This window comes from Megalops cyprinoides, chromosome 14 (assembly GCF_013368585.1).
Source record: "Megalops cyprinoides isolate fMegCyp1 chromosome 14, fMegCyp1.pri, whole genome shotgun sequence".
Taxonomy (NCBI): domain Eukaryota; kingdom Metazoa; phylum Chordata; class Actinopteri; order Elopiformes; family Megalopidae; genus Megalops; species Megalops cyprinoides.
In genome coordinates, this window is record NC_050596.1 from 32,619,150 (window position 1) to 32,690,811 (window position 71,662).

Consider the following 71,662-nt stretch of genomic DNA (forward strand, 5'->3'; position numbering starts at 1 on the left):
AAATGGAAATATACTAGATGGCAAGACAGAAAAACAACCAACCCACATAACTGTCATCGCTGCGTAATGTCTGTATGCATAACTTGCTGTTGCGAAACGTAAGAACTGCTGTCATTCAAGCTGGTACCCAGCCTGTTGTATTCTGGCCGCAGCGCATACGTCCATCTCGATGCATGGATGTCAATATCGACCTTGCCGCCATCCTTGGTTTACAGAATACGAGTCGCAATCGAATGGCAGTCTAGGTGAAATGCTGTGTGCCTGCGCTCATGTAATCTGCTTTTAGAAAAAAATCACTCGAGAAATTTGATGCACCCACTTCGACGTCCCCGTCTGCAGCTGCTGTCGACAGTTTGGGGGATCACGCGGACTCCCCTTCTTGACTGTTCCAGAAGAGGCGTGAAACCCTCGGAGGAGCTGGCGTCATTCCTACCCAGTGATGAATAACCGGAAGCGCTGATCGGTGTGTTACAAGGCGAGACTGGCAGCAAATGAATAGTTCTCTGCGGTGATTGTTATTTTATCCTACCTGGGAAATACTCAACCGAGAAGGAAAAAGTTGCTTTTGCTTGCTATTAAAAGGTATTGACATCGTCCGCAGCAGAATCACGGGATCTACTGTGTGTTATTAGGTCCCCTACCTGTCGTGGATTATCATGGTGAGTACGGAGAAGAGATGACTTGGTTAGGAACGCCTTGAGGTGATGAAAAAGGGATACTGTCGCGGAAATTTTCTCACTTATTAGTACTAACACCATTATTGGTAAGACAGGAATATTGTTTAAAAATATCTGTGAAAACACCCAGAGGGATTTACATTTTTTTCTTTTTTTCACACGGTCGAAAATACGTGACCATACCCCAAAGCCAAAAAGAAAAAAAAACATGGGCCTTGGCAGTACTGATCATATATACGCACCGATTATCTAATACCTATAGACTATGTCTGATTAAATTATTTTTTTGCACAAAGCTCTTTAGTATTATTCGTGTAATGGCCATATAGGCTGTACCACTGTATAGCAGTGTCATTTTGACGAGAATCGCCAGATTAGACGGATTTCACTTTAAATCACATGTTAAATGAGCAAATGTAGGCTTTAATTCGATGATAGCCATTTATTGAGGGATAGCTGTATTCCTGGTCATGTATGCTAAGCTTCTTAGAATGTAATTATGTGGCCTCGCCACCGAATCCCGGTTTTAATCGACAGACATTGAAAAAAGGCGTCAACTGCCGTCATCAACGCTGAACTGCCGTCTGTAGAGCACACTGCCATTTGGCATGTCCATTTCCAAAAACGAAACGCACCTTTATCCGCCCTTGCTTAGACATTGGAAATAAATGGCCTGTTTTACATCAAATGAACTGGTATCATGCTTACTGTCATTGTACATTTCATGTCGCCGGTCTGTACTGTGCAAAGATTGAGCATGTTAATGCCCGAAAGGCTAAGCTGGTAATGTTGTTGGGATCAGCTGGTGTTCCTGGGCGCCGTGCATGTTTCTCGCTTGCATTTAAAGCCATTTTGTACTCTATTTGCATTTCATATTTAAATAGTGCAGGCGTACTGATCTTTACATCGCAGATATCGTAATGGAACTGTGGCTGGAAACAACCACCACAATATTGAAACGATACCATGTTATGATATATGTAAAACCGCGTCTCACCTCGCTATAAATTATTACTTAGGATGAAAAAAATAGTCTCGTCTTATTTGTTGCTTTTGTTGTGTTAGATAAAATCTGTTTACTGTCAAACACAAAGCCATTTTCCCAAAACCAAAACCGTTTATTTTTGCAATGCAGCTGAAATGATCAAAGGCTCAAAACGAATGAACTACCTGCATTATGTCCCATTATGAAAACAAACCCGGACCGAAAGGGTGCCTCCTGAGAGTGCTTGACCACAACTGCCCATCGCTTCAACTTTTGCTTAACGACAGCTGTTGTGAAATGGGCCCCCTTATAAAAAGCCAACGCCAGTTCACACTAACTGTGTTCATGTGAATAGGACAAAAACCGAATAACAAGGGGTAGGCCATAGCTGTCATGACAGTCTGAATAAATATTTATGGTATGCCATCAATCTGTGTGGCGCCTCTCGCTCGGAGATTCGGACAGGGGTCATTACAGGAGCGACCATAAGAAAACATGGAAAACCTGCCAGTTGGCCAAGTCGCCTGACCTGTCGACCAGTTTGTTAAAGGGTTTTTTTTTTTTACTACAGCCTTTGACGAGTCCACTGAATGTTTACACGAAATTCATTTAAAAACCGTTATGGGAACTGTGAGTCGAATATTGGTCGAATAAAACTTACCAGGGCTATAAAACAGTTACCAAAACACCCATACATATCATCACGGTTGCTTCTTGATAGGGTGGGTGGGGACTTCAAATCAAACTACCGCTGACACGCGAAAAAGCAGATCTCTTTTCTACCAAATGTCCGAAACTGTTCGGTCTTAACGTTTTCTCGAAAGAAGAATGACGTAAAGAGCCGCTTTGAGCGTTATTTTGTAGTGTGAATGGGCAGGGCGGCTTTGGTGGCTGTTTATTTTCGCAGACTCTCGTAGGGCAGGGCGGAGATGTTGCAGTCGCCAGGCGTTCGAGCCTTCTCTATGGAAATAAACGACGCCTCCAACATGGCGACAGCTGCGGCTCCTTCTTCCCGTTTAAAATCTACGACGGACAAGGTACCGTAACAGATTTCACCTGCTTCGGTGGGAAGTCATTTTATAAGATTTCAGTTAAGTTGCAGTGTTCGTTCCGAACGGTCTCGCGTTGCCTTTTTGTTCGTTTTTAAGCGCACAAAATTAGGTGTTTCTCGTACCTTTGTTCAAGATGCGCATATAAAATGTAATGAAGCACAGATTAAGACATTTGTTTCAATGATCGATTTATGTGAGGGGACATGCGTCCGACCATCCAGTGCATTTATATGACTATTTTGCTCATACGCAAAAGTCACGACACAGATGTGTATGCTCACCGTATAAGATAACTGTTTGAGGGAGTGTATTATTTCAGTGAGAATGAAATCTGCAAAAATTATTTACGTGACTGCATCTGCGTTTGCTTCGTTAAAGGAACAAGTTTGACCCTTACAACGAGTTGCTACGTCAACCTCTGTTTTCTGTTGATAGCTCGTTATGACTGTAATGAAGAGAAATATTATCAGACAGGTGGTGATTGCGTATTGTAAGAACCCGATGACTCCCCAGTAATGTGATATCGTAGTGCTTTTTAAACAAATTTGCACGTTGACTTTGTGTGTCTGAGGTTTATGTTACGATAATCTCATTGCACATTTGCTTCTGCATGACCAACCCCAACAATACCATGATAACCAGAAGTAGAGAGAATGCATAATTTGTTGGGAACTGGAGCAGATTCTAACAGGTTTGTGATACCGACCCCCCAGGCTAGGTAAATTCGAATCGTTTACGGTATTTTAGACCCCAGTGCGGCAGTTACCCTTGACCTTTTGATTTTCTCAGCCCTGCTAGGGTATTTCGTGATTTAATGGGAAACGCATAGGCCGAATTTCCGTTCAGACAACTGCCAGACATGCAAAGATGATGTGGAAATTTCTAGTGTGTCAAGCACGAGCTCGAAGACAGCGATGTCACTTGACTTTTCAACATTCCCAGACGGAATCCTTGTTGCATGGAAACGTGAGAACAACCGCTTAATCATACGAAAAGAGCCGATTGCACAGGAACGTGTCTTAATGTTTCACTCTCTTAAATTGCAGGGCATCATTTTACTAATTGATATGTTTTTAACAGCGAACGTAAACCTTCTGACCCTTTCATCGTTTTTACAGCGGCAGACACGCGCTTTGCTGCGTGGTAATCATTGTAATATTGAGTTCCAAAGATTGACGTTTGGACTGTGACGTAGAACAGCAGTGATCAAATCAGGAGGAGACCTTCGGTAATTTAGAGACAGGCAGGCGAGCTGTCAGTGCCCGTTTCATTCATACTCGATTTTTGGGACCGGCTTATATATTTAGCATTGTATGACCAATACGCATCTCCTCTGGGCAAAAACCCGATGTGTGCGTTGAGATATTCCAGATGCTGAACGGAAAGAAAACGTATCTGGAGACAACACCCACATCCTTCAAGGAGTTAATCTTTCAGAACCCTGGACAGCACCACGCGCCTACGCCTGCAGACGCGTTTAGAGCCTACGAAGCGCACACAAAAACAACCCCTGTCTCTGTTGCCGATCATATGAGAGAATATTTATAGAAAATATTTACTAATGTTGCGTTGCATGCAAATGGACGCGTTTGAAAAGGCCCTATCTTGTCGTATGTTTCTCTTGTAACCATGGTATTGTGATACACTCCTGTAAGCGTTGATCTTTTATTTGCATTTAATATTCGTTATAAACATCTCTTGATATTTCATTCTTAACAGCTGGATATATTAGTATGAACATAATAATGATATTTAGGGTGAAATAAGTGAAGTGATTTCAAAAGAAGGTGATTTTATGTAAACATGAAATTCACCCTATTTATTAAGATTATTGCATTCCTACAGACATATTTCAAAAGGGAGATGTCTTTGTTGTAGTTTTTTATTCATGATACTTACCCGAAAGCACAAACTTAGCGGGCGTGCTTTACACCACCTGAAAGTATAGAGTGGTCAAACAGCATGGCCGGTCCTGGGGTGAGTGATGAATTGGGCACAGTATCCTCACTGCTGTGTTCTTAAATGCCCCAGAACTGCCGGGCTATATTGCCAATACCGGAGCATGGCTTTTAGCATAAAGGTGGGGAGAATGACATGGGCCGTGAGCTCTCTGGTGAGTCTGGAGAGGTCGTCTTTCCCTGGGAATAGGCTGTGCTTGTGTGCTGCTCTGTCTCACAGGCCCTCTCAGGTGAATCAGAAGAGCGTTGGGTTGGTGTGGCTTGTAATTGCCAGGTGGCGTCTTTGACATGCTGTCAACAAAACCACATACATATTTATCTACAAAGTCCAGAGGGAAAATGTAAGTGGATGTACGTGGCTGGATATCAGGATTGTGGGGATCGTCCTCTGGCTACTCAGACTCGTTAATATTTTATCAGCTGTAAATGACAAGTGATGTATGGAGTAGTATGAGCAGTGATATTTTTACGGGCTGGTCTGGAATTTCTTTCTGACTTTGTTTCCACAGGGTTCGTTTTCAGAGGCACAGTTTTGGGGAAGCTTGGTGTTTTGGACATTTCTGCTGAGGGTTTTGTGGTACTAGAAATTCCCGAATGACGACCTGGCTGTATATGTTGTAGAGTTACAGTGTTGAGTGATTTCTGTAGTGTCGTGTAGCATGATGCAGATTTATTGTCTGGGAGTGTCTCTGTTGTTACTGGTGCCTCGTACCTGGTGCGTGTTGGGTGGAAACTCCCCCAGAGAGGTGATTGTTGGTTTAGGGTTCGAGGGTAAGATAATAAGGGCTGATGCAATGGTGCACCTGTTTTTTGGGATGGGCTTGTTTTTGCCTCAGATCTCTGGAGGAAACGGAGCAGATCTTTGGGACCAGTTTCGGGGGGAACAGAGAGTGCTCTGAAGCAGCCTAGGGATTTCCAAGTCAAACATCGCCCCACCCACTAAAGCAAATCGCTCACCGGTACCAAACAGCAGGTGAGGACAGGGTGCATAGCTTTTCAAAAGGGAAGTGCACTCAAACATTGGACTGTTCCTTCAAAGAATCAATCAATCAATTAATCAAAATGTATTAGTCATAGTGCATTTGTACAAAGGCATTATTACAAAGCATGAAAAAGAGCACACTTTTCAGCAGAGAATAGGTGAAAAATACAAAACGCAGGCTGACTGGGGCTGAGTAGCAGAATTACCAGCCATTATGGCCTGGTGCTGTCAGTAGTCGCCATTTAAAAAGATAAGCGATTAATTATTAAATACAGAAAGGTGGTGCGTTTTCCAGCAGAAGCTTTTGGGCCGTGCACATGGTGATGGGCGTTTTTGGTGACTAATACACTGCGCAGACAGGCTAGCTGAGCACTCAGCCTCCGGGAGGGAGAACACAGACTCTCTGTATCCTGCCCGCGGGCTGTTTATTTTGGTCCGCGTGTGACCGGTGGAGCCGTCACGCGCCGAGCCGCTCGCCCGTCCTAATGACTGCGGAGTCTTCCGGAAATCAAAGACGGGGGGTCACGCTCTGCTGGGAAGGGCTCTGCTCACCCAGGGGGAGATCTGAGTCCGGGGATGCAGTTACAGGCCGAGGGCTGACCCCCCCTTTTAGCTCACCCCCAGATTTGGAGAATTCGCTCTTTCTCCTGAAGGTTCCCCTTCACCGCAGTGGCCGTCAGTTTGTTTGACGAGGTGTGTGCTTTCCGGCGCTTCTCACCTGTGCTCGGGTGTTTTGTGAGAGGATACGCTGTCCGGGGGGTTGCCGGTGCATAGGCTATACCTATTACACACATACACTGGCGAACACGTCATCCGTCTCCGACAGCTCCCATACTCATGCTTATTTTGTGCCATGTTCCTACACCATGATCCACAATTTCAAACAACAACTTGCAGAGCTAATTATTTTAATGCTTTCTCATTTGTTCACAAGAATATCCTATTATGTCATATTTGGTATGTGATGAGACAGGGATAACCGGGCTTAAATAATATGGGCTATATGATATGGGCTACGCATTCAGTATCATGTATTTTATCTTTCCTATCTGATCTGTGCACATTAGGCAATGTTACCAACAATAGGATGTTTAATTTAAATGGAAAAGTGCATGAAGACCTTTAGGTCCATGTGATGTGTCTGATTTCAAAGTAAACAGTTCATTTCTTTCCATTGTTGCCAAGAGAACTGAATGATTGTGCCAGTGTTTTTGTCTTCCAGCTGGACTGTGACCCTATGCTCTCGTAGAAGCTTTCTAAAATAAATGGAAGGCAGTAAAAGTTATAGTAATGGAGGGGCCTCCGCCTTGGGGCTTAGAGAAAGGTTGGTACCAGGGCTACAGCATGACTCCACCCTGGCACTTCATTGAATGCATTCTGAGTTGGGGGTTACGTCCAAATTTCATCGGAGCCAATAATAAGCTTTCCAAAAGCTTAGCGACCTTTTCTTTTTTCTCATCCATACAACATCTCATACATCTTCATGTTGGAATGCACTGCACTGATTTATTGATTTAAAATACCAAATATGTATTTATTTAAAACAAAAAAAGACTAAAACACGCGTGCCATGACTTCCATCTTTTTTTCTCGGTTTATGAAAAAGGAAACCGATTTCACCCTGACCATCCGGACTGACTGTCCCACCCCCACCCCCTTTGTGGCCTGCCTTAGAAGCTGAAACAACGGCGTCCAGTCTCGAGTTAAATCGATGCTCTCAATTTCTGCATTGTTTCAAACTCAAGAGCGTGGAGATGATGCTCAAAACAAAAAAATGTCAGAACTAAGTGAGAGTACATGAAACAACATGGCATAAACCATTAAAAAAAAAAAACCTAAAAAAAAGAACTAAAGCAGAAGAGTGTCTTTATGCGCTTGTTTTTGGAGAGATTTCATTCTGGATAATCCGTCCCATTATTCAGAATAGAAGGGCCCTGCTTCTCCATGTGTCACCGTTTCCTCCATGGCGGCTGCTTCCTGTGCATGAGTGAGAATGAGGCGGCGCTCTCACAGTGCATGCAGAAAGCCCTGTCAGACGGGCCCAACGCGCCCTGCATGCCACTCTGGACATGAATGGGTTCTCAAGGTGAAAGGGAGTCCTGTCGGGCTCCTGACCTTTGTGCACAAAAAGTCGAATGTTTAACAACTGTGCAACTGCTGGAGTTACGTAAATGTGAGGCCTCTGCTTAATATAAAGGCAATGCAGTTTGTCCTTAATGTCTTAAGCAAATTTAAGTAAGACTCGTGTGTGTTTGTGCAATGTCATTTATTTATTTGTTCATTTTGCTGAAAGCAGCAGTCTTCAAAAAGTAATGTTTCTTAGGACCACGAAAAAAAAAAAATCTTTCATGATTTGTGAAATAATTGACTCAAAGGACAGAGAGCATTGAATTTACATTGAAGAGAGACCTGTGTGTCTTTTGGGGAGATTTCAAGCACAGATTAGCCTGTTTGCTCTGCTCTGGTTTCAGGTGATGTTTTACCCAGGAAAAATGATGGTGTAGTAGAAACTGCTGCAAAAACAATGAGACAGATATCAGAAAACATGAATATATGGGGTGCAAACCGTTTCACAGAGGGAAACAAAAATTCATTGCCTCCTTACACACAAAGCTAATGGTTGCTCCGCACCTGCTCACTTAAGAGTTCTCTGTTTAACCCAGAGTTGGCTATTGTGGGTGCACTCTGGCATACGGAGGGTTAAAAGTGGCTCTGTGACTCCTCCCATGTACTGCATGTGCTGGGAAGAGGCCACAGGAGCAGCAGTGGAGTCACAGAGACCTCAGTGACACACATTCTCTGATATAATCTAAAGGGAAGGGTGGGATGGAGGCGCAAAGAAAGAAATGGATGAGGCAATGAAGCCAGCGAGCGTGGATCGCTGTTCTCTGGCATGCCGGTGTCAGTGAGATAAACTCACAATGTGAATAACTGACAGTAAAATCGCAGGTCCCCACACGCGACTGCGAGCTCACTTTACCTGCTACAGCTTTTTTTTTTAAAGATAATGTTACTACTGCCCTCAGTTCAACAAACAATAGCTACAGATGCATGCAGGTGCAGGAATGGATGGGGAGTCTGGGCAATGAATACAGTGGCAGTACTGTCATCTATGACATCATGTTCTGAGGCAGGGAAACGTGTCTGTCCTGATTTCTGCTCTCGTAAGAGGGAACAGAGTCACCCTGCACCTTTGCGCTGGTGGTGCTGCCGGACCGTTGGCGTTGAGATGAAGCTGAGCTCTCCCGTTTGATCTTTCGGAGGCAGGGACTCGTTTCCCCCCGCGCTCTGTGATTCCCGCTCTCTGCGGCCGTCACAGTGTCCTCACGCATCAGATCAGTGGCTCCCTCGCCTGTCTGGAAAATAAGCGGTATTCGCGGCCCGATCTCCACTCCTGACTCTGAGGCGTTCAGAGCCCAGCGCTCTGCGAGTTCACGGCAGGCGAGGCCGGCCGGCCGCGGCCAATGGGAACGAGAGCGAGGAGACGCAGGGTTAACCCATCACTGACCCCAGATCAGCCCGGATGGCTCTCTTCCCCGTCCAGAGGAGCAGCGCAGCTCCATCCACTTACTTCACTGGGCTATGTGATGTGCATTAAAGTGCCTGCCAGGTTCCGTCCGCCTCATTACACCCTGGCATCTCCGCTCAGCTAGTTATGTGTGTGGCCTGCTGTCTCGGGCATCTCTGCCCCTGTACGCTGATCTCATTCTCCCGCAACAGTGATGTCATCTCATAGTAGATCCCTAATTTGGAGAATGGGCACATGGCCCTGTGCGTTTGTCTCAAGGGGGAGATTTTTTTTTTTTTACTCAAATGAGCATGTTCTCTAAAGTCAACTTAGGCAGTACAACAACAGCATAAAAACACAGGGAGAGCAATTTCGTTGGACAAATCAAGCATTAGTAATCAGCCATGCAAAAGCCAGTGGCTTGGGCAGAGCTTGGTGCATCCAACTAAACTCTCCCTGGAGTTTTTTTTTTTTGTTTCCAGATAGCAACTGGCTTTCATTGTAATACGCAACTACACATGCATGCATGCAAATCGATAACTGGACACTGCCTCACTCGAGGAAAGCCGAGATGCGCTGAGATTGGTCTAAAGGTTCCCTCAGGGGTGGGGAACCAGAGTTCCCGCTGGGCGACAGGGTCTTCTGGCTTTTTTCAGCACAAGATTTTAATCATTAATTGCGGAGACGGTCACAACGCCTGCTCTGCCAGGTGTAAATGGCAGTTACCAATCCAAGCAGCTGCCAGGAAAACAGTCAGGGCCACTTTCCATCCAATTAGCAATTGCAAAAAACATGAAGATCCTGTGACCCTCCAGGAATTTGTCTTCCCCACCTCTGGCTAAATCGCTTTTTAAAAAACCAGGGGATGTACTATGATGCGGAAATGTGAAGAGATCCAAGTTGCTTTGGGAGGTATTATTGACCAGAGGGAAATCAAATAGACGTATGGAACCGTTTGCATTGCAGATTTCTCAGGGCAGCACACAGTGGATGATAGTGGTGGAGAAGACATTTTACATGCTACTCATTTTACTACATGTTAGCCCACATCTTCAGGGAGGAGCTCATTAGTGGTCCTAAGATCTGCAGTACTTAATAGATCCTTCTAGTGTCCTTCCGCTGGCATTTGGTGTGATGTAAAACGTGAGTATAGCAGGCAAATTAGCTTGTGCAGTTTTCCCTGTTTTTTGCAATGTGGAAGACGGCTTGCGTTGCAGCGTGTTTCAGCGGGGTCTCTAAAGATTCCTTTCAGGGGCACCGACTGCATGCTGGGTCTCTGCTGTAGGTTTTTACCCAGAGTCGTGTTAATCATGTGGTTTCTGAAATAATTTCAGAGGAGTTGCTGTGTTGCTAAGGTGGGTTGCTAACCGACGCCCTCTCTCCCCTCTTGTTGCCGTAGCCCTTTCTCACGCAGGAGGCTAACGGTACATTCTGAAGGTGCAGGATGAAAAGATGGCGCAGCTTCTTGTACCGCCGGGACCAGACAGCTTCCGCCCGTTTTGTCGCGAGTCTCTCCTCGCCATCGAGAAGCGGATCGCCGAGGAGAACGCCAAGAGGCCCAAGGGCGAGAGGCGGAGCGATGAGGACGACGAAAATGGCCCCAAGCCCAACAGCGACCTGGAGGCGGGGAAGTCGTTGCCGTTTATTTACGGGGACATACCCAAAGGCATGGTGTCCACACCCCTGGAGGACCTGGACCCTTATTACAGCAATCAGAAAGTGAGTCCTGGAGGCGGGCTTCGGACACACTCAGGCCAGGAGCCACATCTGGTTGGATGTGACGGGTTCGACCCAGGGTGTTTCCTATTGGCTGATGGTGCTGTCTCTCATTAAGTGATTATTGATGCAGTATGGTGGCATAGTACAAGAATGCTTAGGGGGAGGTGTGTTGGGTTGGGTTGTTTGTGTTTTTGCTGGTTTAAGTATATATTTAGAAAGGGCTAGATGAATCTGACAGTTATTTTTTCTTTAAATCTGTTCATTCAAATTTGGAGAGTAAAGGCAGGAGCAGAATATTTAGTTTTTGAGCCCAGGTTTGGATGACAGAAACCATTTTGCTTTCTGTTCTTGGAGACGTGTCACAGGCTGACAACACTTGAGGTCTTCCCTGACAGACACATTAGTTTTTATTCCTCTCCCTGTGCAGTGGTGACAGGGTCTTTATCACGCAACAGGAAATGTGCGGGTTGCCTGGCCTTTGTTTATTGTGTGGGGGGAATCCTCCCCCATTGGCTGGCCGTGAGGATTTCCTGGGCACAGTGACGGATGTGCTCGCTGTTTGACTCTGCACTCAGTGTTTGCCCGTTTCCACGCAGGCGCTGAAGCGTGCTGTCACCTTCCGTCAGAAATCGCTTTATCTCAGGTGACAGGAAGGCGAGTTCACCAGGTGCCGATGTCGTCGTCACGGGAAACGCGCATTGGCGGTGCTTACTGGCACGCCATCGTGCTGCAGCAGCATGGCTCTGACGGAGCGCATTGTGATGTCACTGCCAGACATGTTCTAGCATTCCGGAAACCCTCTGCTGCAGCACGGGCTAGAGTTCTGTCGGCTGTAGTCATGTCCGGTCTGTTGTGTTCAGCCCTTGATAACCAAAATGCATGCAGGGCCTTTATGATAAGGATTTCGTAGTGGTTGCCGGGGTGTGTAGTCAGACTTGAGACTGCACTTAAGGGCTGGACCACCCCCTTGGGGAGACAGGTTGTGTGCATAAAAATTGCAACACAAGAAACTCTCTTTGTGGTTAGCGCAATTTTGGAAAGAACAATCTGTCTGCCTCTTCAGGTGCGGAGATGCTCTGCAGACGGCGTCTGGCAGTGTAGGTGACTGTTATGTAAATGTGATGTCATGATAAAAATCCCTCTCCCTGTTCTGTCTCTGTCTTTTAGACCTTTATAGTATTGAACAGAGGGAAGGCAATCTTCCGCTTTAACGCCACTCCTGCCTTGTACATCTTAAGTCCCTTCAACCCTCTTAGGAGAATATCAATTAAAATTTTGGTACATTCATATCCTTTTTCTATGTTTGAAACAATGAAAAACTATTTGTGAGGAGAGTGTTGGTCTGGGCACAATAAGCTACATCAGCCTTATACCCTTATGAACATAATTACTTGTAGCAAAACCTCCAGAACCAAAGAATTCTGCCGGAGTTTGGCAGCCTTTTGTCTCTTATTTGTCTGTACATCACAGACTAAAAAACTCTGATTGCAGCTACGGGCAAACCTCTGGTAAATCTCTGGCGAATAAGCTATTTTTCAGTCTCCATGGGTTTTCTGGTGGTGGAAAGCCCTTGGTACTATTAGACAAATGCCTGCCACAAATTATACAGTAGCCAAACCTTTTTAACCCCTCATAGAACATTAGTATACAACCTAACAAATAAATATTTTAAATTTTAGTGCTGTAGTACTGGCCGGTAGCTGTATTACTATTTGCCAGTAGGGGCATGCTGGTGAACATTTCCATTCATATTTCATGTGTAAATGTTCTCAGAGAAGCAGTTCCATTTCAGAGAAGTTCTCAATAAAATCTGTTTGTAATTTTTGGATGTAACTAATATAATTCATTCATTCGTGCAACCCTTGCCACCTAGCTCAACTACCTGTATGATATAGGCACTCATTTTACCTCGCTTCCACTGTCAGCTGTTCTGTCACCCATCCAATAGGGAACAGGCTCCCCTCTGAACGAAAATTTTACCAAAACAGTTAGCCAGATGCCCTCATTTGCTGTGTTTGTTTTGCTGTGAGGAATATTTTGAATCTTGATTTCCTTGACGATTCTTTCCACATTGTTCAGCATGTTAATCATGTGCACTATCTTGACCAACTGTGCGTTTATGACCTTGAGTAACACCCCGGACTGGGCCAAGAATGTAGAGTAAGTCATCTTCTTCATTGCTAAAACCATATGCATGCTTTAATACACTTCTGATTATACTGTAAAACTGGAATGGTAGAGGGATAAACAATCTAGTTTAAAACCTAAAGATTATACAGTGTTAGCGGTGAAGCTATTTGTGTAATAAATACATTTCCCCTTTTTCGAACAGGTACACATTCACTGGAATTTACACTTTTGAATCTCTTATAAAAATTCTTGCAAGGGGATTCTGTGTAGGGAAGTTTACCTTCCTGAGAGACCCCTGGAACTGGCTGGATTTCAGTGTCATTGTCATGGCGTAAGTATTGCAGTTTATTCAACAGCTTTTGGCCTTTTCTGCTAAGATCGAGAACACTATCAATGCTAATAATAATTACACTAATATGAAAGCTATTTTACCACAACAGCCACTCCTGCTACTGCCACATCTGTTACTAATTGTTAAAATGAAACTATATTGGAATATATTGATGAATTCTTAAGGCATAAATGATAATAAGTAATAGTTTTTTTGGAGCCTGATGATATGTTTGAAATGAATCTGAAGTGTGGTTATGTTTGGTGCTTTATGGAGTTTCCATGGAAGATTTTAAGTCTGCAGCACTATGCACATGCACAATGGCTGCTTGGAACACCTAATAACCTGTGACTATTATATTTTGGGTACAGGGTTCATTTTCAATATGTATACATTAGTTTTTCCAGAATACTCAATTGGTAAATTAAAAATTAAGTGTTCAAGCTCCTATTATGTGCATATTTTAAAAGATAGCTGTAAACTATTTTTTTTTCCAGAGAACCACCCAAGGTTAATTTTTTTTGACAGATTGCAGTGATGGCGGAACATGAGAGAATTCATATTAATTTATGATATATAATTACAAATCTACTGTGATTATATAGATTTCTCCTTTGGTGCTTCTTTAGCAGGTTACCTGTTCGTGTTAGAGTGTGTAAGAACATGCAGTAGACCTTCAGATCTGTGGAATAAGCTCTTAAACACACAGATCTGTGTCAACACCTTTGGATGTGTTGGTCAAAGCTTAACTTTGGCCAGTGGTTTTCAAATGTTGAATCATGTTATTAAACATGACACTGGCGTGTCCTGTGTCACAGCACACACACCTGTGTAAGCGTCCATGTTTAAACCAGACGATGAAGTCCTAGCCGTATGTGTGTGTGTCTCCCAAATACACAGCCCTGTGGTAACTGTGAATTTAATCCTGCAGGTATGTAACAGAGTTTGTAAACCTAGGCAATGTTTCAGCTCTGCGCACCTTCAGGGTGCTGAGAGCTTTGAAAACTATTTCAGTGATACCAGGTAAGGAGTGCTTGCTGTGAAGTGTCAGCTAGCCCCCTTGTGTGACGTTTCCTCCGACTGCTCTTTGGTGTCCTGTCATGGCCATGTGTGTGACCTCCCCTATTACAGATATGTGACAGAGTTTGTGGACCTGGGCAATGTCTCAGCACTAAGAACGTTCAGGGTTCTCCGAGCCTTGAAAACTATATCTGTCATCCCAGGTGAGAGCCAGGTTGAAGGTCGAAGGCCAAAAGCTGATAGTCACTCCATCTGAGTTTAAGGGTCACGTCACCTTATACTTTTTCTTTAGGCCTGATCGTTTTGCCTCTCATACTGCAAAAAAACAGCCAGTAAAAGCAGGAATCTGAAGCCGCTCCACTTAGATGGAGAGGATTCCTTGCTTTTAGACGTGGTTTTTTATTTTATTTTATTTTTTTATTTTTAAATTTTTTTATTTTTTACTTTTTTGGTTTTCTTTAGAACAGCTTTGGGATCTGAAACGATTTGTTTTGCATGAGACATTGCAGAATCCAGCCCATGTGGTTGCATTTGTGGTGGTGGTCTGGTTTTCCTTGGCTTTCTTTGCGGAGTTGGTGTGCTTGTTCTCGTTCCCCCCCCCCCAACCCCCACCCCGGCCTGGGGTCTGTCTTCATTAAACGGCCTCGGTCTAATGAAGACAGACTGCAGTGTTTGTCCTGTGGGGGGGGTATCACCGCAGCTCCCCGCGTCCTGATACCCCCCCACAGGCACTGCATGTCTTCATTTTACAAAAACAAACAAACAAAAGAAAAAAAAAGATCTTTTCTGCTCCAAGCATTAATGTGGGTTTATAACACATGGTATTATGGTCTAGATTTCACTGAAGTGCACTGCAGAAGAGTCTTTCTGACTGAGAGATCTGTCACTAGCTCAGTCTGTTCAAACACACTGCAATTACTACTGTGATTGTAAGGCAGTGCGATACACTGCACGTCTGACTGACTTATTTGAAGAGTCCATTCTCATTTAGTTAACTGCATGCAAGCTGGGTGAATATTACAGAGCCCGTTTTGGAAACAGTGCATATTTTGAGTTGCTCTGGACCTCATATAGGTGTGTTATAAACAATGGGCATCTGTTTGGAGTTCACATCAGAAAAGATTACCCGCTTGTTGTGGCTCATGTATTAATTGTGGAAAAGAAAAGAACATGATTCATATCCAATTCATCCCCTTGATCCAATAAGACGAGGCCGTCCTGTCGGAAGGCCTCTTCATTCACAATTAAATGAGCACAGGCTTTTTTGAAATTGCTTTGACTGCGTTTCTTTTGAGCACATGATTCGAGCCCATTGGCTTCCAGTTAACCTCAGCAGACATTTTCCATGTCATTTCGACATTTCTCAGGAACATTTACTTATCTTTCTCAGTCTTCCATACAACACGAGAGTCTTCCTGAAGTGACTCCAGGATTCCTGTGTCTCTTACAGGCCTCAAGACCATTGTAGGAGCCCTGATCCAGTCAGTGAAGAAGCTGTCGGATGTCATGATCCTCACAGTCTTTTGTCTAAGTGTCTTCGCACTCATAGGGCTGCAACTTTTTATGGGTAATTTAAGACAAAAGTGTATAAAAATGCCCCTCCCCAATATGACCCTGGACCACGGGATGGGAGACTGGAACAGCACGGGGGATTTCAACGGCACAGACTTCAACGCCACGAAGCCATTCAACTGGACAGACTACATCAACGACGAGAGTAAGTGCCAGCTTTGCCTCAGTCGCTCGGAGGTTAACGAGGGCCACGTTAGTCGCCCCGGAGACCGTGAGTCACGCCTCTCCTCACCGTGAAAGGAACGTGAAATGACACGGATGGCCGAGAGGGGTGCGGGAGAGGGGCCCGGGCGAAAAGCAGCGAGCCCGGCGCATAATTGCGGCCAGGCCCATCTGTGTGTGATACAAGTGGCTCGTTTAGCGGGAGAAAGGACGCTGAGTCACTGCCCCAGCGGGGCGAGCTGGACGTGGACGCAAATGACGCACGGGCACCAGGCGGGCCTTGGGCGAGAGAGGCGGAGTCACCGATTACAGTGAGGGGACGCGGGACACAGAGGGGATTGGCCGTCTGCGAGAGACAGAGAGGATTAGTCACCCTTTCCAATGGGGGAAACTCGAAGGGACTCGTCATTCCTAGAGAAGCAGGGAAAGGCCTAGTCACCCTTTTGAATGGGGATAACTGTCGCAGGGAGCCTGTGGGTATTTTGACAGTAAGGAACCAAGCCCGGTCAACCATCTGACTGGGGCGAAGCTATCATAGAGACACTATGGGTTTTTAAAGAGGGACTGAGTGGCCTAGACACCTTTTCTGCTGGGGGGAAACTGGATCCAGAGAGATCAAGGGTTTTCTGTGAGAGAGGGTGGCCTTGTCCTTCTTTTGGAACTGATATATTTTTTGTTTATTTGTATTATATCTGTTGTGATATATAAAATGATGTGTGTAATGTTAGCGTGGTATTGATCTGTGTCCCCCTCATGTACACTGTGAGTGAATCTGAGCAGAGCAGGCTTTCTCAGTGATATGTCTCCCCTTGTTAATGTGATACCTGTTTGACTCTGTGCCTGGCTTTTCTTTTCTCGCCCTTATAGGTAACTATTATTTCTTACCAAATCGGAGAGATGCGTTGCTGTGTGGAAATGGAAGTGACGCTGGGTAAGTCTGAAAGAACTTTCTTTGCATCTAAGAGTCTCTCAATTTAAGGTTTTTTCCTTTAAAGGTTCATGAGTTATGTGAGGGTCGTGAGATGTAGACGATTGAACTACTACTTTTAATTGTTCTTTAAAAAAAAGTGTCTTTTTTGATAATGTATAACAGTCATGTTAATGAGTACTGTACAATAACAAAATACTTTATTTTTTATTTCAATGTTAGCATTGCAGAGTGGACAACAACATTGATATTTATGAGCGAGTTGGTGTGGACAGGGGCGTTCTGTCTGAGTTCTGAGCAGAATGTGTTTTTGGGAGCTGTGCACACATATACTGCATGGTGACTGAGAATTTGGTTTGGGTTTTGACTGGAAACTGGTATTATGTGAAAGAATTTGTCTTGGGGTGAGGGAAAATTCAGTCAAAACCCTGCCAAGACTGCAGTTTTGTGAGGGAGTGTGTGTGAGTGGAAGTATCTTAGGGTGAGAGAGAATACAGTCTGAACCCTGCCGAGTCTGCAGTCTTGTGAGTGAGTGAGTGAATGTGTGTTAATGGATGTTTCTCAGCCAGAGGCTAGTTGTGTGAAGGAGCCCTTGTGTCTGGGTGTGTCGTAGGCAGTGCCCGGAGGGATTCTCCTGTATCAAAGCAGGCCGTAACCCGGACTACGGATACACCAGCTTCGATACCTTCAGCTGGGCTTTCCTGTCTCTCTTCAGGCTGATGACTCAGGACTACTGGGAGAACCTCTACCAACAGGTGTGTGTCTATCTTTATCTTTAGATTAATATTACTATATATTGCCTTCATTTTAGACATATACCACATATATATGCGGTATACAGTATGCACAGTGCTGATATAAGAGAAAAAATATGTATTATGTGTTGCAATTTTTACCTTCTTTAACGATTTAAAGAATGTTGTGGTTTAATTTTATAGCATTGCCATATTGCTTTGTAGCATATGTGACATTTATTGCTATGAAATCATATTGTTCCTAAATAATTCAGTCCACGGCAGAATCTGGGGTATGAATGCATGCAGGGCAGTGTGTGAGAGGACATGCTCTGCTGGGTGTGCTGTTTTAGCAAAGATATTTTATTTTGTTCCAGATAAATGACTGTGAGAGGGATGGGTATCTGTGACTCGTGTGTATTTGAAAGGTCAAAGCCATAAACATGGAGGTTTCAACAGGGAAGTCATCAGTCAAATGACTTTTCAACTTTCTCTCCAGTTTGAAATACAAAGCGATTGTATTAGCGGCAGTTTCTCATATCGCGCAGGGCTGGATGCATTCCCATTGTAGCAGTTCTTATCTCCCCGGAAGATTGTGCACCAGCTGTTCAAATAAACTGCTATTGGCAGACAGGTGGTTTTTTCCCTGTATGACAGCAGCTCATTTTGCCTGAATGACAACGGCTTTACACGAGTTTGTGTAAATAAAGACCATTTGAATAAACTATAGAGCAGGTGGATTATTTTCTCATGAGCAGAGATGATAGTGACAATATCAAACAGGCCCTGAAGCCATTCCAGTTCAGGTTTGAAACTGGTTTCACTGGATCAAGTGAATGGTGCATTATATAGATGCAGGGCAATTTCTGCTTTACTTTCCTATTGAAGTTCACCAAGGGCAGCTCTCTGAAAAATCCCTCCTAGTTAATTTCACTGATAATTGAAGGTATGCCCCACTGGAAACTGGAATAATAAAGAATCATTAGGAAAGTCGTCAAAAAATGTATTTATTTGGGAGAGTGCTTTACGTAGTACTATTTCCAGTGAGAATGCATGAATAAAAACACAGAAAAATAATTCCCCGTCCCCTGTAAAAGGCATCTGAGATGAACTCCTGTGAGAATGTGAGGATTGATATGTCACACGTATGTGAGTCATCATGAGTCATGAGATGACAGCCAGTCCTCCGCTGAGTGGTGAGGTTAGATGTAGGAACTGTGCATATTCTGTGAGTGGATGCTCCGGAGAAGGTGACAGAGCTGAGGCGAAACAAGTACACAGTGAATCAAACACCCTTCCAAGGCAGTTCCAAGGCTGTGTCCAATCAAACACTTTCCCTGGGTTAAATTTTCTCTGAAAAAAATCATCCTAGATGTCTTTTTATCAGGTCTTAAATAAATAAATGCTAATATCTGTAAATTAAATGAGAACGTTATTATCTGTAATGTCTTATATAGAGGCAAATGTGGTGATGTGCCTCTTGAAGGTTGAATAAATATATCACTGCATGTTGCCAGTTACTGTCCAACAGTGAACAGCTCATAACGGTGGTGTCTGCTTTCCCACAATGCTGTGCTGCACGGTGACCTTGCTGAACCGCCTTTCAGACCCTGAGGGCTGCTGGAAAACCCTACATGGTCTTCTTTGTGCTGGTGATCTTCCTGGGGTCCTTCTACCTGGTCAACCTGATCCTGGCTGTGGTGGCCATGGCGTACGACGAGCAGAACCAGGCCACCATGGAGGAGGCACAGCAGAAGGAGCAGGAGTTTCAGGCCATGCTGGAGCAGCTGAAGAGACAGCAGGAGGAGGCGCAGGTAACGTGCCACTCACCTGCAGCCACACCCTGCCCCCCCCCCCCCCCCCAAATCCCCCGACCCCCACCAGAGCATGCTCTCTCAGCACAGGTAACTTGGTTACCCACGGCTGCCTCATACTGGCCCCAAAAGTCTTCTGAGTAATTAGGACCTGAGTGAGAACAAAGACTCAGAAACATGTGGTCGGGCGTGGCCACCCCTCCCCCCACCCGACACCACTGGGATGAGCCTGTAACCTCCTGGCACCTGTCTGCAGGTTTACCTCTGAGGATGGGGTGGTGTTCTTCGCAAATACAAAATGGTTTTTGAACGTGTCCTGTTTTTCAGGAGAGATCAGAAAATGATCAGGATACCGTGGTAGCTGCCATGGAAATGCTTCCCTTTTTGTTTTTTATCACTGTTGTGTGTGAAATAGGGGAGTTGTACTATATTCAGTCACATCAGACAATTGCAGTATTGTATACAGATTTGACAGGTCCATTGAATTACCTGACATCATTCATTCATTACCTGACATTGACATCATGTTTCCTCTGATCTGTATTAAATGGTGATTTTTCACTGGTTTTAGCTGTGAGGAAATGGATGAGTGATGAGCAAGCTAAAATGACTCTGAAGGCTGGTAAGCACTCCAGTGCGAGTGAACATGAGGCAGTGATCCAGCGATGATGGCGGTGGGCCTGGCGTGAGACAGCAGTATATCACAGCATTGACGTAAGGGCTCTTTTAACTGTCAGATAACTCGCGGTGCTGATCCACATACACTGCTGCCCTTTGCTTCACTGGGTTTTTAAAGGCCAGTGTTAAAACTGGCTGTGAGAAGTGAAAACCGTTAAAAAAAAAAACATCAGCGTCATCTGGATGTTCTGGCCTGACTGTGTGGGGTAGGGTAGGGGGGGGGCCACATCTGACAAAAAAAACAGTTGCTCATCCACATAGGCTGCATGGCTTGTCCTCACACCCAGCACCTCCCCACCCCCACCCCTCAAGATTTTTCTCTCGCGTTGAAAAGCCCGACTGTGGGCACGCACTGCCGAGCTGTGCCCGGGAGGTTCTCCGGGCCCGGCGTTGCCATGACGACCATGTCTGTGCGTGTGGATTGGCTGGCAGGCGGCAGCGGCGGCGGCGGCGGCGGAGAGCGGGGAGTACAGCGGCAGAGGGGGCCTGACGGAGACCTCCTCCGAGGGGTCCAAGCTCAGCTCCAAGAGCGCCAAGGAGCGGCGAAACCGGCGCAAGAAGAGGCGGCAGAGGGAGGAGGAGGAGAAGGGCGACAACAGGAAGTTCCACAAGTCCGAGTCCGAGGACAGCATCAAGAGGACCAGCTTCCGCTTCTCCATCGACGGCAACAGGCTGTCCTACGAGAAGAGATACTCGTCCCCGCACCAGGTGAGAGCTCTGCCCCCCAGCAGGCTGTGACCGGGATGTTAACATGAACAAACCAATAGGGATATTAAAGTATAACAGGGCCCCTTTTGCTCCCTTATGAAAGGCATCACTTTCAGGTACCCTCTTCTTCCTAAGTCATTGAATACACTGGAGTTTTAATCTTCTGTCTTGGAGTTTTCTTTCTTTGTCACGTTTCATAACTTGAAGATGCCACAGTGTTATGAGCGTACCATATTCTCATACTGAGAGCGTACTGGAACGACTGTGTGGAACCTTGAATGAATTTAGAATCATTTATTATCATACTCTCTGCTGTAAAGTGATTTCCTGTGACGTTAACTTCTCAGATCTCTGGGGAAGAGGAGCCTTCTGAGCTGTCCTTGACTCATAGTGCTCCGGCACTCATTTAAACAGGACTTCTCCGTACTTGAATCAGTGCCAAATTCTGCTAATCCTTTCTGCTTTCAAAATAGTGTAATACATAAATTCAAAAATTCGGCTCAAAATCATACTGGCAGATAGGCTGAATCTTCTATGAATTGAAATGAAGCAGATATATGAGCTAACAGAAATATATATAATAACGGGGCAGCAGTATAGCACAGTGGTAAGGAGCAGAGCTTTTAACTGAAAGGTTGCTGGCTCAATTCCCCACTGGGGAACTGCTGCTGTACCCTAGGGCGACGTACTTAACCTACAGATGCCAGCTTTATAAATGGATGAAATTGCAACTTGTGTAAGTTGCTCTGGATAAGAGCATCTGCTAAATGACAATAATGTAATGTAATGTCTACCCCTCTTCATTACTGTCTTAATTGGCCTACATGTATGTTATGTAGTTCTCTGCCTGTAGGCTAGAGTGCATCTAGCCTTGTGCTTTAGATGCTCTGCAGGCTCCCGCTTTGCTGAAGCTGGGGACAAACCTGCTTTGAGAGAACCCCAGTCACCCAATACCCGAATTCAGTATGAGATATTTCCACTGTGTGTTGAGCTCTGGAGAAAGAGGCCCTGTGGGCGGACCCTGGCAGGGACTGTAGGGGGCAGAGCCTGAGGGGTGTGTCTTTCTCCTGGAGAGAGGCCCTGTGGGCAGAGCCTGAGGGGACCACTGGAGCTGAGGGGGTGGAGCCTAATGGGGTGGGGCCTGAGGGGGTGGAGCCTGAGAGGTGTTTGTTTCTCCGCAGTCTCTCCTCAGCGTCCGTGGATCCCTGTTCTCCCCGCGGCGGAACAGCCGCGCCAGCATCTTCAGCTTCCGCGGCCGGGCGAGGGACGTGGGCTCGGAGAACGACTTCGCCGACGACGAGCACAGCACCTTCGAGGACACGGACAGCCGGCGCGGCTCGCTCTTCGTGCCCCGGCGGTCGGAGCGGCGCCACAGCAACGTCAGCCAGAACAGCATGTCGTCCCACGTGCTGCTGCCCGCCAACGGCAAGATGCACTGCGCCGTCGACTGCAACGGCGTGGTGTCGCTGGTGGGCGGAGCCTCCGTGCCCACCTCGCCCGCCGGACTCCTTCTGCCCGAGGTGACAGTAGATAAGCCCACTACCGATGACAACGTAAGGAAAGCCTAGTGTAGCGCCCCCTGGCGCCGCGCTGACTCTGTCCCCCTCCGTGCCTGTGGTGCCGCTGTGCGCTTTCTGTGTGCTTCTGTCCCTGGTCTCTCGCTGCGGCTGCAGGGGTCTGCCGCCCCCCCCCCCCCGCCCGCCTCTCTCAAACACGTCGCTGAGCTGAGGAAGCACGTCCTCCTCTGAGGTCATGTCCCGGGTCATCCCATGCCAAGCCCGCTGGTGTCTTACACCACCCAGTTTTGGGATTTGCCAGAAACATTTCCCCGGGGGTACTCCTAGGAAATGGTAGTCTTTTCTTTATGGGGGAAGTATGATATACAGGACAAAGGCCTCTTGATGTAATATCTTGTGTTTGAGGGACTCCTGTAATGGGTGGCAGAATAAAACAAAACAATATAATGTCAGATCTTACAGAAGTAAGAACTACTATTTTTTGTTGTTACAAGAATAACAACAAAAAATAACAATGATAAAACATAGTCAACAAATTGAGGTTTTCCAATTCCAAAACAAAAATGGCTTGCATAGGTGTCATTTACGCTGGGGACACTGGGGACATGTCCCCACCACTTTTTTTCGTGGCCCATTTCATCCCCACCACTTTAAAAAGGTGTGAACACATCTAACCCGTCGTTGTCCCCAGCACTTTTCAAAACAAACTGACGCCCATGACACCTTGTATCTAAAAATGTAATGAGGGGCTATTTTTATTATTAATTTATCATTTAACAACATTTCTTAGAAATCCATTTTTGAGCTGTGATGTAGCAACAGTCAGCTGAAAGTGAGAAGATGCCCTTTTGTGGTTCAGTTTGTGGCTTTATAAATCGTAGGTTCAAGGTCCCCTTTATGTGTTGGAACTTCCTTTGATTTATAATGAGGAAGACCTCCCACAAAACTGTCAAGAGCCCATAATGTGAGCGGTCACTAGAGGAGGGCTGAGTGATGGATCTAAGTTCCTCTTTTGTCATCATTCTTGACTCTCTGGGGATGTGGCTGCTTGAACGTAGCTACAGTGATTACACTGGATACCAATCTTATGCCAAACATTTTGGCACAATGCCAGACCCTGGCCTTTTTCAGGCAAGATAAATCTGAGAGACAGGAAACAAAACTGGAACACTTGGCATAGGATGACCCAAGAAGAGGCTACCAATATCCACAGTGCATTTCGGTGTGTAATGGCTTTCCTGTGCGTTGACTTAGTCATTGGTTCTGCACTGAATTTCTGACGTTCTAATTGTGTTATATTTATAACAGCAGCAATCTCTGTGATGGCAGCCGTCTCGTGTGTGTTTGAAATATCGGGATGGCTCTTGACGTCTTTCTGTAGAGTTTAATGTCATTTTTTGGTGCTGTAATGGACCGTTCCTTTCTCAATATGTTACCGGAAAATTAACGATATTATACGTGGCAGTGTGGAATTGGGTAGGTGACTTTCCCAACCTTTTTGTCCTCCAGGGCACAACCACCGAAACAGAGTTTAAGAAGAAGAGGTCTGGATCCCAGCAGCCATCCATGGACTTTTTAGAAGATCCTGTCGCTCGGCAAAGAGCGCTGAGTGTTGCGAGTATTTTAACAAACACCATGGAGGGTAAGGGTTTCCTGTGGCATGAAAACATAAAGAATGTCCCCTGGTTGATATGTAGGGGGCTGTGTGTACAGCACCATGAATATTATTGGATATAATTGCGTTTTAAACTGTGTTGTTTTTCAGCATTGCTATATCAACCTCTTATCCATAAAACTGAAAAATGTTCTTCGTATTTCTTCAGCTGCTTATTTTCCTAACCATTGTTCTTTTTTTAAAAAACGTCCCAGAACTTGAAGAATCGCGGCAGAAGTGTCCGCCCTGCTGGTATAAGTTTGCCAACACCTTCCTCATCTGGGACTGTTGCCCTATGTGGCTGAGGATCAAAGAGATCGTGAACATGATTGTCATGGACCCGTTTGTGGACCTGGCCATCACCATCTGCATTGTCCTGAACACCCTGTTCATGGCGATGGAGCACTACCCCATGACGAAGGAGTTCAACGACGTGCTGTCCGTGGGGAACCTGGTACGCTCTTCCTGCCTCGAGGTTTTGGTTTGTGTTGCACGGTGTACATCTCTGCTGCATTTTTACTGAACAGATCCTCCTTGGTGAAGTGTTCCTCTTGCGTGTCCTGTTTTTGGTGTGTAGGTGTTCACGGGTATCTTCACAGCGGAGATGTGTTTCAAGATCATCGCTCTGGATCCTTACTATTACTTTCAAGAAGGGTGGAATATATTTGACGGGATCATCGTCAGCCTCAGCTTGATGGAGCTGGGTCTGGCCAACGTGGAGGGGCTGTCCGTGCTCAGATCATTCAGATTGGTAAGCATACCTCTAATATGCATTGTTACACAGTGGGAGGCCAAGCCTCAAAGTTCCAGCCATAGTGTGCCATAATATCACCCGAGATCACAGCATATATAGTCCCCACAGAGTGGGAAAAAATCAGACATACAAGTCCAACACTGGGAATCCAAAAGACAGGTCTTGCCCAAACACCAGTGAAAATAAGATCCAGGTTATCTTCCAAACAACTTTATTTTACTTTCTACTTTATGAACCACTTACACTGCTCAAATCAGAAAACGTCCTCACTCCGACTCCTGGCACAGCTGAGAGGGCTCCCTTTTATCTGGGGATGACAAACCCAAGCGTCTGTCAGGTGTGCCCAATGGGAAAGATATGATGTGAGCTAGGGGTGGGGTGGAGCCACCGTTGGGGGAAGTACCGGCCATCAATCACCTCTCCCGTTGTTGTGTCACAGTATATTCCTCATTTTATGTGTGTCTATAATATGTCTATCACAAATATTTCTACACACTTACAGCAGCTGTTTGGCTCGTATGTATGCATACCTACAACATCCTGTTAAAGATTTTTCATTTTTTGTTGCTCAGCTGAGGGTGTTCAAGCTAGCCAAGTCCTGGCCCACCCTCAACATGCTGATCAAGATCATCGGGAACTCGGTGGGCGCCCTGGGAAACCTGACCCTGGTGCTGGCCATCATCGTCTTCATCTTTGCCGTGGTGGGCATGCAGCTGTTTGGGAAGAGCTACCGCGACTGCGTCTGCAAGATCTCCGACGACTGCAAGCTGCCCCGCTGGCACATGTTCGACTTCTTCCACTCCTTCCTCATCGTGTTCCGGGTGCTGTGCGGCGAGTGGATCGAGACCATGTGGGACTGCATGGAGGTGGCGGGACAGACCATGTGCCTCATCGTCTTTATGATGGTCATGGTCATCGGAAACCTGGTGGTATGCTCCTTCCTCTGCTCTCTGGCCAGCGTAATGTCCGGCATGTCCCTCCTTCCCTTCCTCTGATTGTGCTTTCTCTCTCTCTCTCCCTCTCTCCCTCTCTCTCCCTCTCTCTCCCTCTCTCTCCCTCTCCCTCCTTCCCTTCCTCTCTCTCTCTCCCTCTCTCTCTCTCTCTCTCTCTCTCTCTCCATCTCGTGTATGCTCTGTCTCTGGTGCTCTCTCTGTCTCGAAGCTGTTTAGTGGTATATTATCATTGCCTTTTAATGTTTTATGTTGACTGATCTTGTCTATGTATGTACTGCTGCCTTCTTGGCCAGGTCTAGCTTGGAAAAGAGCTCAACAGGACTTACCTGCTTAAGTAACAGTTAAATAAATTACAAAAATGTCCTTCCTAGCTTTTGCTGGCAATAGAGAGAACATTTGGAGGGAGTTATATTGTGTGCTTGGCAACGTGATAGATCTGAGGTGATTCCTCAGCAAGCTCCGTAAGGGCCTTGGAGTGGATCAGACACAGCAGTCTCCCCCTCTAAGGCTGGGCAGCCTGTCCCCTGAGAAGCACCCATCAGCCCCTGCCAGTTACCTCACCATCAGTGTAAATATTACCACCAAGCTTTAGCAACACTCACATACTATTGTTTAAAAGATTACAATCATAATGGTATAAATTACAACTTGTTATTGTTAACATCCTGAAATAAATTTCATCCTGTCTCCATGGTCAATTTTTAAAGTAAAAAATGTCCACCAGTGGAGTTTTAAGAGTCTGCTTGTTACAAAGAAGTATTCTTGTAATGAAAGTGCTCATGATCTTACACCAGTACAAGTGCAGAAAATCAAAATTCAATCACCAGAAGTGTACATTACTACAAATGAAAACAGTTTTCATTCGGTGTCATATTCATAGCCATGTCATTGTTAAGATTAGGAAAGCAGTGTGGTGCAGTGTTAAGGAGCTGGTTGCCAGCTGCCAGTTCAACTCCCAGATGAGCTACTTTTGTGGTACCCCTGGGCAAGGTACTTAATTGCCTCACTAAATATTCAGCTGTATGAAAAATATCATGCAGAAACAGATAATGGCCAATTGTGAAAAGTAAATGCTTTGCTTATGCATACATGCAGCAAACATGGCATTTAGCCAGCTGTAATGCTGTTTCGCTTGCCAAAAAGGACATTTTTAGAAGTCAGTAGGATTGAAAGCCAGAAATGGGCAGCCTCCATGTCCCAGAGAGCACCTGATGGTGAGGGCATATTCTTTGGCGGGGGGCGCTATAAACTAAACTCAGGCACGTGAGATTCAGGTTCAGCTAAATGAACCCGGCAGTGTAGCATAGTGGTTAAGGAGCAGGACTTGTAACCGAAAGGTTGCCGGTTCGATCCCCGCTAGGACACTGCTGCTGTACCCTTGGGCAAGGTACTTAACCCACAATTGCCTCAGTAAATATCCAGCTGTATAAATGGATGACATTGTAAAGAACTGTAACCTATGTAAGTCGCTTTGGATAAAAGCGTCTGCTAAATGAATAAATGTAAATGAATAAATGTAAACCCTGACGATTCACCAGAACCCAAATCCCTCCATAAAAAAAAAAAAGAACAACAAAGCTATTCGGCCGAATCCAAAATCGAGTCCTGGATTGGGTGCATCCTTGGTAGTTGCCATGGTTACCAGTCTCCAGGAGACCGATGGAACTTCCAGTGCCACTGCCTGCTGCCTGTGTGTGATGAGAGCACACATCTTTATCAGCTACTGATCAAGATAATATGATGAAACAGTGTTTCAGTTTTAGGAAAACACATATAAGAAAGACGTTCGTTTGTGCATACTCGGCAGTATCTTGGAGCAGGTCAAATGTTTGGTATTGATTTGTTACAGTACCAACAGTGAGATCATTCATTTTATACCAGAATCAGTCATGTGCATTTCATAATTTTGAAGCTAAAAGCTATGGTTTAAAAGAACACTGAATGAGGAATAAAAATAGATTAGCCTTTCACAGTAACAGCAGGTTTGTTCTTGGGTTTCACAGTGTGTTTGGGTGTGTCCTGGTGCAGGTTGGTTCTTGGGTTTCACGGTGTGTTTGGGTGTGTCCTGATGCAGGTTTTCCTCTGTGCTTCACAGTGTGTTTGGGTGTGTCCTGGTGCAGGTTGGCCTCTGTGCTTCACAGTGTGTTTGGGTGTGTCCTGGTGCAGGTTTTCCTCTGTGCTTCACAGTGTGTTTGGGTGTGTCCTGGTGCAGGTTGGTTCTTGGGTTTCACGGTGTGTTTGGGTGTGTCCTGGTGCAGGTTGGCCTCTGTGCTTCACAGTGTGTTTGGGTGTGTCCTGGTGCAGGTTGGCCTCTGTGCTTCACGGTGTGTTTGGGTGTGTCCTGGTGCAGGTTTTTCTCTGTGCTTCACAGTGTGTTTGGGTGTGTCCTGGTGCAGGTTGGCCTCTATGCTTCACAGTGTGTTTGGGTATGTATATTGGCAGGTTTTTCTCTGTGTTTACCTGCCGTTTTTGGGTCTTTCTGGGCAGGTGCTGAACCTGTTCCTGGCCTTGCTGCTCAGCTCCTTCAGTGCAGACAACCTGGCGGCGACGGACGACGACAGCGAGATGAACAACCTGCAGATCGCCGTGGGGCGGATCCACCGCGGCATCGACTTCATCAAGGCAGCGCTGCGCAGCTTCTTCCAGAGCCTGTGCATGCGGCAGAAGAAGGTGCTGGACGAGATCAAGCCCCTGGAGGAGCTGCACAACCCCAAGGAGAACTGCATCTCCAACCACACGGCCGCCGTGGAGATCGCCAAGGAGCCCGACTACGGCAACGGCACCACCAGCGGCATGGGCAGCAGCATGGGGAAGTATGTCATCGACGAGAGCGACTACATGTCCTTCATCCACAACCCCAGCCTCACCGTCACCGTCCCCATCGCCGTGGGTGAGTCCGACTTCGAGAACCTCAACACCGAGGACTTCAGCAGCGAGTCGTCCGACGTGGAGGGCAGCAAAGAGGTAAGGCCTCCACTTTGGCTTCGCTGGGATGAAGTGGGTCATGTGACGTCATGTGCAGGCCGTTCCTGTTGTGATTCAAAAGAAGGGGCAGGGAGTTGACGTGAGGTTTTTAAAATCATAGAAGCAGGGTGTCCGTGTCTAATTTCTTTGACCTGCAGTTTGTTTTAATAGCACCATACAGCTGTACAGTACTTCAAAGTGCTTCTTCTCTATGATCTGGCTAGCTGTTGTGTTTGGCTAATACATAGCATTATTTCCAGGCTGTGACAGCAGCCGTCTTCTGCAATAGCCCTTCAGCTGCGCAGCAACATTGTAGGCAGATACGGGCAAAACAATTAAAGAAGGGGAAAACATAATGAGTAAGCAGCGCCTCTGGCCCCAGTGCCAGGTAGCGTTGCTGAGCGCGCTCATACGGTCATGACGCTGGGTAATGCGAGTTGTTCGCTCGGCTGAGCAGGGCAGCCACCAAATGCCTCTGAATACCAAATCTAATTTTGAAGACATTGTTAAATGCAGCATTGTAGCCCAGGGTGAAGCTTCTGTGTAATCCCAGCGTGTCACAATGTTCTCTCAGCGTTAGAACATCGGCACCAAGCACTGTAAAATGCCATTTTAATGGTATCCTACAGGAACACTAGGTAATGGCTTAAAATAACTTCAAATGGCTTACTTTACTCGAATGGTTCACTACAGAACATAATTTATGCCCTACTCAGTGTATATGGCTTGGAAGCAGTAATTTAAAGCATGACAACCATTAAATAATCTTAGAAAAACAGGGCAAGGAATGGAATTTTTTTAGTTCAAGCTACGGTTGTCATTTTAGCTGTCTGACTGCTCTCGCAAACCAAACAAGGGCAGTTGTAGTTCTGGTAGCATTCACATGAACGCTTGAAGGAATGCACACAGGAGATTTAAAAAAAAAGATCAGTTTCAGAAGTTCTGAGCCCACATGTGGTCTAGTCTCTGGAGAGTGACTGAGTCAGCCGAGCCGTGGAGCTGGGCAGTCTGCAGCTGGTTTTGCTGGTCTGCAGAACCTCGGTCACAGATCAGACTGAGCCTGCCAGCACCAGCACCCAGTGAAGCTCCCCCACACACAGAGTCACATTGTCAGCACCAGGCTGCGGGGCTACTAACCCCCACCTCACATGAGTGGAAAAGCTTTGCTGACGAGATTCAGAATCCACTCAGTTATTTGAGGGCGTCAGAGGACTGCTCTGGGCCACCACCTGGTGCGTTTTCAGAAAAGCATTCCCCTTCAGAGACGAAGCTGGCAGTGGCTTTTTAGCTGAATTCCACTGAAGTCTTCACGCCATAGCCTCCGCTGAGAGCTTGTGAGATTCAGGAGACATGGAATCACCTGCCACGGACAGGCCATTGGCCTGATTTCCGGGTATTGTTCTCTTTTCTCCATAATTATAAATCACCCCGGAGGTCTTATCACACATCTATTTTAACTTCGGAGCTTATTTGAAAGCAGAGGATGGGAGCTGAAGTAAAAATAGACGTGATCCTCCAAAACAGCTGTGGTCTTCCTGGAGCGTTTGACCTCTGTTAACCATCAACCATCAACACAAGTAAGAGGAAATGACATGATTGTACCCAAGGACTCCCAACATAACGTGACCCTGTAACGAGGAGAGACCCAGGAAACAGAAGCATGCATTAAGATAGAGAGAGCAGTTGCATGTTCTGTCGTGTTCTAGCAGTGTTGACCTCAGCCTTCTTCTCAGTGAGAACACAGCGTTTTCACTGACACAGCTGTTATTCATAGCTGTATGGTAGACCATGCATGTGAAGCACTACAGTAGGAGTATGGCAGAATGGTCTTCATTTTGAACAGAATTGGGTTATTGCCTTTTTTGTGAAACAGCTAGTCCCCATGTTCAGCATACAGTAGTGAACGCAGCTGCATATCTGTCTTCTTAACATCTGATCAAAACCAATGACTGTATTGTAACTTGTGTGAAATGTGTTTCTGTACAGAGACTTTTGCATGTCACGTGTGCCATGTTGGGTGTGAGTCTTACTTCGCTTTAACCCATTTGATTGTTATTTCAGCTGTTACACAGATGATCTCACGGTTTGCAGTGTAAGACCAATTTATTGTACATAACACTAACCATGGAGATTGCCTATGCCATTTAAGGAAAAAAATACTTTTTAATGGATTGCTCATTTATAATTTATGCTCGCTCATTTTACCCCCCTCTTGATTTTCTCTTAGTTCAGCAGCAGCTGAGATGCTGTTAACCCTCAATTCTTTTTATTTCCATTTCCGTTTGGCATCTGGCTTCTTCGCAATACCGAACCTTATGAATGAGCTGTACCACCTTCTCCATTGAAATATCAGCCCATTACTATTTGCTTTATTGGTTTGGTTGGTTTGATTTTGGAGTTGATCGCTCCACTGATAGCAAGCATCTCTAGAGCCTGACAAATCTGATAGACACAGAGAAATGGATTTTGCTTTGGAGCGTCAAAATTCATTTGAGGACTGGTTCATTGCCCAGACATTTATTACGGCATTTCCTTTTTCAAACGTTACCCATAAATGGAATGATGAAAGCAAATTGGTTCGATGTCAGAAGCTTGCATTGTTTTCTGAAATATATCTCTATACAAATTAATGAACAAGCTTGGTATTAGCAGCTGGCTTTTGATTAAACAACATTGTGTTGTATGTGGTTCACCCCTTCATTGCCAAAGGGAAAAAGATTATTTCAGAATGGTGATGTATTCAGGACACATGCATATATGTGATCTTTTGTGGTAAATGTTTATCATTCCAAATGTGTATATGTATTTGGTCTCATTTCATACTGTGAAGAGGGACATTTCTCTGAACTCCCTGGTAATTACGCTACGGCTTTGTGCATTTGGAAGTTACTGGATAAATACAATATCTGAAGTCAGCTACTAAATAGAAGTTCCATCTGGAAAATCCCGGATGGAAGAAAAATGTGATCTTTTGCTCTAATAACCTTTTCCTATGTTTTCAAATGAGGGAAAAAAAACATCCCTTTGGAACATCTCCAATCTCAGCACATTTTAGCCTAGCATGCTTACATCATTCCTCTCTCTGCATTAGCCAGGCCCCACGGCAACCACCACTGCTGCACTTTCTGGGATGGTGTCTGAGGCTGCGTTAGTCTTCAGGCAATGCTGGGGACACGCCCATGTCTGCCCATCGGAGACGCGCAGGCGAGAGAACCCAGTCCTATTCCGCGTTAATTATCTCTGCTGTGGGAAGATCCCATCGCTGTAATTAGTGTCGAGTGTCCAGCTCCTTATTCCTCCCCAAGATAAAAATTGTGAAAACACCAGATACTTCCCTTGCCACTGGGGAAATTGCCATGAGTTAAAAGCTCTTAATTTGAGGGTGTGGAGTATCTGACTAGTGCTGAGAATTTGGTTAAAATCTGTTATGGACTGTAAGGCGTAAGGATGATAACAGGAATGCCATGGAGTGCTTTAAATAGCTTGACTCTTAGGGAAAAATGGACATTTTGGTGTGACAAGGTGTGACAACAACAGACATCTCTATTTACATTCTGAGGTGTCGTTGGCATTTGGAGCCTTTGACCAGGTGCCTAAACAAGACCTCCTAGAATGTCACTAAAGAATGCACCAAGAAGTAAACACCATAAATAACCAATTCTTTGAAGAAGGGAAAAAGCAAACTATCAAGGCTAGGACTTTTTATCCATATTTATTTGTATGTTTCCTGGGCATTCGTGACCAGTAACCCGATTTGAAAAGTGCCGCAAGCCAGTTTGGTGCCATCTCAGAAAAAGTGTACAGCATTGATTTTTTGTTTTTTTTTTTTGCTATGAAGCTAATGCAAGTACTCCCCCTCCTCCCCTTTCAAATGACTGAAGCTTGTATACTGCTTAAAGGAATGGTAGTATGTGTTTTCATGTCAAAAGGGAAAATCGGTGAAAGGGAAATCAGCCAGGTAGCGTAATCAACACCTGAGGGGAAGAGCAAAGACAAGGGGGTCCATATTGGGATACAGCCACATGGGACATGAAAATACTCATGGACACGAATTCCAAAGGTTAAATCACAGGCTTGGATTAAAATGCACTGACAAAACTGCATGCCATAATGACTGAAGTGAAATCAATTTTACCTACAGCTTGTAGTTAGATAAACGCCATCTGTTCTGACAACACCGGGCCGACATTCGGTCAGAAGGGCGCTCCGATTTGTGTCGAGCGAAACAAAACAGATTGTGTTTTCTTTTCCTGTCAAAAAGAAAGAAAGAAATAAAAAAAAAACCTGTAGGTACTTTTGATTACCGCTGCATGGAATGACGAAGCCATTGCCACTGAAACGAGAGTCCAACCCTGTGAGCTTTAGCGTAGTGGCCTTGCATCAGGATAAAGAGCGATTGTAGTGACTGTGAGGACTCAATGCGCTGGATCCCAAGCAGATGCAAGCGGCCGGAGACCTGCAGGGCTGGCGGATCGCTAACGGCCGAGCTCTCCCCCTGCAGAAACTGGCCGACCCCCAGCTCAGCTCCTCTGAGGGAAGCACTGTGGACATCAGACCGCCGGGAGAGGGCGGGGAGTCCGTGGAGCTGGAGCCCGAGGAGTCCCTGGACCCGGAGGCCTGCTTCACTGAAGGTGAGGGAGCACAGTGACTCCAAACATTTCATCCCAGGGTGCAATGCTCTCTGTGCTTGTTTAAAAGCCATGCCTATGACAGAATGAAACCCAGGGAAATGAAATATTTAACCATCAGCCTCATTAAAGCTTGCTGTGCACGCAGCACGTCCAAATTTCCCTGGGGTTTTTGCACATTAATACGAGCTTACTTTTTTCCGTAAAACCTTTCAGGAACAATTCATTTTAAGTACAGATGGTAAATGAGATTACAGGTGTTTCCTGTAATATAGTGCCTTGCTTCTTTAGAAATGCAGCATGTCAGTGGCTTTGAGACGTGGGAGAAATCAAAGCCAGAAATGAACCTTCCCGTTATCTGACTGGAGAAGTGAGACGCACGGGCAAGCCGAGGATCAGATGGGATAAATCCACCTCTCTAATGATGTAATTAAGAGGAGGAGAGAGCAGTAACTCCGCTTAGAAAGCTGGAGCGATAGCACTTGATCGCCTTACCATTTTGGATTATATAAGATTTTATGTTGTTCAGAGAATTATGGAAGCCACCTCTCTCTTCAGCGTCTCAGTCCTCTCAGAGTCTGCATGAAAGAATATGTGAGGAGGTATTTGGCTGCAGCGAGATCCGTGTCTCCCCTTAGAAGTTGCCTCTCGTTTGAACAGTGAAGCAGCTCAGACTGTTCACTGGGTGTGAATCGCCACGCAGAACTCTCTTACATGTCAGTTCTGATTTGGGGATAAACAACTGGACCGGCACACAGTGCTGAAGTCACTCTGCCACGCTGTCATGCTATAGCAGGGTATTTTTATTTAAAATCGAGGGCCCCCGATAATGCCTTTCCAGTCTGATGGAGCAGTGCATGGAAGGCAGAATGAAATGGGTTGGAACTAAGAGGAAGAACCATTCCATTTTTGAAGACGCTGTTGCATGTACATGTATAAGTCATTTTGCGCAAAGCAAGGTGTGTGTAGATGTCTTGATGCTCGTGTGCTAGAGAGTGTGTGGCTGCAGTCACCGGGTGTGTTTTTGTGCTTTCCGCCGTCACATCTCAAGGGCACAGAGAAGCAGTTGCATGCACGTGTGTGTGTGCGTGTGTGCGTGTGTGTGTGTGTGCTTGTGTGCGTGTGTGTGTGTGTGTTTGTGTGTGTGTGTGTGTGAGTGTGTGTGTGTGTGAGCTTGTGTGCGTGTGTGTGTGTTTGTGTGTGTCTGTGTGTGTGTGTGGGGGGGTTGTATACTCCCCAGCCACATCTGCCGATAACTCATTCTCCACGGCACTCTGAAACACAGACTGACACTCGGCTTCAGAGCAGAAACATTTTCCCTGTGCACAGAACCCAGTCCCACACAAACACTGATGGAACATTCATATCTCTCTATTATTTATGACTAGACTCTCTGAATGAGCGCTTCAGTGCATCCAGGTCTCGCCGTATCTAAAATGTCAGTCTTTTCAGGGAGCCATTTTCTCCTGGCTTTGAAGGTAGGTAAAGCAAAAATGCTTTGACCGGAGTGCATTGATCAGAGGAGAATGGCAACCACCACCACTCATACTGCCACAAGTCATCCAAGTCATCCATGTTTTATATAGCAATACAAATCGTAGCAATGAAAGTGAGTTTCTGCTGGTTATGTAACACTGACACATAATTTGTGTAAAACTCCCTCTTAAAGGGCACCTTGAGTTGACCTCTGTAAAATGCCTATCTTGTTGAGAGCAAATAAATGTTTTTTTTGTCAGCAAGTGCTGGAAACACTTACTAAGCATTTGAAAAAATTAATCCCAGGGAAAGTATTTAGCTGACTGTACCAGGCCCACATATAGTTAGTATCTTGTAAAAGATGTAATTATAAATTGCAGGTATGTCCACACAGGTAAGTGTTTTTCTTGAGTTTTCATTTCCTCATCGAAAAACCTTGGGATGTTGAGATATGACAGTGAAAGCATGTATAGATTTTTTCGGGGTTATGTACCTTTTGATTCCAGGCTGCGTACGCAAGTTTCAGTGCTGCCAGGTGAGCATCGACGAGGGCAAGGGGAAGATGTGGTGGACTCTGAGGAAGACCTGCTTCAGGATCGTGGAGCACAACTGGTTTGAGAGCTTCATCATCTTCATGATCCTGCTCAGCAGCGGGGCCCTGGTGAGTGAGCCTTACACCAGAGCCGAGTCTCTGAGCCTCTCACTGATCTTTAATATGCCTGCCCCACGGGTTTTGAAAGTGAAGAGTCGTTTTGCATGTCTCCACCATCAGATGCAGCTACATATATTACTTTGCATATTGCTAAGATTGCTATTTGCTTGTGAGAATGCCTAGGGATTTCAATGTACGGAATATGACTCGAGCTATACAAAACAACCTACCGTTTGCTTCTGCTGTTAGTTATTATGACGTAGTTGCAGAAGATCAAAATGTTGTTTTCTCAACACCTAATTAAGCTTGTTATCTTCCATTCTCGCCCGACATGTGGGGCTTTTTGCTGTGGTGCTCACATCTTATTGTTGTTGGGTCTTTTTTCTTCCATGTCTTTCACTGCTTTCTGTGTTATTGTGGTCCTGAAGGAAACAGGTCACCCAGACCAGCTGGCGGAACATGGCTGTCATTCAGTGGCCGTTAGCAGCCCTTCTTGTGAACCTGATTCGTGAAACCCAGCATTCGAGATTCCGGCAAATGTGTTCTGACTTGCCTGAAACCGAATCGCAGCTTGTAGGTGCTGGCTATTATCTAGGCTACGTCGGTGCTTAAACGGAGCTGTGTGAGCTCGGCCTTAGGGTGGCACAAAGCTGAGAACGCACTGTGTAGCTCCGGGACAGGAGATGGCCACTGACCCAGAAGAGAAGCTAGCCCCTCTGCTTTGAGCAGCTGTCACTCTGGCTCAGTGGATACAGCTCTGTAATGCTCTCTGGCTCCCAGAATGCCTTTCCTATTGCTGGGTGGCGCAAGCATCCCACACCTTTGAAGTGCATTGAAAATTCCTGTCCCGGGCCTGTTGAACTAAGGATTCTGTGTAGCTCTCTTTCTCCATCCTGGACTTGGTGGCATAGCCTGTCCTTTAATACTATGTGTCATGCCTCCATCTGGAAAGGGTCATAGCCCTGTTAATGTTAGGTCCATACCCCGTGTTTAAATTTTCACATTACAAGGTGATGTGGTGTGGAATATGATTATTTGGTCCTGTGGAATTTCATCATTATGATTGGACCATGGCTTAGAAGGGTAATCCAGGCAAGTTATCCTGAGGCTAAACCATGAATATCTCATTTGTGATGTAGTAGGCCAATCCAAAATAGAGTGTCCATTTCCATACTGAGAATTATGTATGCTATGTTATGTATCTGTCTCCCAGGCTGGCAAATGGGTACCAACTGTGTAGTCTGGGGTAATTTACTGTACCACAGCTGTAGACTTCTTGTTACATTCACTTGGAAATTTGGCTCAGTTAAATCAGGAATGCTGATGAAATGACAATGGAAATGTTTGGCTGGATCTGAAGAAAGTAATGACAGGAAAAATGATCTGAGTTTGCGTGCTGGTAAAATAATGGTTTATTGTCCTTAGGCAAGTGGGCACAGAGAATTTGAGGGTTATGCAGGGATAGAAAATCACTTAGCCAGCACAGAGGAGATGCGGGGTGACCTAGGATGACCTGGGCTGAGGGGTCTCCTCAGTGATAAATGGCCTCTGCGGGCAGCATTGCATTGTGGGATAGCCCCATTCCCTATAGTAGCTTCTGGAGGGAGTACAACACAACTCACAGTGTCACAAAGCTTAATGGGCCAACAGACACAGTGAATAACAGTAAAAAAAGGCTGACGAGTTTAAGTGGCATTGTGATTATAACAGGGATCAATTCATGAAGGTTTTCTTCACCACTTTGATGCGTTCCTCTTTATGTGGGCCTGTTCACCTGAAGGCTTTCCATTCTGTTTTTCAAGCTTGGGTTGAAGCTCCTTTTATTAATGTGTCATTTTTTGCTGTCGGCTTGGAAGGCGTGAGTGTGAGATTCGCATGAATCAGTATCTTTTCCCTTCAGGGAATAAAGAGATCTGCCTCTGTCTCCATGCAGGCGTTTGAGGACATCTACATCGAGCAGAGAAAGACTGTTAAAACCGTCCTGGAGTATGCAGACAAAGTCTTCACCTACGTCTTCATCCTGGAGATGCTGCTTAAATGGGTGGCCTATGGATTTGTGAAATACTTCACCAATGCCTGGTGCTGGCTGGACTTCCTGATTGTTGATGTATGTGGTCTGTTTGTACCCATGTGAATGCAGCTGGATTTCAGAGAGTGTGTGGACAGCATGTGCACCTAACACTCATTTTATTACTTTTCTGATAAACTATAGAAATAGTCATTAGATGCTAGACATTCAAAGATATAAAAATGATGATATATCCAGGGTATGAACGAAAATTAAATTCATATCTGAAAATAAATTGAGGGGAGGAGTTTACATGAATATATTCTGACAAGCACATACCGAGTCTAGACCCTTTCTAGGCCTCTTTGTCCATCAGATCAAACTCTTTGGTGCCTTTCGGTGCCATTTAAGCACTAAACTGTGGTGTCATCATTGAAATGCCAATATGATGTTTTGCTGTTCACTAGGATGTCTGATCAACAACAGGGACAAAAGCACACTTATCAGGGAATGCCCTCAGAGGCCGTTAGTCTGGAGGTTCTGGGCCCTCAGCCTGTAATGATCACATCCTGTTCTTCTTGGCAGGTCTCTCTGGTGAGCTTGGTGGCCAATGCCCTGGGTTACTCTGAGCTCAGTGCCATCAAGTCCCTGAGGACCCTGCGTGCACTGAGACCTCTGAGAGCGCTGTCACGGTTCGAGGGCATGAGGGTAAGCGTTACCATGGGCGCGTCTGTCTCCCGCTGGGAGCGTCCCCTCAGCCCCCCCCCCCCCCCCCGCGCAGGCCCAGGACCCACACACAACGCCAGCACAGAGGGGGTTTAGCCTCCAAAGCATTCCTGAACATATATAAAAAATTTCTCAGAAATCATAATCTGTACTCCTGAATCAGATAACCGTACACTTGAATCAAGAGCCCTACCCTTAAATGTAAATACTGAGTTCTGTGGTCAGGACTGCCCAGACAGTGTGGCCGTTCACTTCTAAAGCGTAATTGTGGACGTTGCGTTCATTGGTGAACAGCCCTGCTCAGCCCAGCCATGCATGACCAAATAACATTCAGTCACTTTAGATATGTGTATGTTCTACGGTGGGGGACTTGTGTATTAAAGGGAAGGCTGATGATTTACAGGTATGTTTATGTGTCTTTCCGCTTTTTTATAAAAGACTGCATAGAAAGTGTATGAATTTTAAAGCACAAGCGTGAATTTATGATCTGCAGGAGCAAATTCAAATTTACAGAATGTGTGAATAGTTTTGAGTCATTCACGCCATTCTGTGACCAGCTCCTTATTGGGCCACACTCACAGTTGCATCAGCGTGGTGTGGATAAAACGTGGATTTATTTGAAGCCCATACCATGCAGATGCTCTGATATCGTTTCTCCCCCCCATGTAAAATGCACATTTCGCAGATCATCCTGTCAGCCGGCTGGATGTTTACCGGAGCAGTCTGGGCTCCTTGCATGTCGCTGCGATAGCAGCGCCCCGCCCGGGGGCGTAATCTGCACCTGCAGCTTTTAGGCACAGTTGCCGTGGCAGCCATACAGTGCACTGCTGCTATAATCCCTGCTATCACAGTTCTCCTTACGCCTTCATTGGGTTGACTGGAGGGTAGGAGGGGGGGGGGGGGTGCCAGGGTGGCAAAGTAAAACCTAGTCCCCCACTACGCCCCCTGGCCCCACCCGCTCTGGGTTACACACATTAGCTAATGCGGAGATGACCCGTCCCTCTCAGGACATACCTATAGGCTGGGAGATATGGAGGAAGAGTGTCTCTCTGTCTGAGCTTTCAGCGTGTGTCCATAGAGCAGATAATTCAGAGTAATTCAGAGGCCGAGGGCCATTCTCATCCAGCTCCTCCCAAGAGGGCCGATGTAATGGCTTGTACTCTCAGAGAGCAGTAATCTCACCACACACAGGACAGCTAATACAAGATCTGCGTGGGTTTGTTGCGATGCATATTTTATGAAGTGCAGTATGCTGGGAGAGAAAACAATAGAACAGTATAGAACTCAGCATCCTCTGCAAACTGTCTAGGTGTGAAGGTGTGAAGGTGTGAAGGGCCTCCAGCTCAGGCAGCAGGCCATAGAGGGCAGGCAGGAGCCCCTCTCTGGTTCTGCGAGAGTGAAATGGTAGAATGGATGTTGCTTTATGGAGGAGACACTTGCGTGCGTCAGTGAGCTGGAGAAACCGTTGTCAGAATCGTTCCTCATGTGGCTGTCACTGAACTCTCCCATCTGCATGGCTGGCCTCTCATCCTCTCTCTGAATCTGTACTGCTGTTCTCTTATACTGCACTTAGACTTTGGATGTTTGTCTGCTGAATGCATTTTAACATTTTTTTGTTCTTTGTATTTTTTTTTCTTTCATTTGCAGTAAGCAAAAATTTTGTGACTTCGCCGTGCTTCTACAAGGTTTTTTTTCTGTTTTTGTCTTTACATTGCTGTAGTGGAAACCCATATGTGTGCGTTAACGTACTGCCATGAAAAGCAGCTTTCCCTTCTTCTCCCTGCCGCTGTTCTGTGTGCTTTCCCTGTTCAGCAGCCCCGTCCCTCTTCAGTAGCTGTGGTGTTATTTGTGCTGGTCGTATCACGAAAAAAGTAATATGTGCCCCAGTTCCCTGCCACTCCACACTTGTGTTTTCTTATGTTGTTACCTTAACCTAAATATGATGAAGAGCATATTTCCAGTGCTTGTAAACTCAGTGACTGCGGTCAGGTTGCGGTCGGGGGCGGTGAGTGGTCGCTGAGCGGGCTGTTGTGTGTCATGGCACAGGTGGTGGTGAACGCCCTGCTGGGAGCCATCCCTTCCATCATGAACGTGCTCCTGGTGTGCCTCATCTTCTGGCTCATCTTCAGCATCATGGGCGTCAACCTCTTCGCCGGGAAGTACTACTACTGCGTCAACACCACCAACGACGAGCTCTTCCCCATCAAGGTGGTCAACAACAAGTCGGACTGCATGGCCCTGGTCAACGACAGCGCCCGCTGGAAGAACGTCAAGATCAACTTCGACAACGTGGGCGCCGGCTACCTGGCACTGCTACAAGTGGTGAGCCCCCGCCCACGCCGTTTCCCACGGCAGCCAAAGTCCGATGGCGCTGCAGCCAAAGAGAGATCTGGCATCGTGTTTCTTTTTTAATTTAATTTAAGTATTATGTAAATGATGTATTGTGCATATTTAAATGTTAGGAATTGCAAAGATACTACGTTTTATTGACAGAAACGGCAGCTGCACTCAGAAAACTTGCACTGCAGCTAAATCCAGCCAGTGGGCATAGAGCAAGGAGTCAAGTTTAGAGAACATTCCTGGGGTTTAATAAGATCATAGGCTGACAGTTTCATTTGGGTCAAAGAAGGAGAAATCGCTTGTGCTTCTCAGTGGGAGGAGGTGTTCCTATTAGGAGTCAAACCGTTAAAAACCTTTAAAAGTTCTTATGCAAATCTGTACAGCAAACGGATATTGAAAATATGAATTGTCAGAAAGGATCCTGTTTTGAATGTGTGCTGACCACAGTTTAAAAATGACAGTGCATAGGCGGAGATCTGTTGTTATTTTCTGTCCTTTCTAGCTAAGCTACGAGCAGAGAAAGACATTGAAAAAGGAGTCCCGCCCATTGCTAAGTTGTTGATGTTACTGATTGGATGGTTTATATGCCACTCCTCTAAGGAACCACAGTGTACTGGATAATCCCTTCATTTCATAGCTGATTTACTGAACCGGTGCCTGTAATGTTTCGTTTCAGTCTGAAATATTTATACAGCAGGGGAGCAGAGAAGGCAGGTTGATGTGTTGCCTTATCTTCAGCATCTTTACAGATGATTCAGATGCTGAAACATGAGAAAGGGCTGTCAGTGTGGACCAGAAGGAAAAGTGACAGTGATGTTGAGTCGTTGCTGTTTTTATGAAAAAACTCTGCAAGATATCTGACCAGTGTTATGCATACCCCCAAATCCACAAGTTCATTTCAGCTCCGAAGACTGTTTTCTGGGTCCTAATGTGCTCTGACTTTGTAAACTGTAATGGTTATTGAAATGCTGCCAGCCTCTGCAGTAATTGTCTAACCAATTTGGGTTTTGTTAAGTGCAGCCATTGAGTGAAAGGATTTCAGATGTAGCCATCTGCAGACTGAAGCCCATCTGTGTGGTCAGTTTCTTGTTATCAGCAGCTGGTCTCGCATCATTCTTCATGTACTGTATTGATTTTCTCCATTTTTGCAGCAGGGGTAGGTCTCTCTCTGGCTCATGCAAGCCGTGAAGCAACAAACTGCCATCATTGTTGTGTAACGTTGAGGGATTTCGATTGGAAGGTATAGAAGGAATCATTGATTCAATGTGCATACAACAATAGATGACTGTAGGCAAAGCGTGCATTCTCAACCTTTGTTTGGTACAGATGAAATGCATCGTGGTGCAGTGTGGCAGACTTTTATGGTGGCTCATATCAAAGCCTGGTTCTAGGCCAGTTTATGTATGAGGTCTGTATGTGGAGGTGCATCTGGGAGAATGACCGTGTCCTTTTTGTCTGCTCGCAGGCAACCTTTAAAGGCTGGATGGACATCATGTACGCAGCTGTGGACTCTCGTGGTGTAAGTGATGCAAAACGCTTTTCCTTCTACAGAACCCTCTTCATACAGCTTTAGAGAAAGGCGCTGTGCTCAGCTGCTGTGTAACTGGGTGTGTGTTCTTTGCGTCTCAGTTGGAGGAGCAGCCTGATTACGAAGTAAACCTCTACATGTACCTCTACTTTGTCATCTTCATCATCTTCGGCTCCTTCTTCACGCTGAACCTCTTCATTGGTGTCATCATTGACAACTTCAACCAGCAGAAGAAAAAGATAAGTCTTCTATTCTGCTACCTGTAAAAAATAAAGTCTCAGTATTTTTTCTCTAGGCTATTTTTGGCCACCATTTTGAAGAATTTCTCAGTTGTGATCTGAGTCCTGCACACAGCTTTTTTAATCATTTCCAGTGTGAGCTGTTAAATCAAAGTAGAATAACAATAATTTGGTTAAGTCTAAATAATAGTAACAATAGTACATGATAATATAAGGTTTTAATAAAGCTGTCCTAAATAATGTTACTTGAGTAACTGGTGATTTCTCAGAGCTTAGCAATTGAAATATTTGAATTACCATTTTAGCTGTTAAATAAGAGATAATAATAAAAGACAATTTAATTTAAAAAAATTGTCAGTATGTAGTATCATTTTTGAAAATACATTTTTAATCTATTTAATGCAGTACTACAGCATTGACTTGTTTTATTAGAGGCAGTATGAATAATATTTGGTAGTGCTTGAAAGTATTCTGATTAGTAATGGCATCTGAGTCAGTGAAATCACACCCCCGCAAGCAGGAAATGGAGCCTTCTGAGCACAGATACCTAGGATCACTGACTGTGCTGAGAGAACAGTGGTTTTGGTTACGTGTGTCAGGTGAGAGGGCAGACTCCCCTGTGTGGTACGGTCAGAGCCCCTATTTCACACTGGCCAGGAGGCATGCTGACTCAAGCCTGCTCTTTGCGCAGAGTGACGGTTTGAAAGCTACGTCTGCTTTGTGTCGGTGAATGTCATAGTGACAGGCGTTTGAATGGTCATCCACAGGGGGGACTGGAGGGATAGCCCTCTGAGCTCCCACACTCAGGCTTGCAGTGACATAATGCAGTCTGCGTTGTAAAAGAGCGGGAAATGTGCTTGGTTGTAACCAGTTTTGTCTCGGTCCATTACTTTGGAGGTCAAGACATCTTCATGACTGAGGAGCAGAAGAAATACTACAATGCAATGAAGAAGCTTGGATCAAAGAAACCTCAGAAGCCTATTCCCAGGCCAGCGGTATGAAACCTCTCCCAATTAATGGCGTTCAACATGAAAATGGCACTGTGCTTTCATTCTCAGAGAATGATTAGCCAATGACAAGCTTGGACAAATACTTTTATTAATTCTTCATTGGTTGCAGTCTGCTACATGTTTTGTTTTTTGTTTTCCTTATCTTCCAGAACAAGTTCCAAGGATGTGTCTTTGACTTTATCACAAAGCAAGCCTTCGACATCGTCATTATGATTCTCATTTGCCTTAACATGGTCACCATGATGGTGGAGACCGACGATCAGACCGAAGACATGGACACCATCCTCTGGTGGATTAACCTTGTCTTCATCGTGCTCTTCACCGGGGAGTGTGTGCTGAAGATGATCTCACTTCGCCATTACTACTTCACCATCGGCTGGAATGTATTTGATTTTGTCGTTGTCATCCTATCAATCGTTGGTAAGCTCCTCTTGTGTTCTTTTTTTGTGATTTTAAATCTAGTGCTATGATTTTGTCGAATGTTAAAACAATGTTAAACATGCAGCTTTTCCCTCTACTTGGCACTGTGTGCCTTTACATTTTACTGTTTATCTACCCATTTGTGGCAATGTGGGGCACTGGTGACATTGTGGGGCAGTTGGTGATAATAATTGGCTACAGCATTGTTACAGCAGTGAATCTACAGCTAGCAGAGGAAGTCACAATACACCTTATGTTCTCATTGATTAGGGCTGAACTAGTCTTGCCATATAACATGATATTAAAAAACATGCAGCTTAAATCACAGAGTATAAATTAATTTCATACAGCATTTAAGTGTCATTTTATTACAGCAGAGAAAATCCCTAGTAAAGAAATGTATAATAGCACAAAGTTAATGACAGATAATTCAGTTAAGGCTTATTTTAGTCAGGGAATTCTGTATTGTGGTTATATCATTGGGAACATTATAAGTATTGGAGCAAAATCATTAACCCTCAATGATATTTTCAATGTAAGTGTTTAAATGTGTAAGAAGAAAGCAGTGTGTTAATAGAGATCCAATTTTTTGCTTTTCTTTACAGGCATGTTCCTTTCTGAAGTGATAGAAAAGTACTTTGTCTCACCAACCTTATTCCGAGTGATCCGACTCGCGAGAATTGGTCGCATCCTTCGCCTCATCAAGGGCGCGAAAGGAATCCGCACGCTCCTCTTCGCCCTGATGATGTCACTTCCTGCCTTGTTCAACATCGGCCTCCTGCTCTTCCTGGTCATGTTCATCTATGCTATTTTCGGCATGTCGAACTTCGCCTACGTCAAGCGGGAGGCCGGCATCGATGACATGTTCAACTTCGAGACCTTCGGCAACAGCATGATCTGCCTGTTTCAGATCACCACGTCAGCGGGCTGGGACGGTCTGCTGGCACCCATCCTGAACAAGCGTGAGCCCGACTGCGACAGCCAGATGGAGCACCCGGGCAGCTTCTACACCGGCAACTGCGGCAACCCGTCCGTGGGAATCTTCTTCTTTGTTAGCTACATCATCATCTGCTTCCTCATCGTGGTCAACATGTACATCGCCGTCATCCTGGAGAACTTCAGCGTGGCCACCGAGGAGAGCGCCGAGCCGCTGAGCGAGGACGACTTCGAGATGTTCTACGAGGTGTGGGAGAAGTTCGACCCGGACGCCACGCAGTTCGTGGAGTACGACAAGCTGTCCGACTTCGCCGACGCTCTAGACCCACCGCTGCGCATACCGAAGCCCAACAAGATCCAGCTGATCGCCATGGACCTGCCCATGGTGAGCGGGGAGCGCATCCACTGTCTGGACATCCTGTTCGCCTTCACCAAGCGCGTCCTGGGGGAGGGGGGCGAGATGGACGCCCTCCGCGGGCAGATGGAGGAACGCTTCATGGCCTCCAACCCCTCCAAGGTGTCCTATGAGCCCATCACCACCACGCTCCGCCGCAAGCAGGAGGACATGTCAGCCGTCGTCATACAGAGGGCCTTCCGCCGATACCTCATCAGGCGGACTGTCAAGAAGGCCTCCGACCTGTACCGGGAGAAGGTCAAGGCCGGGGGCAAGCTGCCAGACAAGGAGGTGCTGGTCATAGACAAGTTCCACGAGAACTCCACCTCGGAAAAAACAGATATGACCCCTTCCACGGCCTCCCCGCCTTCCTACGACAGCGTCACAAAGCCGGACAAAGACAAATACGAGAAGGACAAGCGGGAGAAAGAGGACAAAGGCAAAGATGTCAGGGAGAATAAGAAGTAGGAGAAATGGAAGTGATGCAACTTAGACGTTCCTTTTATGTGACAAATTGTTTACAGCCTTCGAAGGGGACATATTTGTGTCAAGTGGACTCCTTATTTGGTGTGGAGATCTATGCCAAAATGACAGTTCTTACTTAAATCTAAATTCAAGGTCCGTGCCTAAAATGAGGCAGTGACCCATGTCAGAAGACTGTGAAGTGAAACAGTAGAGGGTAGAATCATGTCGTTAGACAGGGGGTTACTGTTATTCAAACCAGCTGACACTGCTTGGAGCAAGTCAAAATGGCAACTCTGATTGGGACCAGACAACTTTTTTTTGAGTGTTGTTACAATTTAAAACACTTGAGTATACTGTAACTTCTTTTGCAGCTAGTACTACTACTGCTATATCCAGTGTCTTGCATTACAACTGCCATATTATTTAATTACTTATTTTTCTTATAGGATTTTTTTTTTCAATCATGTTGTTTTTTAAGCCTATAAGTTGATTGTATGACTATTTTTGTAAACGGGGTGTTTCTGCAGTAGACTGGGAGGGGTGGGGGGGGGGGAGGAGGGGGCTATCGAACAGCTTCAAAGGTTAAGAGGACCACAAACAGCTGTCAGTGCAGCGGCTGCGACATGCGGGGTCGGCTGACGTTTTCTCCAAACATTCGCTGTTCTGCGCGGAAGCGTGCACCCCCCGTCGTCGTGCGAGAAGGATCGCACCGTCACCCAGAGCGGGGGGAGGGGGGGGGAGCAGAGGGTGGCCCCCCAGCAGTGTTTGAGGGCAGCTCCCAGGCTTTGGAGGTGCTTATGAATCATATCTTTGGTGAATCTGGTTATTTGAACGTGCCTATTCATATCCCTGCTTTCACACTGACCAAGGGGTCCAAGGAGGAGGAGGCCTCCTGGTGGCGCAACCGATACAGAACTCCAGCTCCAGAACAACCACCAACCCCAGCATCCACAACACACACACAAAACACACACCTACCCGCCTAACAGCACACGCACAGGTTCTAACCGGCCTTTTCTTCTGAAAACATTGTACAGCACAAATGTAGACGAAGAGCATTTTTCTTTCTTTTTTTTTTTTAATTATTATTTGCTTGTTATCAACAGGTTCATAGAGGTTAAATTGCAGTATTGAACAGTCATCTGCAGCTCTGGGATAGGTAGTCACAGACCTGTAAGACAGAAAAATCCCCCTCGGCTGTATATAGTTTTGTTTTTTTACCTGCTGTATGTTTGAGCAAGTTAAGGCCAACGGCACAGTGTAATAGCTTCAAATGTGTACCACCTGGTCTAGTCTTTAAAGCTTTTGACAGTTGAGATGCTGTACTCTATATCATCTGTGCATTTCTTTGCAGGCAGTCTCAATGCATGTGTGTGTTGCCTGTGCCTCTCTCCCTCCCACGTCCAAACAAGAAATGTTCAGATCCAAAAAAAAAAAAAGAAAAAACTGTTCTCTGTGTCAGTGCTACAGTCCATGGAACCGAAACCTCATCGCTCCATTTCACCGAGCAATACTCCATCGCTTCTCCTGAGACGTACCGGTCCGTTCATTTTCCCCCTTTTCTCAGTAACGAAAAGAAAGGTCCCTTCGTTATTTTCTCACGCCATGTACATCGTCACCCAGGTGGGAGAGAGGAGGTGCGGAAGGTGGCGGCCGGCCGGCGGCTTCCCGCTCCGGCTACTAGACCTTTAGCAGCTCGATTTCACCTCACATCAATATGAATATTGTAATATACGCATTTTATTTTTTATTTCTCGACGGTTCTGTAAATAAAATGCTATGAAATACGGCCGCACGGTCTGCACCACAGTCACTTTTCTTACTTATGATCCGCTGCACTTTTTTTTCCATTCGATAACTTCCACCTAAGAGCCGAGCAGGAAGTAGATTTCACATTTTTTTAATTGCTGCACATTGTTTTTATGATATGTATTTTTTTGTAGACCGGGGCCAGAGTTGACCTGCCACGTGGTGATGAATATCTGAGACGAAAGGGGTTAATGTTGCTGGTTGAGACGCGCCGCCCGACCGCGGCCGTGTCGAGCGAGAGGGAACGATCACAAAGCCCTCACTTTTCTCCTGTGTTTGTTTACATTTTTCTATATTTTTTTTTTTTTTTGTCTGAGTAGCTTTTTTCTCAGATGGTTCAGTCTGCACAAATAAAGTAAAGATCCACAGTTTGTGTTACACACGAGCACATTACAATGAACTTGTTTGTATATGTACATATATATATGTACATGTATGTACGTGTGTGTATATATATGTGTATGTATATGTATATATATATATATATATATATATATATATATATATATATACATATATATATACATATGAAATTATACAAGCATTATTCAATAGATGCCATTTTTTATTATGCTTGTAGAGTATTAGTGTTCTGCATGCAGGATATTGCAATTAGCCCATCTTACAGTAAAATTCATTAAAAAGCCAAAAGAATAAATACTACATGTTTATTGTACCTCAGGTATGTCTGTTGAATTTCTTTACGTTTCTTTGGTTATTGAAACTCCACTCATTGCATTGCAAACCATGCATCAACACGATCTCAATGTTCAATGTAGCACCAATTATTTTTCTGTATTGGTCTATGCTATTTAAATAACGGTATGTTTGCTTAAGAGTACATAAAGGGATATATTCAATAAAATGGTTAAAACCAAAAAGCATTTCTGTGTATTGAAGAATATGTCACATGGAATTACATGAATGTTTAAAATGCCTGTTTAGTTACATTTTAGTTGTGACTGAAGATTTGCATAGACGTAAAGTTCCTATACGGGTTGTGGCTCCACAAATGAATGAACATAGATTTACGGCATCACTATGAAGCAAAAATAAAAGCAAATACATGTTTAAAATCCCTTCACATGGGAAACATAAACATCAAAATACTGATAACTTGGTGGGAAAGCTGATTTTACCTCCTTTTAAAATTTAGGCCCAATATTTTTAACTGCACATACCAAACAAGACTAAACAATGTTTAACACAATTAGGCATTGATTAATAGCATATTGTGAGTATGTAAATAAAATTTTATGTAAGATAATAAAAATGAAAAAACAGACCTATTTCAGCCACATGTGGCTTCCATTTTCATGATCTATACAGGACCATTTATCTATTTATTTATTTGTTTATTTATTTGTTCATTTTAAAATTAAAAATGGCTGACAAGATTTTGGTGTCAAGAATCATTATGGTAAACCAATCCTGCAGTACACTGGTTTTGCAAGTAGCTTTGGCATATTTCTAAAACGTGTGGTTCGTAGCGTGGCTCCAGAATGCTTCCTGATATTCTCACTGCAGTAAAAATGCCCAGAGTGGCACGTTTTAATTATTCCTTGACATTGTGTTTTGTCCAGCCATTCTGAAAGCCCATTCACTTAAACCATTTCACTGTGGTTCCTACATTCCATTTGTCTAAATGGAATAAACGTTTATTGCCTCATGGATTGAATTTTACTGTCTGTAGGCTGAATGTACAATCATCGCTAAAGGCCCAGTGCTACAAACTGAACAAGACAAATCAGTTCAACCATAAATTCCTCAAGGATTAAAATTCATATATAGCTATTTTGCAACAGCTGTTACAGGCCCAGCTGAACGTAGTTTCATAATGAGAAGGTGTGATGTTTTTGCAAATGTAAAAAATGTTTTTTTTTTTTTTTTTTCCTGTGGGTATGGAAGTCTGGACAAATGAATTCACCTGAAAACTGAGAGAAGCTTAGCTGTGAGATATGCTGTGCACAAAGGAAGCTTTTCCAATGCTATGTAATAAATATAAATGAACAGCAGTGAGTGCTGAGAATGACTCATAGCCAATAAAAGTTTTAGAAGAGTATGTGTTCACTCACACAGCATATGCACTGTATATATGTTTGTGTGTATGTGCAGAGCATTTTACATTGTGTTCCAGATCCTGGCTTCCTTTCTTCCTTTGCTGATTTTCCTGTTTTTCGCATTCCAGGGGGAAAGATGATGTTTGTTTGCCCTTGTTTGTATCTGTCTGCCTATCCTTGTGTCTGTTCAGTTCTCTCAGACTCTACACGCTCCATAGTGTTGCATTTAATCATGGCAGTGCTGGTTTTGATTTTACACTTTCATTATTTTCAACAACCTGATTTGTATTGTGAACACTATATAAAATGTAGATTAAAACAAAACAGAAATATATATATATATAACCACTTTCAATAGTGCTGGAAGACACTTTAATGTTGAACTGTATACTGCTATGTTGAATGGACTGTTCCTGTTTTGTGCCATGAAGCTAGCCGTTCTGGAAGCTACATCCATTCAGGAGTCTGTCTTTGACCTTCTGTTACTGTGAATGCAGATTTTCCAATCCGCCCACATCCGTAGGAACCACAGTTCTCCTCTCATGTGTACGATGTACTGTTCTTGAAATGATAAACATAAATAATATTTTATATAAGATGTGATTTTTAAGCTTTATTTTCTGCATTTATTTTCCGTGCACATGTGAAATATCTTATAAAGATAGGAGCATTTAGACTGACTGAAAAAAAATACCGGCTCTATTACTTTGAATAATGGCTGAGCCGTTTTATTAAAGATCCTTGTTGTCCGACCAGCGTCAAGTCAAGAGTGCCGTTCAGGCTATTTCAGGGCAGCCATCATCTGAAGTGATACAGCATGTGCACCAGCAGCATTTAAATCATAGCCTTGCGGGTTTCATCGCCGCATTATCGGATGCGTGCGGAACCACGAATCAGTGCTCTCCTTTCCGCTGACACACTAATGCACATGGAAAATAGCACTGTGCCTAATCTGGCTGCTTTGCATACGGGCGACTGGTGAGGACCATGTGACCAGGAGAGCAGCTGACTGCCTCTCTGTGGATTCAGCAGCGGATTGGGCCTGCAGCTCAGGGTGGTCCATCCCCGGCGATAAACCTAAAAATTAAAACATTTTCAACATCTGAACTGAACTCTGTTTCACAGGGTACCTAGGTCCGTTCCACAAAAAACAACCCATTGTCCTCAAGTATTAATCATGTGGTTCTGACTGGATCATGAATATTTTTTTTTTTCTGGAAAAGTATTGGAGTAAGTATTACAGATGTCTAATAAGGGATAAGATATTGCATGTAGTGACCACACACAAACTCACTAGACCTTAGAAGGCTTGATAGATGATTTCCATGCCCAACCAAACATTTTCTCTGGGTGTAATTCTTTCATACACCTACTCTAGGAATTTGTACAGAATACGTACATCAGTGTGTTGAATTACACTGAATTTGGATTAATGAACACTGTGTGTGTGGGGGGGAGCAGGAACATTATGTATTATAAATGTAGAAAAGTGCAGTTATCTTGGTATTGATGTCGCTATAATAGGGCACATTTGTAACATATTGTAATGACCTCTGTGGGACTCATCTAACTTTCAAAGCCATGTGCCTTTGTACAAAATGTACCACATAGCGTCTTGAGAGCATCTTTGTATTTGAAGGGGTTGAAGTACAGTGTACAGCACTCCACGTCCTCTTAACCTGATTGTCCCCTAATTGACCCCACAAAGCGACTTGGGAGGGAGTAAGGGGTGTAACTAGGCTTTTAAAAGCCACACTCTCAACCTGGCAGGGGTGTCAGCTGCTGAGACATTGGACCCTCCTGTGTGTGTGCTGATTGGCTGAACTGGGTCTCCGCCCCCTTCAGCCCCATTCTGCTGTCCCCAGGGCTGCTGGGAAGGGGGGGCGGGCTTAGGTGAGACTAACCACAGAGGGGAGGGCATACTGTCTCATCACATGGGACTCATTAATGCCCAGATTTTCTGCCGGAGTGGATGAATTATTTAGGATGGAGCCAAGAGCGAGGGGTGGCAGAGGACTCCGTGGTGGCGAGAGACAGGAGACCTGCAGGGAGATGCTGGCTCTGTGGGCTCCGTTTTCCTCAGTGCCAGTTAGGAGGAGGGAAACGAAACTGAGTCACTTCCTGTAGCCTTTTGATTGCCAGGAATAAGGAAGATTGACATGGCTTCTAAGCCCCAGGGATCACAATTATTTAATAAAACCATCAGTTTTATCACGTTGAAAGTTCAGTTACACTTCGCAGACACAATATATTATTCTCACTTCAGAGATGCACTTGAAGTCTTTTTCACGAAATACTGTTTTTCATGGGCATCCTCGTGCATCATTCAAATCTTTCAGGGTCTTCATCATGATCAATATTATCACTGTTGCGCATTGATTCATATCACTGAATCAGAATGTTAAGATTCTGTTTTTTTACAGGTGCTTGGCTCTAATTTATTTATTGGGTAAACGTTCTAGTTTTCATAATTTCAGGAATACATTTCTTCATTATTTTCAGTGGTGGGAGAAATGACAGGAATCCTGTCTATATTTAGTAAACCCATTGTGTTTGATGCAGGTTGCAGAAGCCTTGGGCTTTCAGTCAGTCACTTATGCAGTCTGTCACTGGCAGTGCAAACACTGGGATGTCTCTCTTCTCTTTTTCTTTGCCATGCAACACTTCTAACTGATACAAGCTCCTGTCTCTGGTGATTAGCAACTGCAAAAGCATTCACTGAAAGCATTCCCGCTCAGTCCTGCAGTGCTGGACCCATCTCTGTACAGCTTAGCGCTGGTTAGCATTGGCCTCTCTCTGCACAGGAGGCTAACCCTCCTGACAGGGCTGCTTGCCGTTAGAAGCTTTGTTTTCTGGGAATAGAGTGCATGTATGTGGGAACGCGCGTCCTGCTCTGTCCTCTTGCCTGCCCGCGAGACATCATATTGTCCAGCCCACAGCTCACAGCTCATGTATGGAAAAAAGATTAGCCGAATATTTCATGCAAAAATGTAGCCATAGTAGTGAGATGGGCTCGTGGTTAGCATGAGCCTTTCAATATTTGCGCAAATTATGTGGAATAGTGTTGGGTATCGTTCTGTTTGGTCTGGATGTTTTGGAGTGTTTTTTTTTTTTTTTTTTTTTTTTTTTTTTTAGGGAATGGCGGTTTGTGAGTCCTGCAAACAGCTGGACCTCAGAGTCTGGTCAGATTGCAGGAGCTCGCCGGCGCAGCCGCCTGTTTCTGCTGTGGGTTTTAAATGGTTCAGCGGTCGGTGATGCAGGCTATTAAAACGCGCGTGGGCGGAACATTCAATCAATTATTAATCACGGTCCGCTCATTCGCTTTCATCTGCAGCGGCTAAGCCTCGCAAAGCGAACGCTTTCAGGTAGGCGTCATCTATTCAGAGCGCTTTCTGCGGCCACCTCGCATTCATTCCACATCACCCCTTTGCTTAAGTTTTGTTTCCCTTTCTTTCTTTGTAACGTTGTTGAGAATGGAGCCACCACACCTGCGTGTAAAACCCCAGCTCCGTTCCCACCTGTAGCGTTACAGCCCCGTACTTATTCAGAAGTGAGGCACAGCCCTGCGGATAGGGCGTGAGGAAAACAAAGATAATCAAAATCTCGCATCTTTTGAGTTACAGTCACCGTTCGAACCACAGCGACTTGACGCGCATTCCGGGGGCTGCTAAGATCAAACCGTTGACGGTCTTTGGTAAGTTAATCGGCGAAGCGCTCTGTCGCTGGTAGGAGAGTGCCGGTGGACACAGAGCCAGCGCAGCGGTCCGAGCGTTAGGGAAGCTTTTCAGTGGCGAGTGATGCTGCACATTCTCCTCTCCTGTTGCCTGGCAACCTGACATCACAGCCCCCACCCTCCCCTCACTCCCTCTCCCTCTCTCCCTATGTGGCCGATCAGCTGTTTCTTCTTCGGTTGGAATGTGCTGCTTCCCAGAGTGCTCTTTGATCATGTGGACAGGCCCCGCCCCACCCCCTTCCCCCACATTTTTTGTGCAGACGCTTCAATCAAGAATCATTGATGGAACACACACACACACACATATATATATATATATATATATATATATATATGTATGTATATATATAAAACAATGCAATGCATCTATGATCATAATGGGTGTGTGTGTTTGTCTGTGTGCATACAGTATATACGGTATAAATGTTCACCAATGTAAATATAACAATGCAATGCTCTGCAATGTAAATAGAACAAATATATTTATGATGATGATAGGTGTGTGTGTGTGTGTGTGTGTGCGTGCGTGTGTGTGAATGACTCAACATTGTGCCTGTCCCGGGCTGAATTTCTCCCTCTTTTTGAAGTGTCCCGGCGAGAGCCCTGCATGTGGTCAGCACCTGGTGTGATCGGGCCCGTCTGCGCGTGTGAGTCAGTGAGGCATGAACCGGGTCCGGCGGGCTGGCTCCTCCAGGAGTGGGGGATCCCAGATCTCCCGGTGGTTCTCTCCCCCGGGGGGGGGGGGGCACGAGGGGGGGGGGCGTGGAAGGGGTGCCAGGGTCACATTCAGCCACACTCCACTGCCCTGCTGTCACCGGGAGCGCAGCAGATGACACCGGCTCCGCCGCGCTGCTCCCCCACAGCCGCGGGGCGTGTTTTTTAGGCATGAGCCGTTTCTGCAGGGAGGGTGCAGGCCCAGCAGAAAGCCTCCTCATTTCTCTTTACATCGCAGTTGCTTTAGCAGATGGTCGCATCCACAGCCACTTACACAGGTTTTTTTTCTCTGTCGTTTTACATTTTGTCTATTTATACAGCTGCATATTTACTGAGGCAAATTCGGGTTAAGTACCTCGCCCAAGGGTGCAACAGCAGTGCCCCATCAGGGAATTGAACTGGCAAAGCCCTGCTTCTTAGCCCTGTGCTGTACGACACTACAGCTGTGTATTTCTAAGCTGTAGCTTTTTCTGATTTGAGCTGTTCTAGGATTTGTGAGAGCTAATAATTAGCCTCATGCTTAACGTGCTTAATGGAAGTCTTGTTAGGATGCTCTTGCTGGTTCTATGCGCTTGCAATTCAGGCATCAATAAATCTTTTAATGAAAGAATGATGGGGTTAAATGTAAATCTGCAGACAGAAAGGTTCAGAGGGGTTCCTGGAATTCCCCAGCCAGACAGGAGGCAGCTGTGGTCTGCAAGCAGAACCCAGGAGGTCACCTGGGTCAAATGGCAACTGAGGAGATACACTCTCAAGGGAATTAGTAAGCCCACCACACACACACACACACACACAGTACAAAAAAACACCCGTGAGCATAGACACACCAGCACATGCATACCCATTGTACCCACACACAGACACACACACACACACACAGACATGCTTGTACATATATACATGCCCACACATCTGTACAGATACACACACATATCTTCATATTTACACACAAACATTTGTGCACCGAATTACACAGACATTAAAGCAAATAAGCACATGCACACACTCAAACACACAAACACATACGTGTGCACATAAACACACCCACCCAAACACATACTCATACAAACAGAAACACATCCATGCACACACAGTCATACACACATGCATGCTTACACACACACAGTCATAAACACACACAAACACACCCACCCAAACACACACTCATACAAACAGAAACACATCCATGCACACACAGTCATACACACATGCATGCTTACACACACACAGTCATACACACACATAAACACACAGTTGCCTGGTGCCCTCACCAATTACTTAAGCCAGGTTGGCTGAAAATTCCTCTGTAATCAAGTGGAAGGGAATTCCCCCTTAATTATGTCCTGCGGAGAGACTCAGCCAAGCTGCAGAATTTACCCTCATTAACAATATCACTGAGACGTCACATATTTCGCTGCGAGGCCAGCTCAGTGAATCCCAGGCTAAACTAGCAGAACAGCGGAACATTGGCTGTGAGGAGTTCTGATGCCAGGCACCCTCTGCCCTCTCCCCGCCTGTATAACTAGTCTGCACAGAGGAAAAAGAGCTAAGGTCACGTGGATTGATTATTGATGTCTAAAGCTCCTAAATATTCACTATTAACCAGTTCACCAAAAGATAATGAAGTTTTCCTACTGAATAAAAAGCATGACAAATGGTTACTGTCGACCTAAAGTGGTTCTGCTGATGCTAAATCAAGTAAAGGAGATTAAGAGCATTTTGCTAAAAATGTTCTCCTGTTGTATATAAAGCTAAATGCTAATTTACTGGAGAGGTAGAAAGAAAATGGACTTTATTGTGTTCTACGGGAAGTGTAACAGATACATTTTAATTTCACATTTCCAATTTGTGAGATGATGGGCTGTCCTGAATGCTGAATTGTGAAATTAAACGTTTACGATCGCCATTTGAGCCTTTGGCTTTATTGCCCTTGGTAATCAATAAGCACAACAGATGCTTACCACAAAGGCAGTGGTCAGGCTATCAATAGTGGATGATGCCCCTCTGGGAACCATAGCTCGGGATAATAGCAGGGTGTTTTTACAGGCTGGGATCCATTTCCTTCACAGGACCCCAAATGGCTCAGATTTCCTTTGAGTCCAATTCTCTCAAATAATTAAGACTGCATTATATGTGTCAAATTCATAATAAATATGACACATCTAATATTTAAAGGGGTTCAGTGGAGATTTAAAGGGGTTCAGTGGAGACTCTGTCTGACCTGCTGATGTATGGCTTGCACTTACTGTACGTAATTTAGGTATGTGTGTCTGTGCTGTAATTTATTGCGAAAAAAAAAAAAACCTCACTCCCTCAATCTGGCCACCTAATCAACCCCTCAGAGCTGATTAGCTGCATGTGTCCTGTCTAATAGCTTTACTTACTCGCTTTGATTGCCCAGGTGGCCACCGCAAATCAGAATTGAGCTGACCTTCCTGGTTAAATAAAGGTTAATGAATGAATGAGTAGGTGATTGAGTAAGTGAGTGAGTGAGTGAGTGAGTGAGTGAATGAGTGAAATGGTGTGGATGAGAGCATGTCTATATCTGTGGGTGAGTTTGTGTCTGCTGGTAGTCTGTTTCAGCAGGTTATGTAATATGCAGTACAAAGTGGTCAGGGTCATTTGTTTCAATTGTCTATTTCTGTGGTGGTCAGATATATATCATATGTACATTCATTTTTAAAGGGCAACTAGTCTGTTCTGGCTAATATCATCAGCAGTTTACTGTACAATGCCATCTAAAATGAGAATGTAAAGGCCATGTGAATAACAAAGCTATCTGAAAAGGAATTGATCGCAAACCATGGCCCTTACCCAGGGTGACCCATACCCAGAGGTTAACACTGACTGATCAGAGCTATAGAGAGTACAGATGAAATGCCAGTGTCTGAGCAGAGAGAGAGCTGGCAGGGCACGGGGTCTTCTGAGCACATGGACTTTGCCTGCACCTGCAGATAGGCATGTACATCAATGCATGGACCTGCATGCGCAAGCACACATCCAGTGCAGTGTTTGTGTGAAACATTTTCCAAGACAGGCGCAATATCACAACTCTGATTGGTGTTCAGTGGATGTGTGGATGCTGATTGGTGTTCAGTGGATGTGTGGATGATGACTGGTGTTCAGTGGATGTGTGGATGCTGATTAGTGTTCAGTGGATGTGTAGATGCTGATTAGTGTTCAGTGGATGTGTGGATGTGTTTGAGTTGCATGCTATAGAAAGGTCTGTGTGACGAAATGAATGGAGCTTTATGCAGTTTTTTCCTGAAGCATTGTGGGTCATTCCAAAACACAGTACCTGCAGTCCTGCACTTGTTAGCATATGCTCCGGATTACCACAGGCCTCTGACGCTGCCATCTGCAGTGGTTTGGGTCATGCTTAGGACACGGTCAGTCATGCATAACAGCGCACGGCCTTGCTATTCCCCCGCTTCCTAAAAAGGCCACAGTGCCTTCAGGCTGTGGTTCCAGCCAGGCACTTACCCACCTGACTCAGCTGGTCATTGTATTAAATGAACCAGTTCAGCTTCCTTCCTCAGGTCAGAGAGAGAGGCACACGATGACAGAGAGCTTCAGTCCTCCCTGACCAGAGATGAGCAGCCCTGGCGGGACCTCGTTTTCTCTCTGCAGAGTATACTTTGCATGGTAAAATGAACACTTGACATCCCCCCTTCTGCACGCTCTGAGCTGAGCTTCTGACTCTGTGGTTCAGAGCCGGTGCACAGCAGAGTGGAAGCCGTTTCAGTCTGAGTAACAGATGGTCATCACATCAACCTTGTGTTCAGTCTGATTCCAGCTCAGTGATTAGGAAGGCTTTTAGCAGAGCAACAGGATGGCACCAGAAATATATTGCACTCTCAGATATTTAAAATATCTTTACCTGACTCACTAGCAAGGAGAATCTGCAGGAAGTGCAATTACTCCACCACAAATCACTTCCTGTTTATTAATTATAGTACCAATGTAGAACCTGCTTTTTATGGTAACCACCCTCTTGATTGAATGAGAGAAACAGTTATGAATCTAATATTTCTCCTTCCTTCCTTAAGCTGTTATGAGGAAGTATAGCGAATTCACACTCAAGCATGCATGTAATGAGTTCACAGCCAGACACTCCTTTAAATGACAGCTTGCTTTCATGAGTGCAAAGGATCTAAGGTCTAGAGAAACTGTAAGTGTGAGAGTCCAGCATGTCTGACAGAACTGGATAAGGTTTTTTTTTTTCTTTGCTGGAGGACAATGAATGGCCTAAAAAAGCTGGCCCCGTAGGGCACGGAGGCTGATGTATCCACCAGCGTCCTCCTCCCAGCAGGGCGGAGACCTCCCCAGGCTGTCCTCACTCTTGCACACGTCTCCCAGCCTCACGCTGCCACCACTTCCCTGCAGCGCTGCACATCGCCAGGCGTGTGGACCTTCAAGATCAAATCGGGTATAACGGCTGTGAGTTAGTTGTGATTCAGAAACAAGACGGGGGGGGGGGGGGTGCTGTTAGCACACCCAAAGCACCCAGCTGGCCGCTAAACGAACAAAGCCCTTTTCCGGGTAAGGGTGCGGGGTGCACCTAATTCCAGAACCCCTTTCATAGCCCGGCGTTCTTCCGGGTCCACAGAACCATCTGCACGAAAGACGGGTGGGTGTGGCATGAGGAGAACACGCCCACGGGTTATCCTCCACCATTCAGCCTCCCTCTCTGTGCTGTTTAGCCGTACTGTCCTGAGCGGAGCAGGAGAGGTGAGGCATGACTGTACAGTAATGTGGCCCCGAGCACAGCGGCGGAGACCCGCACGCTACCGGCAAGCAGCTGGAGACTGCATCCGCTGTGTCCGCTCGGTCTTCTGCTGGATAACAATTAGATGCTAATTGATTCACCACTGAGGGCATGGAACAAACTAGCCATTAAAAACCTTGTGCAATTGTGTGAAATGCCTACAGATAAACAATACAAATGATATCTGACAGCAGAGTGAACATACTCTCTGCGAAGAAACTGAAACACTCTAAGAAATGCGCATTTTGATATGAAGCGCATTTCCATAACTATCAGATTTAACACGATTAATATGCAATGCACCTCTTTCTGTACTTTGTACCCTAGCTATACCTAATTGAGTACATATGTATATCTAGACCAAGTAATTTATCATGCATATATATATATATATATATATATATATACTTGGTAAATGGATATTAACTGAATGCACGTGTATATCTGTGTAATGTACAGGCAAGTATATAGATAGAACTATCCTGTATGAAGGCCATTAAACTATTAATATGTAATTCAGGCATTTGCTCACCTTATCTGTACATTGTGAAACATTGTGTTCTGCATAAACACTGTAGTCATATTAAATACAAGACTGTCCTGTAGCTCTGAAGGCAAACAGATGGCAGGCTTACCAAAGGTTTACAAAAGGCTACAGAAACTAACTCAGATACATACATGTAAATGGTCTCAACATGATGGATTACAACATGAAAACACTGTATTTTAGCAGATCATCCAATGAGTTGCTAAATAATGCAATGTCACTGCCTCTGGTACGTATGAGCCCTTAAATAGCTATGTAGAAATAAGAGGTGTGATATATATCAGGAATAAATGCATTTCAAATGGAAGCTCGTGTTCCTATACTCTTGCTAGCAGTTCCTTGTGCTGAAAGACATTGTCCTTGACCCTATTCAGCAATGTGTGAAAGAGCAGCATAAGCATTAGGAGGTTTGCGCAGTGCAATTGTTCTGGGAGGTTAGCAAGGTCGGGAGATAAGTAAATCTCCACTAATCCATTTCGCAGAGCTGCAAAATTCAGCTCACCCTTGGAGGACAAATTCGACTCTGACGTCTCACTTCTCGCAACACAGTCTCATTCATTCACACAGACACGGCGCTCTGGCTGTGCCTCTGCCCTGTCTCTGACGTCCCACAGACACGGCGCTCTGGCTGCGCCTCGGCCCTGTCTCTGACGTCCCACAGACACGGCGCTCTGGCTGCGCCTCGGCCCTGTCTCTGACGTCCCACAGACACGGCGCTCTGGCTGCGCCTCGGCCCTGTCTCTGACGTCCCACAGAGACGGCGCTCTGGCTGCGCCTCGGCCCTGTCTCTGACATCCCACAGACACGGCGCTCTGGCTGCGAGTCGGACCAGGCCCCGCAGCGAGTCGGAATGGTCCCCGCAGCGAGTCGGACCGGTCCCCGCAGCGAGTCGGACCGGTCCCTGCAGCGAGTCGGACCGGTCCCTGCAGCGAGTTGGATCAGAGCTGCCATCTTGTAGGAACGGTGGCGTTTCGCCTCAGGCTGAGGAACAGTGAGACATGCCTGAGAGCCCTGCTCTGCCATGTGGGTCACATGACCCTGGGGCTGCGCAGTGATGTCAGCGCGCCAGGCGATCCGTGCACACGGCGTCAACCAACACTCAACGCGCCCTGCCATCCTGCCACAAGGTGGCTCCAGCACGTCACATCTCTCCTCAGCATGTCCCCAGACATGCCTGCTCGCCACCAGCCCTGTGCTCGATACGATGGTGTGTGTTAGACACAGGGACATGGCATTGCCTGGATGTTTGCGCTGTGTGTCAGCCAAGTGCTGTTTATTCCAGCGGTACCCAGCTTGGTGTGGTAGGCCCTGGATGGATCAAAGGCAACTGGCGTTAGGTACAGTCTGGAAAAGATGGCAGTGACAGGGGCAGCAGCGTAGCATACGGGTAAGGAGCAGGGCTTGTAAGCAAAAGGTTGCCAGTTCAATTCCCTGCTGGGGCACTGCTGCTGTACACTTGGGCAAGGTCCTTAACCCACTTGTTTCAGTAAATATGCAGCTGTATAAATGGATAGCATGTAAAAATTATCACATTTGTAATTCACCATGGACAAGGATGTCTGCTAAATGACAATGATGTAATGAAAAGGGGGTGAGTGTAGTCAGTTCCAGAGGTGCTAATGCCCATCAAGCTGGACTGGGTGTTACAAGCAGAAGATGTTTATGTTGATTGGCTGTACTGTAAGTATTTATGCTTGGAGCTGATCTCAGTTGGCTCACCGACGTCACTCAGTGGCATTCTTGTTGAAACAGCATAATCTGAGCGGGGTAAAAACTCCTTGCGTTTCTGGGTGTGTGTGTGTGTGTGTGTGTGTGTGTGTGGGGGGGGGGGGGGGGGGGGTCAGTCCTCCCTCACAGCCTTGGGGTGCACACACCACAGGGAGGGAGCTTATTCCAGTGCACTCCACTTACAAGAAATACTGATATAAGGATCAACCACATATAGTGGTTTTCACTGGGACAGAATCCTGCTAACACTGCTTAAACACTGTGGCCAAGCAGTTTAATTATACATTGCACGTTCAAGCACATTTCATTCCATCTAAGGACATTTCTGAAATTGGGGAAAAACAGCAATCACAGTATGACATGTCTGAAGCCCACAGATTTGAGATTTGCCATGGCATTTACAGAGGCTAACCTGCATTGATGGCGTAATTGTAACGCCTCATGCGATCGGGTGTGTCTTTATCTTAAACATTATAAACTGCATTGTGCACAGAAAACGCCTCGTACATTATAATGAAGGAGGTATAGATACCTCCTTGCTATAACGGATCTAATGCGCCACCATTTTCCCTTGCTCGGCAGCTGAAATCGTCAGTGCTGTGATCGCTGCGAGGTGCAAGCACAGCCATGACTGGTGCGCCACCTTGCGAGGGCTGCGCGTCCGCCGGGCTCCGATCGCATCAAATCCATTTCATTCTCCCGGCCACCACTCGGAAATGGCGGCGGTTGTTTAGTAACGGAGACGCCAGGAAGTATCAAGATGGCGAGAAAGGAGTGAAAAGTGGTCAAATAGTCATTTTTCCGAAAATGTACGCGTAGTGTTCTCTGATCGAAAGTGGAATCTGTTTTTTCCCATCTTTAAGGTATTGGCGAAAAGGCTGCCATGTCTGAAACAGAGGATCAGGAGTCGATGCTGGTGAGTTGATACATTATATTTTTGTTCTAGGTTGTTGCAGTTGATACACCTAGTGTGCAGTCTGACAGGCTACGCAACAACTGCGATACATTCTGTCAGACAGTTAAACATTTTCGTTTAGTTTGCAACCTGAGGATATTTGGCATAACCCTGCATGTGTCTAGATCGCTTGTATCGCGCTGCAGTGGTACGTTGCATAGATCTGATCCACCCAAAACGTGCGACGGGATATAAAGATGATACGAAGTAACCTTAACCAACTTTATCCTGTGACAGCTAACATAAGCAAAACAGGGCGATTGTAATTGCGATCGAAGTTACCTTAGTTTAGCCGATTCAATTGTTTTAATACACTTTATTGATTAATATAATTTAATTGTCATGACTTACTGTACAATACATATAATGAGTACCGATGAATAGCTAGCTTATACCTACGTTTTATACGGCAGCCATTATTATACCAACAAACGGTCCTTAGGCCTATTTTCAAAGTGGTCAGTGGTTTTCGAAATATACGAGAAGTCCCAGGTATCGCCGTAGTTTGTAACGTTATGTGTAACGGATTCCGAATTCCGGTAAAACATTTCAGTCGTTTGTCCTGAAGTTTGTTAAGCAAAGTTATGGGGTGCCGTTGCAGCGACCTACAAGTCAGGAGCTTGCCTAACCCACGCTGCCTGCTACCTACCTGTACGTCAGCTATCTCTACGGTTGTTATTTGGTTTCCACGTCCTGGCCTACCGTCCGGTAGTGAAAATCCTTATCGTGTTGTAGATTGATGCATGTATGAAAAGGTGACCAGCTTAAGCGGCGTTTCATGTTCCGCAGATGTGCCCATCTGAGATATGTTTGCTGTGAATTATTCAAGCAGAGCCCATCAGCCTGGGTTACCCATGGTTATGTTTGGTGTTGGAGCTCATGTTGTTTCTATGGTTACGTCTAAATAGGAATGGTTCCTTTAGCGGAGGTGAAGTGATGCAAGGCAAGGATATCTGTTTCCTCATGCGAGGAAAACAGGTTTTCAGTGCAACGAGCTATACATGTATTATATGTATACACAATAAACATGTATGTATTTCCTTAGCCGTATCAATAACTTACCATCAATGTTCAATAATGTTAGCTTGCAGGTGTGACTTTTATGATTGAATGATTTTTGACACGTCTCTCTCTGTTTCATATGTAACATGCATTGCCATTCAACACACTGATGAAACAGTGTGAGGGATCACACATATTCAACAGTGTTATCACCCTGATACTGAACACCCTGTGAATCGTAAACTGTCCCTGACTGTTTTTTTAGGCTTTGATCAGTTACTACTGCCAGAAGAAGTATTTCAATCATGTCATGAACACTGCCAGTGAGACGCAGAAGCAGTTCAGCAGTGATCCCATCTTCAGCTTCTTCCATGCCTATGGTGCTCTCATGCAGGGTAGGTACAGCTGGGTCACGTTCAGTCAGGTCCCGTGAGATGGCATTCTCTGACCCGACGTCCCAAACCCCCTGTTTTCCCACGCAGACAGAGTGCACGAGGCCATCCAGGAGCTGGAGGCGATAAGGGACAGGCGAGACGTGTCCTTGTGCACGCTGATGGCCCTGGTCTACGCCCAGAAGAAATTGCCGAGCCCAGGTGTGTGTAAGAGACGTGTACTGAAACGGTCATTACTGCTGTGAGGCGAAGGTGACTCTGCTGAGACTTGGCTGGGTCGTGGCCAGGCGTAGCCCCAGTACGGGGTCCTGACATTGAAGAAGTGTGGTTCCTCTCTGACTGCACCCCCTTTTGCTCCCCTCTTTGGTTTTGTAACGAGCATGAAAGCGGTCTGCACCTCCGTGAGTGAGATCTACCCCCGTTCCTGTTGCACAGCCCACTCTAATCACCAGTGTATTACTTGTACCAGTTGAGCTAAAGGCAGTTTACCCCTAGCTCAGACAGCAACAACGCTGGCTGAACACACCTCTGGCAGTGATGTCACCACTGAAATTGTGCTGCTACCTGCTTGCTACACTGCTGGTACACAGGACTCACAGGCTGCTGCTTTCAGCTGTGGCGGAGTGGCAGAGGTGGGGTTTGACCTGCTGTTACATAATAAGAGGTGCCAGGCGGTGTGCTGTGCTGGTGTTACAGGCTGCTCTGATTCAAGGCAGCAAGGAAAAGGAGGTGTCTGAGGGGCAGGCAGGGTGGTGCTAACACCTGCCACTGCGCTCAGGTGGGAGCGATGTCATCAGGATTTGCGCTGGTAGCACCCAGTGCTGATTCCCCTGCTAGCATGGCAGATCAGGGTTTGATTCCTGGCAGGTCTGCTCTGGGCCTGTTCTCCAGCCTCTCTCCTGAAAGCAGCCATTAGTGTCTGTGTGCTTTTGTTTGGACGTGGGCGTGTGCTTGCATGCGTGGGTGTGTACATGTTTGTACATGTGTGCACATGGATGTGTGTTAGTGTGTATGTGCTTGTGAGTGTGTGTGCGACTCTGCTGATGTGTGTGTGTGTGTGTGTTTGTGAGTGTGTGTGCCTGTGTCTGGCGTGTGTGTGTATGCTTGTGAGTGTGTGTGCGACTCTGCTGATGTGTGTGTGTGTGTGTGTGTGTGTGTGTGTGCTTGTGAGTGTGTGTGCCTGTGTCTGGCGTGTGTGTATGCTTGTGAGTGTGTGTGTGTGTGCTTGTGAGTGTGTGTGCCTGTGTCTGGTGTGTGTGTGTATGCTTGTGAGTGTGTGTGCGACTCTGCTGATGTGTGTGTGTGTGTGTGCTTGTGAGTGTGTGTGCCTGTGTCTGGCGTGTGTGTGTATGCTTGTGAGTGTGTGTGCGACTCTGCTGATGTGTGTGTGTGTGTGTGTTTGTGTGTGTGTGCGTGCTTGTGAGTGTGTGTGCCTGTGTCTGGCGTGTGTGTGTATGCTTGTGAGTGTGTGTGCGACTCTGCTGATGTGTGTGTGTGTGCTTGTGAGTGTGTGTGCCCGTGTCTGGCGTGTGTGTGTATGTTTACGGCTGCGTGTGTTTGCGTGCAGACAGAGAGCTCATTCAGGAGCTGGACGGCCGGGTGAAGGAGGACCGGAAGAGCGCGGGGCCCCGGGGCCTGTACTACGCCGGGCTCTTCCTCTGGCACCTGGGGCGCAATGACAAAGCCAGGGAGTACATCGAAAGGATGATCAAAATCTCCAGCGGGGCCAGGGAGGTGAGGCTGCGGGGCCTGCAGTGTTACTCACATACGCTCACGCTCCCATACACACTCCCATACACACTCACACACACCCACACTCGCGTACACACTCCCATACACACTCCCACACGCTCACACTCCCATACACACTCCCATACACACTCCCATACACACTCCCATACACACTCACACACACCCACACTCGCGTACACACTCACTTACACACAACTCCCATCTGCAGCACACCGCAATCTTCCCTTCACATATTTGAAGGGTTATATGAAGGAAAATCGGAAATTCATTATGTTGTTTTAGGGATCAGATAGCCTCCCTCTGCATAGTAACTCCAGCCATTTCAGAACTGATAAGAAGCAGGTTAATTTGTTGAGTGGCACCCTAACCTGGTCCTAGTAAGAACCACAATCACTACATATGGAGAATGCTGGTTCTGTCTCTGTTATTTCTTAATCTAAGGTTTAGCAAGTATGTATGTTACCAGGCAAGGAAGTGGTTTCACAGAGAGGGCCACACTCTGATTTAAACAGTGACATTCTCGAATACATGGACACTTGATTGCCAAACCTACTGACCGTTTCGGTACATCAAAGCATCTACTGCCCTGAACCTTTTTAGGTAATTTTCCATAAATTGAAATGCAGATATTTCTTATCATTTCAGTTTGGTCAAGCTGGCTATCAGTATCTCCAGACTGCACTGTGAAGCTGGTGGCACACTCTCAGCCTGTTGGGGCCACCAGCTAACAATCCGCTGAAATCGATTCTACTGAATTGATATGAATTTAAATTCCACTCCGTTAAAGCCAGCTTAATACCGAGAGTGGAAAATATCTACAGCTTTGCCAAGAGTTATGAGTCAGTTTGTATCCATGAGTGATCAAAAATGTTGTTTTTTTATTATTATTTAAGCATGAGCAAGGATAATGCTTTTTACATATCTAAAGAGAGAAGGGCAGGTGGTGCATTGGATTCTGGGGGGTTTATGAGTATGACATTGGCTTAGAAACCAGAAAGGATTTCAAATGAGCTTGTGCTCTTAGATATTAAGGAAAGAGGATTTCAGTACTTACTTTAATAAAGGTAAGGAACAGCATATTAAGCATATTTTCAGATTTTCATTAAAGTTACCCTTTAGCAAGCGTTACAGTCCTGTGACTGACAAGTGCAATTCGTATGACATCAAAACAAGTTTATATTATAAATTTATATAAAAAAATAGTCTATAAACCAAGAGATGTTGGTGCGATTGTATGAATTCTGAATACAAGCACATAATGTGAGGAGAGATCATATTGCTTCTTTCAGTTTGGGTAAACAGTAAAAACAGGCTTATTTCCCTGGCTACAGACAGTGTTGCTATACAATACTTCCAGGCTTTTGGCTCCTCAGCCAATAAAATGTCTAGTAACCATTGTAAATCATTGTCTACCTTGAGGTCACTGCATTCAGTTGCTATGGTGAATAACTGCTGACTGATAGCTAAGTGGCAAAGGTACTAACACTACTGTGGAAAGATGAGTTCCTGCAAAATTGTCAAAGGGAATATTTCCTGAAAGTGGCAGGCTGATATCAGAGTCATATGTCATGTTTTATCCCTATAGAATATAATGGAAAAATAAGTTTGAAGTAGTAGAAGTTTGCATAAATGAGCTTGCCAAAGGGCAAGGTAGTAGAGTCTTTCAGGGAGGCCAGTGAGGTCCTCTGTTTAAAACGGTGATAAAATCAAGACGTGCATGCCTGGCTGTGATGTCTGCTTTGATCGCCCTGCTGCCACGGTTCTGAACTGGCAGAGCATGTGATCCTATGCAGACCCAGTATTTAGCTCAGGTTCGAGAGGAATCAGGTTCGAGAGGAATCCAGATTAACCTGCAGATTACTTTGGACTGGAGATTTTGTGCATTGCCAGGTCATCAGTTTATTAAATTTCACACTGTTTCGGTCCGTGGAAAAAAGCTTATTAATAATGTAATAATCATGTACGTGTTAGAATATTGTAAAATGGTTATATCCATCCTATATAAACTTTTAGGTTTATATAAATCTGGCTCCCTCTTCTGGCTGGTATTTGTAAATGCGTCTTTCAGGTTGAACCTCTTTGCTCTTTGAGGAGGGAACATGTTCCTTCAGACCTGCATGACAGATCTTTCCACCTAAATTTTTGGCTCTGGGTAACTCTCCCATGCGCCACCTGCCACTGACCTGGGATCAGTGGCGAGTCTGACCCATGAGTCTAATGAGTGTCTGTTAGCAAACACCCCTGGCAGCAGCACTGATCTGGAACAATCTACACACAAAATTATTTTATATTTATCGATTATCTTATTAGATCCCCAGCCTCCATGATATCCCTTTTGTTGTGAGTTTTGGGGTCACATAAAATAACAAAAAACAAAATGACAAAAAAAATTCACAATATGTCACAATATATGTATGAATATGACAAAGCGTATTGTGATGAGGGTAAAGAGAGGTCTTACTCTGTCTTTGTGTCTGGGAGAAAGTAATGATACTCTTTTTTAAGAAAAAAAACTGAATGCTGCTGCTAACATTATTGTCTCTGGGCCTTAGTGTGGGCGTCATTGTGATGCAGTGTGAACTGTTCTCAGTTGAGTGAGGCCCATATTCCTTACATGCCAATCAAAAGACTACCGATCTCATTACACTTATGCCTGGTTCTTCTTTGTTGCTGTTGTTGTAACGCTGGATTAATGTCTCATTCAGGGGATAATCCTAAAAGGATGGATAGACCTGACATCCAATAAGGACGCCTACGCCAAGAAGGCTGGGAAGTACTTCGACGAGGCCCTGAAGGAGAAGGCCGACATCTTTGCCCTGATGGGAAAGGTACAGGAATAAGTACAACTGCTGTGTTTTAATTTATAGCGGTAATAGTTTACAGTTGTCTGGGAGCACCTCGACGTTACTGCTGTCTGCAGTAATAAAGAGTGAGGTCACTGCTCCAGTTATTGTGTTATGATAATGTTCTCCAAAATTCAGCACAGCTGTTGTCTCCCTCTGTCAGCAGAAGAAGATGGCTGTTATTTACAGTTCTGGGTTCAGCCTCCACTCCTGCCCTGGAGTATTTCATGCTGATAGAGTTGGCAGGGTAGCTCGAGAATGCCCTCCCTTTCCGAATTCGCACCCATTGATGAAACTCTCAAATCACGAACAGCCGTAAATCTGTGTCTGCTGGGTCTCTTATGTCACCAAATTCACTTGACGTGTAAAAATAAAGGCCTGCATAACCTCTTACTCCATCTACTGTCATCTGCTGTGCTGGAATGAAATTGAATTTGTTTGATTCTTTAGAAAATGGCAGCGCCTTTGGTTTGGTTAGGCAGCTCGGCTTGGCCGGTTCACCCTTGTCACTCCCTTTCAGGCACAGTATTACGAGTTTCGGCAGAACTACTCGGGGGCGCTGGAGACGGTGAACCAGGTGATCGCCAGCTTCCCTGTCTTCGTCCCGGCGCTGGCGGAGAAGATGAAGCTGCTGCTGACGCTGCAGGACTGGGAGCAGACGGTGGACGCAGCTCACAGGTGTTTCCCCTCACCTGAGACCCTGTACAGCAGCCCTGTCTCCCTCACCTGAGACCCTGTACAGCTGCCCTGTCTCTCTCACCTGAGACCCTGTACAGCAGCCCTGTCTCTCCTTACCTGAGACCCTGTACAGCTGCCCTGTCTCCCTCACCTGAGCTCTACAGCTGCCCTGTCTCTCCTTACCTGAGTTCTACATCAGCCCTGTCTCCCTCACCTGAGATTACATTACATTACATTATTGTCATTTAGCAGACGCTGTTATCCAGAGCAACGTACGTACATATACGTTACAAATTCTATCCATGTATACAGCTGGATATTTACTGAGGCAATTGTGGGTTAAGTACCCTGCCCAAAGGTACAACAGCAGTGGCCCTGTGGGGAATCTAACCAGCAACCTTTTAGTTTATGAGCTCTGCTCCTTACCACTACAACACACCTCTGCCTCTGAAATCACAGAGAAAAGCTTTCACAGCACCCCATGGTCAGCTCAGCGCAGAAGTGCTTTCGTTTATTCAGGTGCTTATTTGCTTTTTCCTGACAGATGCTCTTACCCAGTGATTTATGAAATCTATCATTATTATTGATACGGCGTCCAGAGCTGCAGTTGTAGAGTGTCTAGAGTTACAGTAAATAGGCATTAGATTGAAAAACAGGGTGTGGCAATTGTCTTTAAGAACATAATTACATCATACGAAACTGAATGAGACTAAGAACCCTTTATAACGTCCATTAATATGAAAGCAATTGTTATTAATTTTGTATTTTTTATTTTAATGTGATAACATCTAAAATCTAACAATATTATAATATTATGATTATTACCAGTCTGGCAGACATTCTTTGCAGGGAAATGGGGTCAGGGTGAAGGGAGGCGGTACTCAAAGGCTGCTGTTCCTCCTCAGTGCAGTCACAGTGGAGCGTGAGAGAAAGGGGGGTGTGATCCCAGAGGCCCCCGTCGCGGGGGGGTGTTATGGAAGATCCTTTGAGGAGGTACAGTGAAGCTGGACCGGTCCCAGGGTGCACATCTTTCAACTGTACCTGCTCTGTGTGAATGAGCTGACAGAGAAGGGTGGGGTAAGGGGGCAGAGTCAAAAGGTATGGATAACGTGACTATTGCTAAGCCAGGGCGTGCCTTTGAGCAGAGTTAGAACGGAGCATTCTCTTTCTCTGAAAAGATGCATTCATGAAGGTCAACTACCAATTGTGCATGACAATGCTGGTTACGCAGAGGGAGCTGTTTTCTAGAGCCCAGCTCCTCGTCTCCGTCAGGAATGTGTTTGAGCGTGTGACGACGGTGACGCAGTGTGACTGAAGACCATCTGTCGGGATTGTCACCATAAGTGCATGTTTTTCTCAGTTTCCTGTGCACACCCAGGACACTGGAATCCCCTCTAGCTAGCCCTCAATCACAGCATAGTTTGTAGGTGCAGGGAGGGTCAGTTCTCCTGTTTTCTCCGTGAAGATGAGACCTGTGGGTCCATCAGGGAAAGTTTTGTTGTGAGCTTTTCCCAGTGGGATTGTCACAGGCTGCTTAGCAAAGAGCTAGACTGGGTTGCTTGAAAGAAAATTAAAACAGCTAAAATTTTCAGTTATTACAACAGGCAATAACGCTAGCCAGCATTTACCAATGGTTTTAGCCTCTTGTCTGTATGTTACAGGAGTGCGTAAAGCTTTGATGTGTCACCCAGAATGCATCTGTTCCATTGCAGGCTGCTGCAGAAGGATAAGAACAATCTGGAAGCTGTGAGGATGCTGGCTCTGCACTCTCTGTGCAGGGAGGGGGACGTGGCCGAGGTGAGAGGCGTCCCAGCACTCAAAGACACAGGTGCTTCTCTGAAAGAGCGAGCTTTGGGCCGCAGTGTGACAGTGTTTATACTGAGCCCTGGCTACGTCCCTGGCTGCACTCTCGCCCTCTGAACGCTCTTTCAGGAGGCCGCTGTGTATAGCGTCTCTCTGAACTCACAGGGAAAGGGTGTCCAGTGGTCAAAAGATCAGGAGAAATGTGTGTAGAAAAGCTCTCTGTGGCACTTGAGCAACTCAACTGCTGTGCATTTCAACTGTCCTGCCAGGTGGCTGGCTGACATTTCCTCACTGTTGAGTTTAATTTTTCTAGCCAGCTGAGTATCTAAGCCTAAGATAGAACACCAGACACTCAGGAAACAGCTGTAACCACCAAGCGACTGGCTAGCTAGGCTGAGTGGCTGGGTGACTTCAGCAGATCCACAGGACCACGCTGAAGCACAAGGAGTAGACCTTCACAACCTGGCATTCACCACTTTAAAACCAAGCCCGTTTCTGTTCACATTACCTCCTTTTTCCTTATTTCTCTGCCTCTTAAAGTTCATGATGCCGTCGCTGTGCTCGTCAGAAGGATCACAGATCGGAACTAACTAGGGAGTGTAACTGATTTAAAATATCAAGCATGAATATTTTAGCGTGTGAAATATTTTGATGTGTGGAAGAGAGCAGTTTCCCCAGTCGTCTGGGCTCATGCCGTTATCATCGCATTGTGGCCAGCTCGGTAGCACAGAGAATTGTGGGTAGCTGCTGTGGAGCACTTCAGAGGGTTCGATACGCAGTCGATGCACTGTGACTGTGGAGGGGAAAGGTCACAGGTCGCAGGCCCCTGGGGCCAGGATAACCCGGGATTGCACAACTGGTTCCCATTGATTGGAAATCAGAAGTCTTGCTCAGGGCTGTCAGCGGCGCTGCCCACAGCTGACTCTGCTGTTGTGATTGGCCCTGTGCGTGGCGGTCATGTGTCCGCTTTTAGGGTTGGTGTTCCCTCCCCTCAGTCTGTCTGTCTGAGAGTGGCTGTCTCAGGAAACCCAAAGACTGCCTGTGTTTGTGCTGGAGTCAATGGGCCGGGCAGATGGAAGCGCACACATGCACATATTCACACACACACACACACACACACACACACACACACACACGTACAAAATAACACACCAACAGTCTCTCACACTTGCATATGTACAAAATAACACACCAACAGTCTCTCACACTTGCATATGTACAAAATAACACACCGACAGTCTCTCACGTGCGCACAT

General features: G+C 45.6%; 2 protein-coding genes across 3 annotated transcripts in view; both read left to right on the forward strand.

Moving 5' to 3' along the window:
* Nucleotides 1–451: 451 nt before the first annotated feature.
* Nucleotides 452–46,088, forward strand: scn1laa (sodium channel, voltage-gated, type I-like, alpha). 2 transcript variants are annotated; one of them, XM_036545045.1, is made up of 27 exons: nucleotides 452–659; nucleotides 10,562–10,881; nucleotides 12,049–12,167; nucleotides 12,952–13,041; nucleotides 13,214–13,342; nucleotides 14,474–14,565; nucleotides 15,813–16,079; nucleotides 16,964–17,027; nucleotides 17,638–17,779; nucleotides 19,366–19,572; nucleotides 20,683–20,958; nucleotides 22,140–22,511; nucleotides 23,985–24,117; nucleotides 24,345–24,583; nucleotides 24,707–24,880; nucleotides 25,456–25,812; nucleotides 28,324–28,800; nucleotides 33,302–33,431; nucleotides 35,411–35,565; nucleotides 37,490–37,663; nucleotides 38,150–38,272; nucleotides 40,337–40,612; nucleotides 42,096–42,149; nucleotides 42,260–42,397; nucleotides 43,288–43,392; nucleotides 43,557–43,827; nucleotides 44,433–46,088. In XM_036545045.1, exons 2-27 carry the CDS (start codon nucleotides 10,615–10,617, stop codon nucleotides 45,623–45,625), a joined length of 6,024 nt encoding a protein of 2,007 aa, XP_036400938.1. In that variant the 5' UTR covers nucleotides 452–659; nucleotides 10,562–10,614; the 3' UTR covers nucleotides 45,626–46,088. The 2 variants fall into 2 exon arrangements, with proteins under 2 accessions (XP_036400938.1, XP_036400939.1); XM_036545046.1 differs by having other exon boundaries at nucleotides 22,140–22,478; nucleotides 44,433–45,625.
* Nucleotides 46,089–61,667: 15,579 nt separating this feature from the next.
* Nucleotides 61,668–71,662, forward strand: part of ttc21b (tetratricopeptide repeat domain 21B) — a 25,115-nt gene continuing 15,120 nt past the window's right edge. Inside the window, exons 1-7 of the mRNA XM_036545835.1 lie at nucleotides 61,668–61,897; nucleotides 63,204–63,333; nucleotides 63,421–63,531; nucleotides 64,898–65,064; nucleotides 67,788–67,910; nucleotides 68,446–68,603; nucleotides 70,316–70,400. Of these exons, the coding sequence (XP_036401728.1) occupies nucleotides 61,865–61,897; nucleotides 63,204–63,333; nucleotides 63,421–63,531; nucleotides 64,898–65,064; nucleotides 67,788–67,910; nucleotides 68,446–68,603; nucleotides 70,316–70,400 (807 nt within the window). The 5' untranslated portion in view covers nucleotides 61,668–61,864. The remainder of the gene's footprint in view (nucleotides 61,898–63,203; nucleotides 63,334–63,420; nucleotides 63,532–64,897; nucleotides 65,065–67,787; nucleotides 67,911–68,445; nucleotides 68,604–70,315; nucleotides 70,401–71,662) is intronic.

Coding starts and splice junctions, on each gene's coding strand:
- scn1laa (XM_036545045.1), top strand. CDS start 10,615: ATGGCGCAGCTTCTTGTACCGCCGGGACCAGACAGCTTCCGCCCGTTT. Junction 14,566..15,812: donor AACTATATCTGTCATCCCAG/GTGAGAGCCAGG, acceptor TGTCTCTTACAG/GCCTCAAGACCATTGTAGGA. Junction 42,150..42,259: donor CAGCTGTGGACTCTCGTGGT/GTAAGTGATGCA, acceptor TTTGCGTCTCAG/TTGGAGGAGCAGCCTGATTA.